Raw genomic sequence first — 69,104 nt, forward strand, 5'->3', positions numbered from 1 at the left:
GGCGGGAGGGACCCCTTGGCCAATCTAAGCTCCGATCCCCGCGCTGTGGCAGTTTTCTCTTCCGTGGAGATGACAGCCAGGTTCGCACACAGCGTGAGCACGGAGGTGCCTGCTGCCCGCACCCACCCCGCTCGCCTCCCCAGCGCGGGCTCTCTGGCCCCGCGGGGGCAGTGAGACACGCTCCTGCGCCCCGCCTCCCCTCCCCGGGCACGCTGCCGGGAGGCCTCCCCCGCCCCACCTTCGGGCGGCTCTGCAGCCTGCAGGCCGCGAGGTGGGCGTCAGCACGGTCGACTGCCCTCTGCCCTCCTGCTGGGCAGCCGCGGCCCCCGCGCCCCCGGCCGCGCGGCCTCGGTCCCTGACCGCCGGGGTCGTCCCGCCACGCCCCCCGCTCAGGACCCTGAAGCTGAACTTTCCTCCAGGGTGGCGTCCGCAGCAGTCAATGCGCAGCAGGGGTGGGGAGGGGTGGGTCTTGCAGCGCGGCCGACAAAGGGCACTGTTTTGCTCCCTGGAGAGGGCACCCATGCCATCCAACAGCCGTGGCCAAGAGGACCTGCGGCGCCGCTTCCCGCCTTCGGCCTCGGTTTACCCTCCCGTGAGTGGAAGTTGTGCTCCTAGCCCAGGCACACGGAAGCCCGGCCCAGCCCCTGGAGACCCGGGTTCAGGACAGCCCAGACGCGGGGGCCACCCGGGGACACCCCGCCGCGGCCCCCGCGCGGAGCCATTTAAGGCTGGCGGCTGCATCGCCCTTAGAAGGCGCGTGGTGGGTCCGGGAGGGCGCGCGGCGCGGGGCAGAGCGCCCTCTGGAGGCCGCTTCCGGCCCCGCCCCCGTGCCTGCCCCGCCCCCGCCAGCCCCTCCCCGGCCTCGGGCCGCGCATGCGCGTCGCGCGCCGCTCCGCGGGCGGTGAGATCGAGGCTGGTCTGCAGCCGCGCGGCGCTCGGCGCCCCATTCATGCTGGGCAGCGGCGACGCGGCCACGCAACGGAGCCCGGGTGCGGCGGCGGCGGCCTCGGGCTGGGCGGCCTGCGCGGCTTGGGCGGCCCCGCGGCTGGGCAGGCGGCGGCGGCGCGGGCGGCGGGGCGCGGCGATGGCCGGCGGCGGGGCGTGCCCCGGGGCAGCCCGTGAGTAGGGGCGCAACTTTCCCCTTGGCGCGGAGCGGGGGCGGCTGGGGTCCCCGGCGAGGGCGCCCCGGGTGGGAGACGCCCTCGGGCCCTCTTCGGCGGCCTCCGCTGGGTAGCGGACGTGCGACCGGGCGGACAGGGGGTGTGCGTGGGGGACTGCGGCGCGCGTGTCCGCGTGTCCCTGCGGCTGCGGCCCGTCTCTCGCGTGTGTCCGGGCGCGGCCGCGGCGCCGGCGGTGAGCTGGTCGCGTCTCCGCTCGTCCGGAGTCGGACCCGGCCCAAGGCCCCGCGCGATTGGCCTCGCGCCGGCCGGTCCCGGCCTGCGGAGCTCCGCGGGCAGCGCTGTGTGCGGGGCGCCGAGGCTAGGGCCGGCGCTGCCCTCCCTTCATAGGCAGGAAAGAAAGTTTGCGGCGGCCCCGCGGGGAGGGCCGTTGTGGGTGCCCAGGCCGCGCCCGGGGCTGGACCGCGGGTCGGACCTCCGGCCGCCGGCAGGGCCGGGCCGGGCCGGGCCGGGCAGGGCAGGCCCCGGCAGGGCCGTGGAGCCGGAGGAGGGCGTGCGGGGCTGCGCCCCCGGTCGCCCCTCAGGGCCCCGGAGTGGAAGCTGGAACCGCTTCCTCTGGACCCACGCCCGCCCCTGCTCCCTCTGGCCTCGGGCCCCGGGAGATGGGTGCTATGTCCGCCCCAGGCCCGCAGGGCCGCGCACCCGGGCTGGAAGGGGCGGTCGCCCCGCTCGCCTGGGCCTCCTCGGACCTCCTCCGACTCCCCCTCGCAGGGCCTCTCCAGGGTCAGCCTGCTTCCCTTGGAGGCTTCCGATTGCTTCCTGAAAGGTCCGGGCCTGGTGTGCACTATAGCTGGGGGCAGCGTGGCTGATTGCGGGCTGCCTTTGGGAAGGGGGAGCGGGGCTCCAGGGAGTCCCTTTCCTGCTGTAAGATCCAAAGTGCAGTCCGGGAAAGGGGGGTGAGAGGGGTTCCAGTGACTGCTTAGAGCCTGAAGCTGCCATTCCTCTTCTGTGGGGTGCTGGGGCCACGCCCCTTGAAAGAAAGGGGTGTGTGTGTTGGGGGTGATGTGGACGATGCCTTTGCCCCCTGAACCTGAGCTCTGGCACCTTCTCCTATGCTGGCCCCGGTTCTCTGGGTCTTCGTAGGGAGTGGGGGCATGGGGGAGGGCTCAGCCTTTGCTCCTCTGGCCCCTATGGAGCACCCCCTAGTACCTTTGGCTCCCTGCTGGTTTGGGGGTATACAGGAGAGACCAGGTGTTGCACCAGGCAGCCAAGACTCTGCCCGGCCCTTGAAGGGCAGCACCCAGTCCTAATGCCAGAGGCAGACCGTTTTGCTTCAGGGGCAGGCTGCAAGCCTAGGAGGGTGGCACAGAGAGGCCCCGCAAGGGCATTTTAGGCTGAGGACAGCATGGACAGAGGTCTTGCAAGCCCGTGTGGTTGAGGTGTGTGTTTGGGAGTGGGTGACAAGTGAGATCCAATGGACAAAGTAGATAGCCCTTTTCTGGCCTCATGTGGCCCGAGGTTGTTGCCTTTGTGTTTTGGTCCCCCAGGAAGCCCCCCCTCCACCCTCCCATCCCCCTGTCTAAAGCAGCTGGCCAGGAGGAGAGGGCACCACATCCAGGGAAGGCCAAGTGGTTGACATTTTTTCTGAGAAACAGGACTCCAGTGCCCCAGGTCTTGGTACCTTAGGACTGATCTGGTGGGAGAGCAGGTCTTCTTGGGACCATCTCCCGAGGCCTCTGTTGGGGGAGGTGAGGTGACAGGCAGCTCTTTGTCTGGTTGATAATGGTATACCACTGGTAGTATTGTAGAATCTTCTCAGTACCCCCATGCTCCAAACTGTCTAAGCCCCAGAAGGATCCAAAGCCAGGGATTTGGGGCTTGGCCTCTCCTTCTGTGAAGAAGCTTCTGAGTGAGTGAGGGTCTTTGTTTCTCAGGGTGAGGAAGAGTGGTGGAGGGGCCACTGGGAGAAGGACAGGGGACATTGCTCTCTCCATACTCTGTTGCATAGCTGAGCCTATCCTGTCCAGGAGTGGAGCCTGCTGTTCCAGGCCTGCCTGCTTCTGTCCTGGCCTTTTTCTCCCTTGCTTACCCCCAGTTGGCACACCTAACACCAGTTCAGCTTCTTCCTCCCCAGTCTGGCTCTGACTGGGCCCCAACACAGCCTGCTTCCCATGCCAGGAAGCTGCAGTCATTCTCACTGCCCACTCCAGGAGGTTCCACTCTAGGCCTTTGCTCTTGCTTTCTGCCACCCAGGACGCCCCCTCCTCCACCAGCTCCCACTGTGCCTGGTCCTTCTAGAACAGGTGAATAAACTCCCTGGGGAGCTTCCCCAGACCACAGTGGCTGGTTCTGGTCCTTCCCAGCAGCAGAGCACAGCATGTGTGGTGCTCCGCTCCCCTAGCCCAGCATGGTCCTCCCCAGCACCCAAGGCAGCTTTGGAATGAATGCATTTTTCTCCTGGGCAGACCAGAGGTATGTGGGAGTCCCAGCAAGTCTGCTGGCCGTCCTGGTCTCTGTAGGAGCGTGGGAATCCTTCCCTATCCTGCCTGGACTAGCTGGGTGACCTTGGGCCTATCTAAGCCCTGGGTGCCCTATCTCTAAGATTAGAGAAGTGACCCAGACATCTTTGCTGGCTCTTGTGAGATGGTGAGCATGAGGGATCCAGCCCTGAGTACCAGATCCCCCTTTTCCTGGCTGGCAGCCCCATCCCCTTGGCCCATCCCTTGGCCCTTCCCTTCCCTTCTGGGCAGTCTCTGTTGTGGGAGGAGAGGGGGAGTGGGCCCAGGGTTTGGATGGTGGCTTCTTCAGCTGGGTCTCTCCTGTTTAATATAAAAAGTAGGGCCCGTAATTGCATTAAGATGTGTATAATTATCCCAGAGGAGGGGAGAGCCCAGCCCCTGGTAATTGCAGGTCTGCTTTGAACTGATAAACGGTGAGTGATTCATGTTTTCTTTGGAGTTCACATGCACTCAGCTTTCAGCCCAGGCCTTGCTGCCACTGTGAGGAGCCTTTTCTCTGGTCTGCCTTGCACTCCTGAGCTGGAGGCAGGGTTGTGGGGGGTTGGGGACTCCTCTCCTGGCTGCCAGCAGAGGTCCCTTGTGACTGTAGTTCTTGGGGCTATGTCTGGGCAGAGATCCTCAAGGGAAGGCAGCTGACAGCCTGCTGGGAGGGTCCTACAAGGCAGCACAACCCAGTTTTCTTGCTGGTGGGGTCCTGACTAATGCCTCTCGCTTCCTGAGCATCACCTTCCCTACGTGAGCAGTGGGTGTGGGCATTCACTGGGCAGAGGGTATGTGGAGAGTGAGGACAAGGTGAGGGAGCAGGTCCTGCTCTGTCCAGGACCCGTTCATTCATTCACAAGTACTGGCTCCTGGAGTCAGCTTTGAGGATACTGTGGCAAACCACAGAGCTAGGCCTTGTTCTTAGGAAACTGTCATACTAGTAGTGGGGAGAGTGTCTGGGAACAATAAGTAACAAAGCCATTAGCAAGCTTTGTGCCTCAAATTCAAACTGGGTGACTGGTTGTGAGAGAGCAGCTGCTACCTTCAGCTAGCAGGTCAGGGGAGGCAGCTGAGATTGGGTAGGGGTGTGGGGGCAGGGGAAGGAAGAGCGCTCAGGGGAGGGGACAGCAAGTCCGAGGGCCCAGGGGAAGACAGACATGGAGGCCCAGAGACCATTTGGCCTTATCTGGCAGCCAGCTGCCCTGTGCCTAGCTCCCAACCTGGACTTGGCTGAGGGCCCTTTGAGCCTCAGCTTCCTCGTCTGTAAAATGGAGCTGCAGAGCTATATTAGGGGCATTGTCTGGGAGCAAAGGATATGTGCAGCTCCTGCCAGCACCTGCCTGCAGTTGGTGCTCAGCATCTCTGTGGTCAGTCTCTAACCAGGAGTTGGGTGAGAGGCCCAACACCAGGGCGGGGCCCCTGCTGACTTGGAGAGAGTACTCCTGCTGATGACACCTTGCAGGAGTGCCCTGATCTTCCCCCTTTTACTCATGAGAAAGAAGCTATTGTTATCCCCATTTTACAAATGGAAAAGCTGCTTGGCTACAGGGACAGAGTCTGGATTTAACCCCGTACCTGAGTGCCACCTTCTGGGCTGGGGGAAGATGAGACTTTTCCAGAGGAAGGGACCATGGTAGGATTTAGGGGGGCTAGTGACCTTATGTGTAGTTCAGAAAAGTGCCCAGGCTACTGTGTGGAGACTGGGCTGTAGGTGGACATGAGTGGATGGGGACAAGTGCTGTGGTCATCCAGGTGGGAGAGGGTGTGCAGATTAGAGAAGATTTAGGGGGTGGTGTGACCTGGGGGTTGAGGGTAAGGTCATGAGCATGCCTGGGGCCTGGTATTAGAATGGATGGTGTTGGTAGTGTGATGAGGTAGGAGAGGAGTGTCAGGTGGAGGTGAGCCTAGGGGCTGGTCAGATTGGGGGCTGGTTGAGTGTAGAGGAGCTGGAGGTTGGGGAGTGAGGGCTACAGCTGAGGGGTGGGGTTCAGGGATTTCTCTTTCCTTAGAGCTGGGTTGAGGGTTTTGAAGGGGAACTCAGAGGCAGTTGACAAGGGAACCTGAGAGGGGTCAGGTCGGGGGGACCCATTGGCTGGGGATGGGGATGGTAGGTGGGAGGTACACACAGCTTGGCTTCTGGATCAGTCCTCAGAGTACAGTGGCTTAAAGTCCAGCAAGGGGCTGGCCCCAGGGCCAGGGTGACCCAGACTGCCCTCTACCCGCACAGAATTGCTGCCCATATGTCCTTGTCTGCTGTGGGGGTAGTGCCTGCAAGTAGGATTGTCCAGGGCATGCAAGGGAGCATGTGTCCCCAGATCCTTGAGCAGAGGCTGTCATTCACCCTGAGAGCTTGGAGCTTGGGGGGGCTTGCCCCTAGTACATAGAGAGGCTCTGAGGTAGGAGGGAATGGCTCCCAGTCTAGACCCCCAAGCCCTTCTCACTTGCCTCCTTGTTCCTGGGCCCATTACTTTCTTCCACCCAGCTGGTGATGGCAGGCCTAGGCATTCATAGTGTGTGTCTGGTGGCTAGACAGGTGTCCTGTGCTACGTGCTGGGGTCATAGGCTTGGTCTTGATGACTCCTGGTGTACCCCTTGCTGTTTGCAGGGCTTTAGCCAGGGAGGTGTTCTCTCTTCACCTCTGGTTTTTCCAGGGTTAAATCGTGCCCATGAGGGTGGAGCACACCAAAGACCTCAGCAGATGGTGTGTGGGCATGTCTGCTCTCTCAGGGGTAAGGCCTTGCCCACCCTCACACCTTCTTTTGCTGTTCTCCCCACAGGGCTGAGGCTCCTGGCTCCGTGATGTCCATCCCTGTAGGACCTGCACGCCGAGGCCTGAGGCCCAGGCCTGCCATGCCACTTCTACATGTGAGCCCGCGGGCACTCCTGATGCTGTTGCTGCTGCTGGGGATTGTTCGGGCACTGGTGGGTGCCTCTAAAGCAGGTGGAGGTCCTCAGCCTGTCTTCCGCACCTTCTCAGCCAGCGACTGGGGCCTCACCCACCTGGTGGTCCACGAGCAAACAGGCGAGGTGTACGTGGGCGCGGTGAACCGCATCTACAAGCTGTCGGGGAACCTGACACTGCTGCGGGCTCACGTGACAGGCCCTGTTGAGGACAACGAGAAGTGCTACCCACCACCCAGCGTGCAGTCGTGCCCACATGGCTTGGGCAGCACTGACAATGTCAACAAGCTGCTGCTTTTGGACTATGCTGCTAACCGCCTGCTAGCCTGTGGCAGTGCCTCCCAGGGTATCTGCCAATTTCTGCGGCTGGATGACCTCTTTAAGCTGGGCGAACCGCACCACCGCAAGGAGCACTACCTGTCGAGTGTGCGTGAGGCTGGCAGCATGGCAGGTGTGCTCATTGCCGGGCCGCCTGGCCAGGCCCAGGCCAAGCTCTTTGTGGGCACACCCATTGATGGCAAGTCCGAGTACTTCCCCACACTGTCCAGCCGCCGGCTCATGGCCAATGAGGAGGATGCAGACATGTTCAGCTTCGTATACCAGGATGAGTTTGTGTCGTCGCAGCTCAAGATCCCTTCGGACACGCTGTCCAAGTTCCCGGCCTTTGACATCTACTACGTGTACAGCTTCCGCAGTGAGCAGTTTGTGTACTACCTCACTCTGCAGCTAGACACACAGCTGACTTCACCCGATGCCGCCGGAGAGCACTTCTTCACCTCCAAGATTGTGCGACTGTGTGTGGATGACCCCAAATTCTACTCATATGTTGAGTTCCCCATCGGCTGCGAACAGGCGGGGGTGGAGTACCGCCTGGTGCAGGACGCGTACCTGAGCCGGCCTGGCAGCACCCTGGCCCGCCAGTTGGGCCTGGCTGACAACGAAGATGTGCTGTTCACCGTATTTGCTCAGGGCCAGAAGAACCGTGTGAAGCCACCCAAGGAATCGGTGCTTTGCCTGTTCACGCTCAGGGCCATCAAGGAGAAGATCAAGGAGCGCATCCAGTCCTGCTACCGTGGTGACGGCAAGCTCTCGCTGCCCTGGCTGCTCAACAAGGAGCTGCGTTGCATCAACTCGGTGAGTGGGTGCCTCACCTCCTTGGTGTGGCTGCTCCTGCCCTGCCAGCCTCACAAACTGGGCAGCCTTGGCTCCATGTGACCCGTTCTCTGAAACAATAATAGTGTTGACCACATGCCTGTGTGTCACTTGCCCTATGCCAGGTGCTGACGCTTGCCCATTGTCTCCCAGAAGGTAGGGCCTGTCCCCTTGGTGCCAGCCTCAGAGCCTGTTTGCAGGTCTATGCTGTCCTCTTTAGGAGATGGGGGTGGAGGGAATAGGACATGTCCTTCAGTACACAAGTCCTTGGGGGTGTTGGATGGAGCACTGACCATGTGCCTGTCACTGTTCTGGGTGCTTGCTGGGCCCATGTAGTCTCCATTTTACAGATGAGGCCTCTGAGGCTCAGAGAGATGAGGTGACTTGCCAAAGGTTACACAGCCAGCCAGTAAGAGGCAGAGCTGGGGCCAGACCAGTGTCAGGTGTGCACCAGACACCGTCTCCCTCCCAAAGTCCCCTGTCAAGAGCTCTACTCACCCTTGTTCTGGGCGCCTGGCCATGTGTCTGCCCTCTGGGCCTTTCTGCCCTCACCTAGCAGTGGGATCTGATGATACCAACACTGACATTGGGGCTGCCTGAGCCCTGTGGGTACTGCGAGCTCAGTAGCTGGTAGCCACAGCTCCTGTCCCTAGGCTCTGATTGGGCCGGCCTGAGGCCAGCTGCTTTTTGGGGGACAACTTGTGTGGCCAGGTGGTAGCAACCACTGTTTTCCAGAGGAAGACACCAGGCTTAGAGTTGAACTTGTTCAAGGTCGCAAGGGAAAGATCCGGGAATTCACTCAGGTTGGGGACTTCAGAGCCAGGCCTCAGTCCCACTACCCTTGCTGCCTGGGACTTGCTGGGTGGCCCAGCAAAAGCCCAACCCCACTCTGGCCTCAGTTTTCCCATGTCTCTCCCGGGAGTGACACTGGTTTGTCTCTAGGGCAAGTGGGACGGTGAGGGTCCCCTTATGTCCAGTGCAGTGGGGGCCTTGTGACAGGGCCACCCTTCGCATCAAGGCCCTGGGTGCATAGGCAGATGCATCATTCATCCTCCTCGTGGCCTTTCAAGGGCGGTGTTTTATCTCCATTGTACAGATGGAGTAAGGCTCTGAAGGGCAGTGCCTGCTGCAGTCACACTGTGTGATCTGCATTTCTTGTGCTCATGGCTAGGTCTGTCCCTTTCCTGGGCATTGTTCCCACTTCTTCCTCACATCCCTTCCATTCCCTCTTCCTTATGGCCCAGATGGCCATGTCCCCATCCTGGGGCTGCTCCAGGACCCCGGCCCAGCCCTAACATTGCCTCTTCGCCTTTGCATCCCCTTCTGGCTCCCAACCCTGGTGGCCCTACCTCATTGGTGACCTTTCCCCTGCAAACCTCAGACTCTGAGCCTGGTACCAGAGAGAACAGCTGTCCCCTTTGTCCACCTAGAACCTGCTTCTTTCACCCTGCCCTCTCTCCCTCTTGCGGTGGAACAGCTCCCACATTTCTTGTCCCCTGGCCTTCTCTGTAACTTCACACTCAGTCACCTCCTCAGCTGGGCCCCTCCCTTTGCCTTTTAGGTGTGACCCTTGTCTTCTGTTTTAAATAAACCCTTTAAGACAGGATGCAGTCCACAGCCCCCAAGGGCTGTCCCCTGCTTCTGTGTGGCTATCACTGGTGCAATGGGCCTGGCTCCCTGGTTGGCTGCTTTCTGGTCTTCCCCAGGCTGCCTCCTCCTTCACTCTTCTCGATCCAGGATCAGGCCCTATGGCCTTTGTGTAGTGTGCATGTGAGAAATGGATTCAGCTCTGGGTCCATCTGGGCCTCAGGCAGCCTTGAGGAGCCTTGATTTCTCCATCTGTCAAATTGTTTCAGGAGTCCCTGACCCCTCAGGTATGTGTGGCTGTGCTCTGGGCCACATCCCTCTTGGGTGGCCCTGCGCTTGCCTGTGAGGACCCTCGGTGAGCTCCTTTCAGCTGGTAGAGCTGACCCGTTCTGGCTGTGAGGCCCCACCCTCAGGGAGAAGGTGTTTGGGGCAGGCTGGGCAGCCTAGGGTCTCACCTCTCCCCTCCCACAGCCCCTACAGATCGACGATGATTTCTGCGGGCAGGACTTCAACCAGCCTCTGGGGGGCACGGTTACCATTGAGGGCACGCCCCTGTTTGTGGACAAGGAGGATGGCCTGACTGCCGTGGCTGCCTATGACTACCGAGGCCATACCGTGGTGTTCACTGGCACTCGAAGTGGCCGCATCCGAAAGGTCAGGCCTGGGGGTGTGGGTGGGGTTGGGGGTGGAGTAATGGGGTAGATGGAGCTGGGGGTAGGACACAGCATTGCTCTGTGACCTTGAGGCCAGATCCAGTGTATGAGGAGGTGGGGGTGCCTCCCCTGATGATCATGGGGGCTCGGGTAAAGGGTAAGGGTGGGCCAGGGTGCCTCAGTGGGCCCCTGCCTACCTTCCCCTGCTGCTCCTGTAGGTCAGTGTTGCATTAGACACTGTTAAATCTCTGGCTGGGTGGGTCAGGTTTTGTGAGAAACCCTGACCAGGGACCTGGAGATGCTGTCCCTGCTCTCTGAGGACACATAGTGACTTGGGAAGTCTGTGTGTGGGGGTGGTAGGGGCAGGCAGGTATGCCTGGGCCCCCTCCCCTCCTAGGAATCCAGTGTCTGCTGAGGTAGCCCTCTGCTATGTGGGAAGCCCCCCGCCCTTTGAGGAGGCAGCAAGGCCAAGGGCAGGGTAAGGGTAGTGCTCCTCACCCCCACCCACCATTGCCTCATGTGAGTGAAGTGTGATGACTTACTGCACAGTGATAGGCCCCAGCTTCAGGACGTCCCCTGGGCCTCTCAAGATGAGAACTGGCCCAGCCGGGCGTGGCTCAGTCCGGCCTGGCGTGGCTCAGTGGTTGAGCGTTGACCTAGGATCCAGGCGATCAGGGTTCGATTCCTGGTCAGAGCACATGCCCGGGTTGTGGGCTCGATCTCCAGCCAGAGGCATGCAGGAGGCAGCCGATCAATGACTCTCTCATCATTGATGTTTCTGTCTCTCTCTTTCCCTCTCCTTTCCTCTCTCTGAAATCAATAAAGATACATTTTTTAAAAAAAAAGATGAGAACTGGGGGTGCTGTGGGGCAGGTCCTGTCTGGTGTTTGCAAGTTTCCTTCTTTCCAGCAAGTGTTGGGCTGAGTGGAGCTGTTATGGAACTGGGCTGGGAGGGCTTCCTGGAAGGGCAGGTGGAGTGAGCCACCTTGTGGGTCAGGCTGACTTGGTGGGTGGGTACCAGACCAGAGTAGGATTGGCCTGCTGTGGAGACAGTTCCCAGGGTGAATGTAGGGTGGGGTTACCTACGGGCCGCAGAGGGTCAGTGCAGGAGCGGAGCCTGGTAGATGAAATAACAGTTGTCCTGAGGCCTAGTGCTGACACAGCTCCTTGTTGTGTGCCTGTGGGTGGGGGCTGGGGTTGTCTGTACTCTTCAGCCCCCATGTAGGGTATGCAGGAGAGATCTCCCCATGTCTACATGGTGGGAATCATGTTCCTTCCACCACTCACAGATTCTGATCTCTGAGAAGGGACACCCCTCCCCAGCTTTGGGCTGGGGTGGCCCTGGGGGCCCCACTGCTGACTGAAGAGCACCCTGGGGTGCTGTGGGTGACTGTGAGGCTGAATGCCTGCCTAATTCCAGTTAGTGGGGATAGGGGGAGGCCAGTGCAGATCCTGCCACCTTCTGTGCAAGCCTCTTTGTCCTCAGAACCAATCCTCTGGTGTGACCCACCCCCATACCCCCTAGCCCTGGTGATGAGGGTACTGCCTGTGGCCTGAGTATGGGGCCCTTTCCCTTCCCAGGGATGAGGCCCCCACTCAGAATTCACTCCTTCCTGTCCCAGGGAGGACACACGGGGCTGGGGGAGAAGGGGAGAGGACCAGCAGAGCCTCCATGGAGTGTGCTGTGCAGGTTGTGCCTGGTAGGGGCCAGAGAACCTCCTCTTGAGGTGGGTACATGGGAAGTGGTGGGGGAGCCTCTTGGAGACATTCCACAGGGTGTCCCAGAGCCTGTTACCCAGCAGGAGATCAGGCTCCCTGGGGCTGGGAATGCCTCTCCCAGTCTTTTGATGGCTGATGGCTGGCAGGCAGCTGGCTGAGGTGCTGTCTGTGCCCACAGACCACCCTGCAAGTCTGGGAGAACAGGTTAGTCCAACCCTACTCCCTGCCCCTCCCCCCACCCCCCTCCAGCCCCAGAGCCTCTCCTGGGTGAGGTCTGGGTGGGAGTTTTTGAGCCCAGTTAGTCCTGCTCTCCTGCCTGCCTGACTTCTCCCACAGAGGAGAAACAAACTCGGCATGTAGACTGTGGAGTTGGACTTGGACCCATTAATAAGAGGTTTAATTGGGCATGGGGAAGCCACAGACAGAAGTCCCCTTCTTCCCCGCCTCCTCCAATACCTGTTTTACAGAGCCCCATCCTGGGTACCAGCTCCTTCCACCCCTGGAATCATTAGCTGGGCACCACGCACTGCACATGAGTGGACAATGCACTTTCTGGGTGGTGAGGTCAGCTGTGCCCAGATGCTGCTGGCTCAGCAGTGGCAGTCTGGGAGTTTGGGGATTCTATTGCATTGTTTTGAGGCTCTTCCATAGAAGTGTACCCCTGCCTCATCCCTAGACCTGCCACCTACACCCCTTTCATCCGGATGTACCTGCCTGAGTAGAGGGCATCTCAGTAGGCTGCTGCATTGTTGTTCACACCCCAATTTCATACAAATGGCTGAGCATGGCGTGGTCTCTGCTTTCCTCCTTACCAGCCGTGTGATCTGGAACTGGCCAGTCCAGCTTCTCTGAGCCATGGTTTCCCCGAGTGCAGCTGAGGAAGGAGAGAGGATGTGCAGGCAGGTGCAGAGCCTGATGCTCTCCTGCTCCCACTGAGGACATGTAGTGGGTGCTTGTGTGGTGGCATCTCACAGAGTCCTCACAGTAACCTTGTTATTTGTTTGACAGATGGGGAAACTGAGGCACATGGGTGAAAGTGGCAGGCATCCAGGGTTACTGGCTCCAGGGTCCTTGCTTACGACTGCAGCCTCTCTCCCTTTTGTATGGGTGGGTCCCTGGAGGACAGGAAATGGGAGCCCCTACTTCAGTGACCCTCTCCCTCCCTGAGTAAGCCTAAGGTGGCCCCTCTCCCAGGAGACCCTACAGCCTGCTCCTGACCTGAGCTGCCAGCCTGCAGAGCTCTTTTTTTCCACAGCCCAGGATATCAGCCTGGGACCAGGTGGGGCTCTAGCTCCTATGGCCCAGCCTTCCTCTGTCTGCCTCCTCTTCCTAGAAACTGTGTGCCCTTGAGGCTCAAATTCCACCCCAGGGCACGTCTAGAGGTGGGAACTTAGAGCAGGGTAGGGCTAGGGGGAAAGGGCATCCCCTTTGTCTGCTCCTCAGCCCAGGTTCCAGTCCCATTCTGCCTACCACAGCTCTGTGACCTCCCCTAGGTCCCCATACTAGGCATCCAGCCTTGACCCACTGCAAAGGATGCCTGCTCCCTGGCACATGTCTCCTGGACTAAGGCCCAGTCTGCAGCAGCAGAAATTACTCTACTGCCCCATCCCAACCATGGGGGTGGCTGTAGTCCAAGGGCTAGGGCCCGGGCAGGGAAGGCCATGAGGTGCCCTCTGCTTAGCCCAGCTCAGGGCTATGCTGTTTTCCTACTTGGCTGTCTAGCTACCTCTCCTCTAGGCCTTAGGAAGGGCTGGGCCCTTCCTGCTCAGGAGATGGGTCCAGGCCTGCCTCCAGTGTGTGAGTGCAGCGGGCAGGCATTGCCTTCCTGCCTCCTGTCCTCTGTTCTTGTCCCATGCTGGGGTATGGGCCCCGGGCCCTGGGGAGCCCCACCCACTGCTGAGCCAGGGGCAGTACCTGCTGTGCTGGATGGGCTGCTGTCGCTAAGTGCGTAGCTTCACATCTGGAGCTTCCTGTTGTCACCTTGCCCTTGGGCATCACTGCTTTGCCTATGGTTGCTGCTCTGGGTCTAGACTGCCAGGGACAGGAACACTTCTTACTGGGCCTGGGCTGCTGAGGACAGGGACACCTCTTACCCTCCAAAGACCTTTACCTTTCTAGAAGCTTCCCTCTTAATGTGTCTTTCCACTCCCCTGGCACCACCTTTCCCCCGACAGGATTCTGAAATTCAGAGATCCTGAAAGTCCAGTGGTGCATCCACGACCTGTGTGGAGTGATTGGTAGCAAGTTCGTACTGCGGGGGGGGGCGCGCAGTGTGGGCTCTTCTCAGGATCTCTGTGCACACTGGGGAGTCTTGTGAGGCTGGGGCCAGGGGTGGGCAGGGTTGCTGGCCCCAACAGAGATTCTGGTCAGGACTGGGCCCTAGGCCCCCAAGCCCCTCAGCTTGCTGTGCCACCTTCCCCTGACCTGCTGCCTATGGCCCTGTGGGCCTGCATCTTATGGGCAGACGGGGTGTTGATTTCTAACAACTTGCCCCCCAGAGGCTACAGAAGCTCTGAGGAGCAGCCTGCACTGTCGACTTCTGTGGGCCCACATGTGTTCTCTTGCTGAAACATGAGCCCCGAGCATGTGCACATGGCTGCTTGTAGCGTGTGGCTACTTTGTGACTGACATCCACTCTGGAGGGTGATGTACCTGCAGGACAGTGCACAGCTGTGGACAGGCAGCCCAGAAAGTGTCAATGAGAGCACATTGAGCACCTTGTTTCCTTGGAGCCTCTGGTCATTCCCCTTCTCCAAGGGTTGCTACACTGGTTGACCTCCATTCTCCCAAGGGCTGTGTTGTTGCTTTGGGGACTTCTGTGGCATGGGCCATACAGCACAACTTCTTTTCTTTTCCTTTGCTCAGAGCTGTTTGTGAGACTTGGCCCTGCTGTGTGGGCAGCAGAGATGGTTCTGTGTGGTGGTGGCATGTACTCCACACACATGTGCATGGTGTTCTACTTTGGAGGATGCACATACGTGTTCCATGTGGGTCTGTCACAGCAGTGCTGCTTTGTGAGCTTCTGTGCATGGCTTCTGTGGCTTTGGTTGGTTTTCTACCTGGGAGAAGGGCTGCCAGATCGTCTATGGTTTTTATGTCCTGAATCCCCAGACTAGGTGGGGTTGTGTGGCAGTGCCTGGCAGGGTGGTTGGTCAGCATGCAGCCAGGCTCATGGCAGGTTACAGGTCCTAGTGGTGTTCCTTCCCCTGGGGATTGTTGGTGGAGTGGAGTGGTCCTGGCTGCCTGCTTGCTTGTCTTAGTTGTTGGGCCTGTTTGCACCATGGGTGTACTGCCCCTGCTCACCAAGGACAGTAGTCACTAGAACCTTTGGGTGGCATTGTATTGTGCCCTGCAGACATCAGTGTGACCTGCTTTTTGTGGTTCTTCAAGGTGCAGCTGGTCATGGTGTACTGAGCCAGAAGGGCACAGGGACCTTTCATTCACCCTGCAGGTCTGTCTAGTGCCATCCCAACCCCTTGTCCCAGAGCCCATGCCACATGAGCATTGCTCCTGCTTCCCACCAGATCGTGGTCAGTGGAGTCACTCACAGATGTACACAGAGGGTCCTGCACCAGGCCAAGCACTCCAGGCCCTCCTTTTTGTGGGGTCTGGCTAATCAGGCCTCAGCCCTGGCAGGGGCACCTGGGTACCTTTGATATGAATGACCCTTGTAGGTGCTGGCTAGCAGTGGCCTCCTTAGTGGTGCTGTGCTAAGTCCTTAGCATGTCCAGGCTCAGGACCAGCCTGCTCGGGACAGCTTCATGAGGGCCCAAGGTTACTGCCCACAATATGCAGCCCCCCTCCCTCCCATAGCAGACAGGGCCCTGCCCTCCAGGACCTGTCCTCTTGGGAGTCAGAGTGTGGGAATCCTGGCAGCACAGTGAGATGGGTACAGAGGCCGGAACAGTCCAGGGGTTTAGGAGTCTGCTGGGAAGGGTTTTTGGAGGGAGGGAACAGCATGGCCAAATCTCAGGGGTGCCCTAATGCATGCTGGGAACTGAGGGGAACCTGAGGAAGAAGAGGTATCAGGTGGTGCCTCAGGTGCCCCTTATTTGCCATGTGGTGGGTAATTCACTCGTGACCCTGTAGTGGTCAGCATCATGGGGGTAGGGAGATGTCACACAGGATTCTGGGAGAGGTTTTGGCGGGCTGGCCTGGATGGAGGCAGGGAGCCAGAGGATTATGGTGGCTTAGAGAAAGTAGAAGGGGCTTGCCTCTACTTGCTTGTGTTGGGGACCCAGCGGGTGAGGGTAGTGTGGGCAACATGGGTCTGTGAGGGCCCACCTCTGTGGGACTCTGGAGTCATAAATGGGAGGGTGGGCAGCAAATGGCTTTTGGGTTTGAGATAATATCAGGCCAGTCACTGCTGCCTGCCACAGCATTCTTGGTTGCACCAGGTACTAAATTTCAGGCTGCAGGTGAGCACCCTGGCCACATCCAAGCTGAGGACAATGACATGTGATGTAAGGCCATGTAATCTACTCTGCCTCGTGGCCTAGCTTTGTGCAGCCTCCACAACAGTCGCAGGTTCTCTGGAAGAGCTTTGCACCTCTGCCGTGTGGCAGGATTGAGCCTTGGGAGTTGTCTCCAGGCAGCTTCCAACAGGCTGGCCTCCCCAACTTTTGGAAACTTGAGCTTCTCAATTAGCCCTGTGAAAGGTGGTTGTCTGTTGGCAGATGAGACTGAGGGTTGTGGAGAACCACTGCTTGTGGCCCCTGTTCTTCTCTGTCTGCGAGTTGGAGGTGAGAAAGATAAGATTCCTGGGATCCTCCCCCCACACACCTTGCCAGGTGGCTTTGGCCCATTTATAGCCATTGGGTTTTTTGCAAATCATGTTTTAATTACCCAGTTACTGCCAAGAGGAAATTGCTTTTCCAATATCCAATTCTTCCTGACCTTTCTGAGAATGTTCCCAGGAAGGGGCCTGGAACCTTACCCCAGGCAGAGGAGGAGGGAATCCTGTGGCAACCCATGAGGGGGTAAAGAATGGTCTGGGAGCTTGTGTCTATCAGGGCCTCAGTCATTTGGCCTGATCAGGAAGGAGAGGGAAGATGAGCTCTGCGCCTTGGGGAGTCCTTCCAAGAGAGGGCGGCAGAGGCTCCTTCCCCTTGCACAGCCCCTTCTCGGACCACCTTGCCTCCCGGAGGGCTGGAAACAGGCTTGGCAACTGCATCTCAGGAGGAAGGAGAAGCCTGTGAGGTGCCAGCCCTGTGTGTGGCCAGCTTGCTGGCTGCTGCCCCTGTCCTCTGCCTGTCCTCCCACCCATGCTCCTGTTTTCCCACCCCCACCTCCCGTCTGGAGACCAGGAATTGGCTTGCTCAGTGCACCTTCACTTCACAGAGAATTTAGGGCTGCCATCTTGGGGTGGGCATAGCAGGGAACTCTCTCTTCTCCTTTCCGGCTAAGCTGGGCAGTCCCCTGCCTCCGGGCAGCTAGGGCGCGTGCCGGCCTTGGCAAGCAGCCTGAACAGCCCAGAAATCCACCCCAGTGCCCCCGCCTGCCCTCAGTCTGGAGAATGGGCCCTTTGTTGGTTCCAGGCTGGACAGACAGCTGACCTGGTCCGGCTGTCAGCTGCTTGCCCACAGCAGTTGGCCAGGGCTGTGCAGTGATAAGTGCAGGGGCAGCAACTGAGCCAGCCTGGGGCCGGGACCTCCAGGGCCAGGGGCCACCCACCTTTCCCTATGTGCCTCACTTTGGCCCTGGACAGGGCTCCCTTTGCAGGGACTTGGGGGCGAAAGGGTGAACCTGTTCCCTGGCCCATCTGTGGGAGAGCAGACGATGCCCCAATGGTGGTGGTGTTAGGTGTTCGGCCCATGATCAGTGCCTTGCCTGACCCAGCCCCTCCCTGGGGGTGCTGATAGCCCTTTGCCTCAGCTCAGAATCCAGGGGACTCCCCACTACAGGGGGACAGGGAATACGAAGGGAGAAGTAGACAGGGCTGGAAAGCACAGGCAGAGGCTGGGTGGTGGTGGCTACGCCCCCCTGGGCCAGAGGTGTGGGTGGGTAGGTGACCAGGCCTGGTGCAGCCTGGGAGATGTGACCAGGGAGGCTAGACAGCTTCACTAAGGCCATCTGGGTAGATGGAGGGCTCCTTTCTCAGCAAGGGTGGAGAAGGCCACTATGGCAGAGGGACCTCTGTGGGCAGGGCTGGGTGTGGGCCCTGAGTTTTTTGTGGTGGTGAGAGGAAGGTGGTCACAGCCAGTCCTGGAACGTTCTGGTGGTCTTTGGGGAAAGGTTTTCCAAGCACAGAGGTGACAGCTGGAGGTGGGGGGATCGGGAGGGGACTCCGGAAGTCTCCTGTGTACTCTTGTAGGCCCAGCTGCCCCAGGGTGGGCCACTCCCAGTAGGTGGCCTTAGAGTGGACAGCTGTGGGTGTGGGAGTGGTGTTGGCATGCTCACTGCTGGTGGCATGTTCCACGATGTCCTGCCAGAGGTCTGGCCCTGTGCCTGCCCTGCATGCTCTTTCTCCCTGGAATGCCCTCCTGGTGACATGCTGCATCCATCCTCCTACTTTTGGGGCAGACTCTGTGTTCTCTGGTTCAATTGGCAGTCCAGGGCCCTTGTGAGCCTCAGTTTACGTGTCTGCTACACAAACCCTGCAACCTGAAAAACAGCTGGGTGCAGTGGGCATGTCCCCAGGACTGGTCATTCCCAGCCAGATGCATGCAGGGGCCCTGTTGAGCCTGACCATGGCTATTCAGTGCATAGCATGAAGCTGTCACCCACCTCACATCTACCCTCTGGCCTGTGGGCTGGACCTCCTACACCCCCCCTCGCTTTGCGCCCTTTAGGAATGCTCCGTCTCCCTGAGGCCTGCCTGTGTGTGTTTTAGGGCTGGGGGCCATCCAATGTTGGGCAGGTGGATGGACAGATGATGTGCTTCCTCCCTGTCGCAGCTGTTGGGTGCCACCTGTCAGAGTCGGCATGCTGCTGGCCCAGGGGCGGGGGCATTCCAGAGCCCATGCCTGGCCTGTCTCCCCTCTCCCACCTTCTCCAGGACCCAGGGAGGAGGCCTGCTCTCTGCTCACCCCCTGCAATGACTCAGAGCTGGTGTGACCCTGGATGCGATATCCATGTATCAGCCCATGCCCTCATCCCTGAGAGGGAGAGGCATGCAGGCCTGACCAGGTGGGGGTCAGGATTGGCACCATGTGACCCCTGATGGTCAGAGTGGGAGAGGCTGGGGCCCCTCAAATGTCCCTGTTTAGGAGACACCTCAAGAATGTTCCCTGTCAAGGACCTGGGGGCAAGTGTTCCCCAGTAAGAAAGACTAGCCTGGGGTATTGAGGTAAAGGGCCATAGGCCTGGCACTCAAAGATGGGGTCAGGCTTGGGCTTCTGAGTGCTGCTGGAGGCATCTGCAGGGATGGGAACAGGGGAGAGCCAGGCCTTGGGGAGAAATCCAGAGTCCTGATTCTAATCATTTGGATTAAGACAGTCTTTTTGAGCTCAGGGTCTCCACTGGGGCCCTGCCTTGCCCTCCTGTCTCTTGCTCCCTGGCTGCTGTCCAGGCTGGCCTTGCCAGGCCTATGTGACTGGCTGCTGGGGTTTGGTGATTGCTGTGGGGCTGGGCTACTTCGTGTCCCCCTGTTTGGCACACTGGCTTGGTCCTTATTTAACCCTCAGAAAAGCTTTGGTGTGGAGAGGGCTGTCTGTCATTCCCTTTTGACAGGTAGGGAAGTTGAGGCTCAGAAAGGTTCAGCACCCTCCAGGGTCACACAGCTGGAGGTTATCTGAGCCAGGGCTTAGGCCCAGGCATTGTGGGTCCAGAGACTGGACTCCTGGCTTCTCTGGCTCTCCCTTGTGGCTGATGTCTCTCCTGGGCCCACCCAGCTCAAGGAGCTGACCTCCAGCTCCCTGTGAGCAGCTCTCTGTAATCAGTGCCTGCCTGCACGCTGCCCACCCAAGCAGGGCAGGAAGTTCGTGGGAGTAGGCTAGATGCAGGGTTGGGGTCCTGTCCAGTTTCCACCCATAGGGGCTCTGAGGCTGGGGGCCCCTCACCCGGTACCTTCTTCCCAGAAGCCAGCCTGGAGCCATTGCGGCAGCTACAGGCCCAACCCAGGTTCGCCGTCCCTTGCCCAGCACTGGGCTCTGCTCTTCCTGCTCTGCTTTGACTTAAGCCTGCCTGCCTGGCTGGGAGGCAGCTGAGAGGATGTGCAGCTGAGCAGATGTGGGGGGTGGCTCTGGGCTCTCAGGAATGCGGCCCTCCCAGTCTTCTGCAGCCAGCAGCCTCTGGCCCAGAAACACAGCGCCCCACCCTGGCTGGCCATCCTTGCCCAGCCCCTGTTGGAGCTGGTGCGAGCCAGGGGCTTTTACTTGCCCTGAAGCCCACCACAGCCAGTCAGGCCCCGCCCTCTTCCGTCAGTGTGGGGGTGCAAAGCAAGGGCTGAGCTCTAGCCCAGGCCCTCTCCCTGAGGTGGAGGTGGAGAGGTGGGCTCGCTGCCCTGGTTATAGCCAGAGCCAGCCTGAGTAGGGCTAGCAGCCCTGTGCCCTGGGAGCCTGCCCAGACCAGCTGAGCTGTGCCGATGCTGCCCCATGAGTCCCATCTCTGGAAAGCCCCCTGGGTCTCTCTGTTAATTAAATACATTTGTTTGGTAAAAGCAACTAAAAATACTTGTAGCATTGCAAGCTGCAGAGAAGAGCTCACTAATTAATGCCTGGTTTGTTTGGTATCTGAAATAAGCCTTCCTCTGGGGGGTACCCCAACTCCAGGATGCCCTGGGGCTCGGCCTCTCATACTCAAGCAGCCCCCTCACCCTGGAGGCAACAGGGGTCTCACTTTTTAGCCTTCTCAGCTGTACTGGACCTCCCATGCTCCCTGTAGGCCCTTCTTTTCCTCCCTCCCAATATCCCCTCCTCTGGGAGGCCCAGCCCGTCCCAGGGAAGGTGGTGCGCTTTCAGGGATACCTGGGCCTTTCCATTGGATTTGGCTGTGCAACTCGATGGGGGGTGAGGGATGGGGAGCTGTGGTTCTCTCCAACGCCCAAAGACCCTCACCCCTGGGCTGTGGCCTCTGGTGACTAATGAAGGGGCTAGGCCAGGACCAGCTTACTGGTACGCAGTTTGTCCTGCATATACTGCTTGGGTTGAGGTGGGGGGCCTCCGCCTTGTTCTTGTAGGGCTTTGGAGGATGGCTAGGGGAGGGGCTTGGGACCTACACCTTACGTGGGCATAGGGCTGGGACACAAAGACATCGGCACAGCTTCTCTCAGGCCCTCAATGCCACAGATCCTGGTGGACCTGGCCAATCCCGGCGGCCGGCCAGCCCTGACCTACGAGAGCGTGGTCGCCCAAGAAGGTAGCCCCATCCTTCGTGACCTGGTCCTCAGCCCCGACCGCCAGTACCTCTACGCCATGACAGAAAAGCAGGTGGGTGCTGCACTGCTGGATGCATGTGGCTGGGCCCACACTGTCCATGCTGCCTCTAGGTTCTCCTGGTCCAAGTTTAGAATCCCCACCCCTCCCTGAATGACTTCATATCCATTGGAGCAGATACTTGAATGAAAGCATTATCAGGGTATTAGGGTCATTGCAGGGTTTGGGGCATGCACCTGGGGCCCTGAGTTCTCAAACTGTGACCTGGCCCAGCACTGGCTCATCTGCCTGGTGGGGACTTTGGGCAGCAGCCTCTGTGGGGCCTGTGATTAGCCTGGCCCAGCTTGTCAAGGCTACATGCTTGTGTCCCTGGCTGGCTGCCAGCCTCTGCCTTTCTGCTCTACCTGGTGAACCATGGCAGTTGGGGTGAGGGGGTTGGGAGGCAGGTGGGAAAGACCAAGACCTCTTTCCCTTCCTGACCAGCTCTTGCTTCTCCTCTTCCCCTCTCTGGCTGTCCGGTTCTTCCGCCTTTCCGGGGACCTCAGGTCCAAGCAGGCGAGGTTGGAGTGAGCAGGGCCCAGCCTACCTCTGTGCTTAAGATTGGTGCCACGAAGCCATGGCTCCCCTGGAACCCCAGAGTCCAGACAGATGGGAGAGTGACTGTGGCTGGAGCAGTCAGTTCTCTGGGTGGCTCACCTGCACCAACTTCCTCACTACCTGGTTGTCACCACCCTGGGCTCCCAGGGGAGAGGCGTGATTCAGCCAAGGCCATGTCACCTACAACTGACTTTTGAATAGACCTAGCTAGAGGAAGTCCTGAGATGGGGGTGCCCCTGGAGTGTGGGATCAGGGGGACACATAGTTGTGGTGAAGTGAGACTGGTGGGGGTCCCTGGGATAGGCCTGGTGGAGGCCTGACACAGAGCCCCTACTGCCAGGTGACACGAGTGCCTGTGGAGAGCTGCGTGCAGTACACATCGTGTGAGCTGTGCCTGGGCTCCCGGGACCCCCACTGCGGCTGGTGTGTCCTGCATAGCATGTGAGTCTTGATGGGGGTGGGGATGTGCTGGAGGGCCCTGATGCCCTGGCCTGGTTGTCTCTGCTCTGAGAGGGCCCCAGGTGGCTGTTCTGTGTGCCTCAGGTGGTCACAGCTTACCTCCAAGCTCCTCTGGGTCTCCCTGGGTTTGGCTGTTTCCTGGGACCAGCTGAATAACGGCCAGCTCAGCCACATCCCAGTAAAGACGAGATGCAGTGAAGCTGGTGGGCTTCCCCGAGTGCAGGTGTTGGCTCCTCTGAGCAGGGGCTAGGTGCTGGGTTGCTCCTTGGGCCTCCCTGCCTGCAGCAAGGCCAACCTCCTCTGCCTGTAGCTGCTCCCGTCGGGATGCCTGTGATCGGGCGGATGAACCTCAGCGCTTTGCCTCAGACCTGCTGCAGTGCGTGCAGCTGACTGTGCAGCCTCGCAATGTCTCTGTCACCATGTCCCAGGTCCCGGTGAGTGTGGCTACCCTGCGAGGGCTGAGGGATGGGTGGGGTGACAGGACTCTGTTCACTCACGCCTCCTGCCATGGGTACTCTAGCTCGTGCTGCAGGCCTGGAATGTGCCTGACCTCTCAGCCGGCGTCAACTGCTCCTTTGAGGACTTCACTGAGTCTGAGAGCATTCTAGAGGATGGCCGCATCCACTGCCACTCACCATCCTCTGGGGATGTGGCACCCATCACTCGGGGCCAGGGTAAATGCACCACAGCTGGGTCTGGGCAGTGTCCGAAGGGGCTTCCTGCTAGGGGAGGTGGACTGTCATTTGGGGACAGAGAATGGGTGTCACATGGTGACTGGGGAGGATGGGTTGGCAAGGTAAAGAGTAGATGCCAACCAGGAGCAGTATAGACAGGAAGCAGTGACCATAGGTGCAAAGATGCAGGGGGTCCACCTGGTATGCTCAGGTGTCCACAAGCCGGAGGGGCTTAGGTGCACACTGGCCAGGGGCTGTGCACTTGGTGGTTGGGATGGTCCTTGGCAAGATCATTTCCTGTTTGGGGATTGCCCTACATGGGTGGCCCTTGTGACTTGAGCCTGTGTTGCCCTGCAGGAGACCAGCGGGTGGTGAAGCTCTACCTGAAGTCTAAGGAGACGGGCAAGAAGTTTGCATCTGTGGACTTTGTCTTCTACAACTGCAGTGTCCACCAGTCGTGAGTGTTTCATGCATGAGCAGGACATGGTGTAGCATGACCCAGTGGTCAGGATGGGAGGCGAGTTCTGTCCTGAGAGCAGCCCCCTGGGCAGAGAGGCCAGATGAGTATGAGGCTGGGGCAGCAGTCAGAGCAGGTGTGGCAGAGGTGGTGGGGAGTAATGCACACTGGTTCACACCTGGAGAGTCTTGCTCTTAGGCTCAGTGTGAGGAATGACCTATGGGCACCAGAGCGAGGCAGGGAGCTCTGGGGGTTGGGGAGGGAGGCCGCTGCCTCATCTAGATGGGAAAATGGTGTGCCATGGGACAGGCTATTCAGTACCTGCTTTCTGGGACAGATAGAAGTCCTGGTCCTCTCTAGCTCATGCTGCCCCAGGTGTGAGTTGAGGGGTGGGGAGTGGAGAGGCTGGGGCACAGAGAACCAGAATGGGAGCTTTCCCTGGTGCTGGCCTGGTGCTTGTCTGCTGCCTGTCTTGGCTGAGTAGCAGGTAGAATGGAAGAAGCTGAGGACCTACTGGTATTCCTGCCATGGGCCAGGACACTGAACCTAGAGGGCACTCTCAGCCTCATTCATGACCTGGAGGTGTCTGGCCTTGGAAGGACCAGTATGGGGCATGGGGACTCAGCTGTGCCTGCCTTTGTTGAAGTGGCCTGGGTGTTGTTATTACCTGTCTTTCCTGGGCAGGCTGGGATCTTTGGGGCAGAGGGCAGTACTCCAGAGCTGGAGGGGGTTGAGCATCTCAGGAGAAGCCCAGTGGCTGGCAGGTTGGGATGTCTTCTAGAGAGCCAGTGGCATTTGCCTGGGGGTGAAGCGAGCCATGGAGGCTGTAGAGATGAGGCCAGTCACATGAAGCTGTGGGGGCCAGAGCACTGAAAGGGTCCTGTCCAGGCTCTGGGGACATGTCAGAATGAATGGGACAAACTCCTGCCAGGTGGAGCCTTCAGAGTAGTGGATGTCTCCCATACTTTATCCACCAAAATTGAAAGACAAGACAGAATTTAAAATGCCTTAGTTTCACTAACACATTTCCAGTGGTAATTGTCATGTGTGTCTTGGTATGGCCAGTGGTCCCTACAGTGGACGGTGTAGACTTTAGACGTGTCCATCAGGAAGGCTCTGTGGGCTGGTTCTAGGGTGGACTGTCAGGTGATTGAGGGTCTGGGGGAGGAGCAGTGAAGGAGGGAGGGGAGCTCCGGGCAGTTCAATGGGTAAGACCAGTTGACAGGGAAGGTCTATCTGAGTAGGTGAAGGATCAGCCAGTGCAAAGGCCCTGGGATGGCCCTGTGATCAACCACTGGAGGGACAGCAGGAAGGTGGTGTGGTATGGCCCTGTATAGCAACTGGTGGAGGCAAGTGATGCTCAGCCTTACTGTCCTACTCCCTCCTTGCAGCTGCCTGTCATGTGTCAATGGCTCCTTCCCCTGCCACTGGTGCAAATACCGCCACGTGTGTACACACAATGCCGCTGACTGTGCCTTCCTGGAGGGCCGCGTCAATGTGTCTGAGGTAAGGCAATCTTGGAGAGGATGCTCAGTGTTTCAGAGGTGCAGCAGAACCAGATTTTGCCTGCAGGTGGGCCTGGGAGAGCTCCTATGGGTATCTGGGATGCCAACCACGAGGTCTCAGGCCAACCAGTGGCATCTGTTAGTGGTCACTGGGTCTCTTGTGACCGTTAGGGGAAGTGCAGAAGCCTCAGACCAGTGGGCCCTCCTGGGGGAGGATGTGGAAAGGGGACTGTCCATGCAGGACAGTGGGAGCCTGGTGCGTGAGGTATCTGGCTAGGTGGGCCCAGTGCCCTGAGTCCATGTGGACAAGGGAACATGTCAGAGTATCTGCAAGGAGCTGGTCAATTCCTTGGAGCCATCTGAGGTCTTTGCTTGGTAACTGATAGTAATTAGGTCGTAATTGTTTGGAGCCTGGGCAAGGTACTGACTTTTATTTATGAGCAGTAGGGCCACTACTCCTGGAACCCAGGCTCTCAGAACTAGGATGGGGGGGCACCCTGTAGACCCAGGGGAAGTGGTCAACCTGCCTGGCCATACCCTGCTGGCTCTGCTCCCCCAGTTTCCTTTAAGAGCCCCAAAAAGCTCTGCAGAGCCAGGCCTGGGCCTGTGCTGTGTTGGGACATATTGCAGGCCTTGGGGATTACGGCCTGTTTTCAGCATCTCTATTTAAAACACAGCTCAGTAGCATGCCCCTGGGTCTTTCTCCTCCTGTGGCTGCTGTCAGTGTACTGCAAGGGAGCTAGGCTGTTGCATCAGTTATTGTTGCTGAAATGCTGGCCCTGGGGGCCCCAACTGTTTTTCTGCCTGGCTATTTTTACATGCTTTCCGGGCCCCCAGTCGAGCTTACAGCCCCAGTGCCCCACTCTTGGCTGCTTCTGTCTCAAGGGCCTTTTCAGCTGTGGGCCAGATGGGACCTCTCGGTCACTGAATGGTGGGGTCCTAGAACACTAGGCCAGGCCCTCTGGGCCCAGAGGGGAGAAGGCCTGCCCCAGGGCACAAAATGTAGCCACAAAGTCTGGCAAGTATACAACCCAGGCCTCCTGCCTCTGGTCCAGCTGGCTGTTCCTGAGGTCCTCAATCTGCTGGTGTGTAAAGTGGGCCCAGTGGTGCTTGCCTTGGAGAAGCACAGACTGTACACATAGATTGCAGTCTGGGCTGCAGTGGGGTACCTTCCTCTGGGCTCAGCTGAAGCCTTGTCACCCCCAGGACTGCCCGCAGATCCTGCCCTCCACACAGATCTACGTGCCAGTGGGTGTGGTGAAGCCCATCACCCTCACCGCCCGGAACCTGCCGCAGCCACAGTCAGGCCAGCGTGGGTATGAGTGCCTCTTTCACATCCCAGGAAGCCCGGCACGTGTCACCGCTCTGCGCTTCAACAGCTCTAGTCTGCAGTGCCAGAACTCCTCGGTGAGGCTGGGTGGAGCTGGCAGGGGGCTTTTGGGGACCCCTTCTGCTAGACTGGGCTAGTCACACAGCCTTGGGATCTGGTTTCTGCTCATGAGCAAAAGGACAGGGCACAATCAGGTGTTCAGAGGGGCTTCAGCCTCCCAAGGCAAGTGCCACGCCCCTAAGGTATGCCTGGGTGTGCAGGTGGGGCACTGCCAAGAGCCACCCATATGTTTGGAGGGAGCACATCTCAGACATGGGAGTGGGCAACTTAGATGTGGCGAGATTTGCAGACGTGGAATTGCATGGGGTCTTCAGAACATGGGTGGGGAGGCTATGTTGAGGGTATGTGGAAACGCCCACAGGCTGTCATCACCCAGTGCTTCCTGGAGGGTCAAGGTCAGGGTGATTGTGCTCAAACACCCAGCTCTGTTTATATCTCCTGTGGCCAGACACAGAAATTGTTCATAGCAGACCATGCATTTGCACACTAGCAGGCAGGTGTTGCCCAAGTGCCAAGAGTCAGCTACATTTGGAGCCTTGAATCTAATAGGATGCCATTTCCAAAGCTTTTTATCAGGTTTAGTGAATTTAGTAATAGTGATATTTGCAGAACCAAACCCTTCCCTAATGGGTGGGGGTAGTGGTGATCCCGAGAAGCCCTCTTCCAGCTCTTTCTGTGACCTCTTATCCATTCAGGAAGAATGTAGTTAGGAGAGCAGTGGGTTTACTGCAGTGGCCAAGGCCCTGTTGGTGGTGGTGCTTCTGGGTTCTCTGCAAGGCTTGTGTTTGGCCCAGGAGAAGGGCTTTGAGGCAGAGGTCTGTCCCCCTACCAATGGTAACAGACCCTTGGCCGACCTCTCCTCTTTCCTAGCAGGGTGGTCTGGGGCCCATAGCAAATTCCTAGGGGCAGGTCAGGCAGCTGGCTGGTGCTAGAGTTCCTTGCGCCCTCCTACCTGTCCTGTCCTTTCAGTTCTCTCTTCCTTGCTGTATCACTGACTCCTGCCAGCCACGCCTTCCACCTGCATCTCTGTGTGGCTCCCTGGCCTAGCTTTGCCCACCCTCTCCTTCCTCTCCGTCTAAGGTTTTCGGTCTGTATGTCTCTATTTCCGTCTCTCCACCATTCCTGAGCCTCTGTCACCTTTTCCCCTGCATTCCTCATCCCCTGTAGCTCTCCCCTCTCACCAGGCGCACATTTATCTTTTCTGTAGCCATTTTCAAAGGGAAAGGGAGTATCGGGGAATGTGGAAGGTTCCAGTTAAATTCCTGCAGATAAAATGATGATGAATTGCTCTGGGACAGAGTGGAGGACCTCAACTGTAGAAAATGGGACACAGCTGGGAGTGCTGGGCCTGAGCTCCCAGGGAGGGGCAGTGTCTCCGAGCCTGGGGGTGGAGAGGCTGAGCCTCACCTGACAGTGATTTTTGCCAGTCTATGCCCAGGACATGGGAGCACACCACTTGCACCTCAGTTCACAGAGCACCCCTGACAGGCATCCAGGGGGTCTACGTAGGAAGTCCTGATTTTCTGGTGGGCCTGACTACAGAGGGGAGGTAGGGAGGTCAACCTGGAGGGTGTGCCTCGTGCTGCTGGGGATGGAGGCTTGGCTGGAGAGCAGGGGCCATGGCCACCAGGAAGGAAGACCTGGGGTTGGGGGCTTGAAGGGAGAGCTTGGTGTGGCAGGAGAGGATTAGTTCCCTAGGTTGTTTGGCAGCCAGGTGTTTCTGTTGGGTATCCGGCCCTAGATTGGAAATGCCAGTCTGGACAAGCAAAGCCCCGAGACCCTCCCCCACCAAGCTTGCTCCCAGCATCCAATCCCACAGGTGGCCAGGAGGGGTACACAAATCCTGACCTGCCCCTTGAGGTTTTGGCCTGACTGTACTGCATACTGCCTACAGTACTCCTACGAGGGCAATGACATCAGTGACCTGCCAGTGAACCTCTCGGTGGTGTGGAACGGCAACTTCATCATCGATAACCCTCAGAACATCCAGGGTAAGCCGGGTGGGGTGGCGCTAGGGGTGGGGCCCTGGCTTGCCCCAGCTGACTATGATTCCCCCCACAGCCCACCTCTACAAATGCCCAGCCCTGCGGGAGAGCTGTGGCCTCTGCCTCAAAGCTGACCCTCGCTTTGAGTGTGGCTGGTGCGTGGCTGAGCGCCGCTGCTCCCTGCGTCCCCACTGCCCTGCTGACTTGCCTGCTGCCTGGATGCATGCCCGCCATGGCAGCAGCCGTTGCACTGACCCCAAGATCCTCAAGGTAGGTGCACCTCTTGGGCCACCAAGGGCAGTGGGGTCTCTGACTGCCCAGCTGCCTCCCCTGTGCAGCCCCTTGTGACCCAGGATGGCCCTTACTGGCCTCCCACACTCTGTCTCCCCATAGCTGTCCCCAGAGACAGGCCCACGGCAGGGAGGCACAAGGCTCACAATCATGGGTGAGAACTTGGGCCTACGCTTCGAGGATGTGCGGCTGGGCGTGCGTGTGGGCAAGGTGCTATGCAGTCCTGTGGAGAGCGAGTACATCAGTGCTGAGCAGTGAGTGTCCCCCATGGGTGTGGGAGGATGGAGGGAAGCCCTGACACCTGGGTGGACCCTGCAGCCTGTTGAGGCCCCTGTTGTCCCACAGGATCGTCTGTGAGATCGGAGATGCCAGCACAGTGCGGGCCCATGACGCTCTGGTGGAGGTGTGCGTACGGGACTGTTCCCCCCAGTTCCGGGCCCTGTCTCCCAAACGCTTCACCTTTGTGGTAAGTCCCACCCCAGTCAGCCTGGATTCCTCCTCCCACGAGGTCTCAGGGGAGGTCTGTCTCTGCAGGGACTGACTTGGCCCAAAGTCTACCTTAAGTAAAGGGCTCCTTGTCCTCATGGGCCCCCTCGTGCAGCAGCACCTCTGCTGCTGATCTCTATCTCCCCTCCTCATCTCTGGGGTCTGACTCCAGGTTCCCCTGTACACTTTGGGCCCTGCCTGTGGGCTATGTCTGAGAGCCCATGAGCACAGGGCCTGGGCAAGGCTGGAGATGCAGGCAAGCCTCTGGGCCAAGGGGTAGGCCTTTCCTGGAGCTCTAGCAACTTTCTTCTTCCCATAGACTCCAACCTTCTACCGCGTGAGTCCTGCCCGTGGGCCTCTTTCGGGGGGCACGTGGATTGGCATTGAGGGTAGCCACCTCAACGCAGGCAGTGATGTGACCGTGTCTGTTGGTGGCCGGCCCTGCTCCTTCTCCTGGTAAGGGGTGTGGATGGGGTTGGGGGTGGGGCGGTGGGCATGGCCCACCTTCCCCTTGTGGTGGTTGGTTCAGATGGCTGCATGTCCCCTCCTGTTGCCTGGGAAACAAGGGGAGCATGGAGAGCCTGGCCAGGGTGATCACTATGGAAACCAGTGGTGAGAAGGTTACTATGGAAACAGGCTACCTCAGAGTAGGAAAGGCAGGTGGGGCGGGCTGGCGGGTGGGCAGGGCCTGGCCAGAGGGGCAGGCACAACCATCCTGTCTTAGGGATGGGGAATCCCTTGGGAACATACGTATTTTAAAAAAAATTTTGGGAGAAAAAAGTGCTAACAAAAGCCCTGAGGCTTGAAGTAGATAATTTTAGATTAGGGATGATAATGGAGCGGCCCTTTAAATATTTTCCTGTGGTAATTACCCATTATCAGACTAATTATTGGTATTTGCAGCCTTGCTGCGCTTACGGGCCTGGTGGCTGCGGGGCCTCCCAGCTGTGCCAAAAGAGCTGAGGAGATGGGGACCCAGGTGCAAGTAGTGACTGGCTGGCTGCTCAGTGGGGGTGACCCAGTTCCCCCACTCCGGCCAGTTCATTTTGCCTACTCATGGTCCAGGCCCAGGCTTAGCCCCAGTTTCACATCAGGGGAGGCGTGTACATCACTCAGCATAGCAAGAGTTGGCACTGAGCTTGGCACTCTGGCTCTCCTGGCAACAGAAGCCACAGGCTTAGTGGAGGCAGTGCCACAGCAAGTGGGAAGGTCAGAGTCCATAGGCTCTGTCCCCCTGGTCATCCCTGGGCTTCCTTGAGCTCCCTTACCACTCTACAGGTCTGCTTGTGGTGCCTGCCCAGACTGGGCTCTCACAAGTCCCGGCATGAGTGTGGCCGAGTCACCTGGAGAATGAATGGGGCAGTCATGGTTGCCCCTCAGCTGGTGGGTCAGTCAGACAGGGCCAGGAATACCAAGCAGGGCAGTTCAGAAGGAGAGGGCCAGATTGGGGCCCAAGGTGGTGAGACAAGCACCTGACTCCTCAAAGGGGCTGATGGGGAAGTGACTGAAATAGTCCTCAGGTCCTGGTGTGGCCCATTTTACAAGTGGGCAGGTGAGGCCTGGGGAGTAACTTGTCCATACATCTGTTTTCGATGGAACCTAGAAGCTCAGCCCACCGGGGAGGTGAGCTGCAGCACCCACATCCTCACTGTCCCACCTGGCCCCTCCAGGAGGAATTCCCGGGAGATCCGGTGTCTGACACCCCCCGGGCAGAGCCCTGGCAGTGCCCCCATCGTCATCAACATCAACCGTGCTCAGCTTACCAACCCTGAGGTGAAGTACAACTACACCGCGGACCCCACCATCCTGAAGATTGACCCTGAGTGGAGCATCAACAGGTAGGGCTGCCCTAGCCCACCTTGAGCCCCTGTGATCCACACCATCCAGTGTGATGCTGCTGAGGACAGAGTTATTGCACTAGGTTCTCTCTCTCCTCCATTGTGTGGTCCTGCCACCAAATGTTTTGGTTGTTTGGAGGAACCAGTTGAATTTCTGGTTACATTTTCTTACCGTGGTGGTTCCTGGCTCAGAGCTGGGCATGGGGTGAGTCAGACCCTTTCTGTGCTGCCTGGGTCTGTCTCTCTGGGTGGAGTAGAAACAGCAGAGTTTAAGACTTGGTTACTCCCGTGCTGTAGATGCAGCAACCTGGAAAATGATGGTAAGCAAAAATTTCTCTAAATTCAGATATCTGTGCTCTTAAAAAAGAAAGAACAGAGATAAGATGTTTGAGCCACAGCTCTCAGGATAATGGACCACTGTCCACTCTGAGATGTGGTTGCTATAATCTGAATTCTGGTGCTGAGAGACTGTAACCTGCTTACATCCTCTGGGAAACTGGGTGGTATGTCTGGCCCCACCTGTTTGTGCTGGGCTGGGGCAGAGAGCTTCTTCCCATGACCCTCATCTCCTCATCTTCTAGTGGAGGAACCCTCCTAACAGTCACAGGCACCAACCTGGCCACTGTCCGAGAACCCCGCATCCGAGCCAAGTACGGAGGTGTCGAGAGGGAAAATGTGAGTCCTTGCCCCTTCCCTTCCCTCTCCCCTTCCCCTGCCTGGTAGTTCAGGCTACCTTGGCTGTTGCTGTGCCTGGAGGCCCCAGGGAAAGAAGCCGACCCTGGCCTCTGGTGTGCATATGTGGCTGCAGCCCCTTGGTCCTACCAGGGTCTGGCTCCATGTTCAGAGCAGCCAGCCCAGCATCCTCATGCCTATGTCCCCAGAGTTGCCTGGTGTACAACGACACCACCATGGTGTGCCGGGCCCCATCGGTGGACAACCCTTCCCGCAGCCCGCCCGAGCTAGGGGAGCGGCCTGAAGAGCTGGGCTTTGTCATGGATGATGTACGTGCCCTGCTGGTGCTCAACACCTCCTCATTCCTCTATTTTCCCGACCCTGTGCTGGAGCCACTTAGCCCCACCGGCCTCCTGGAGCTGAAGCCCAGCTCCCCGCTCATCCTCAAGGTGGGCCTCAGTCATTGGTCAAGAGTGTAGGCAACAGGTGGCGGGGGGGGGGGGGGGAGGGGGTGCAGGTGAGGCAGCAGGGCCAATGGGGCTCTCTGACTCACCCCTGCCCTCCAGGGCCGTAATCTACTGCCACCGGCACCCGGCAACTTGAGGCTCAACTACACTGTGCTCATCGGCTCCACACCCTGCACCCTCACTGTGTCGGAGACGCAGCTGCTCTGCGAGTCACCCAACCTCACAGGGCAGCACAAGGTCACGGTATGTCCATAACCAGGTGATCTGTGCCTCAGCCCTGGCTCTGGTCTACTGGGTCCCTCCTGCCTTTGACCTGCTGACTTGGCAACCCCAACTCTGTAACTGAGCCCCAGACTGACCTCTTGCTCAGAGGGAGCCCAGCTCTAGTGCAAGCCCCAGCTCGGCTCTCACCCAGTCTGTGTGCCCCCCTGGTAGGCCTGGTGCCTACCTGCAGTCCCCAGTGTCCCCATCCCTGCTGAGCAGTCCAGGCCAGCGGCAGATGCCGTGGGGATCTTGAGGGGGTGGGGCCAGGAAGCTCTGAGTGTGCATGTCACCTGAGCAGCCTGCACCCCCACCCCTAGGTTCGGGCTGGTGGCTTCGAGTTCTCGCCGGGCATGCTGCAGGTGTACTCAGACAGCCTGCTGACCCTGCCCGCCATCGTGGGTATCGGTGGGGGCGGAGGTCTCCTGTTGCTTGTCATCGTGGTTGTGCTCATTGCATATAAGCGCAAGTCTCGAGATGCCGACCGCACCCTCAAGCGGCTGCAGCTCCAGATGGACAACCTGGAGTCCCGTGTGGCCCTCGAATGCAAGGAAGGTCTGTTGGGGCTGTGGGCAGGGGGAACATGGGGGGTCCCAGGGGTGCAGGGCTCGCTGGGGGTGCTGCTACCTGAGTCAGGGCCTATCTGCCTGCTGATTCCACTCAGTTTACAACATTCCTGATGGCCTCACTGTGCCGGGCTTGATCTCAGTGAGGTAGGCTAGGGCCTGCCTGGGGCCCTGGGGTCATGGGGCAGGTATGGCTTCTTGGGGTGCTGCGTACAATACAGACTCTTTAGCCAGCGAACCCGCATCTGAGCCCCATCTTGGCTGTAGGACCTTGGACAGACATAGTCATTTGTGTCTCGGTTCCTTATCCGTAGGATGGGCATAGTGCTGGTGCCCACTTCACTGGGTGCTGTGAGTGTCCAGGTGGCCCGGGCAGTGCAGCTCATGCTAGCGTGGTGCCTCTATGCCTGTGGCCCGCGTGGTGCTGAGGAGTGGGGCTCTTTCCTTATCCCTCAGCACATGCAGACCTGGCCTGGGCTTGCCTTTGATTTTTGAGGAGCCCTTTCTCAGGGAGTCAGGCTGTAGCCCACCCTCTTAGGGTGGGGCATGTGTATGTCATGACCGTGGGGGTGAGTGGCAGAAATCTGCCCTGACTGGCTTCTGCAGAGAAAGTGCAGAGGAGCTGGCTACCCAGAATATAAGCCTGTCAGGAATCCCTTCCTCTTGGGGCCCCTTTCTCCCTGTGCTGACAAGATGGCCACAGTGGGTGAGCTCTGCCCAACTTGGGCCAATTCCTAATGGCACACCTGGTCACATGCCCCCCAAGCCTATGACCCTGAATCCCCTGATGGAAAGTGGGTGGACCTCAAGGGCAGGTGAAGGTGGTCCAGAGACTGGGGTGGGTTCTGGCAGGCAGAGGCTACAGACGTTGGAAATGGGCGAGCAGTGGGCTCAGGTCAGCAAGCTAGAACAGAGGGTGTCCCCTTGGCTGCCTGTCTCTGCCTGATGTTTCACAGGAAGGCCAGTGTGCCCAAGGCCCTGGCTCATTCCTGGCAGAGATGAGGGCACCACTGCTGGCTAGGTGGGTGGAACTGGGTATTGGCAGCATGAAAGTAGGGGCTGGGTGGTGGGCTGCACAGTGGTCACTTGAGGGTTTGGTTCAGTTCCCATGTATGTGCCTTGGCCCACAATGGCCAGCTTCCCTGGCTAAGTGTGAGATGGTGCCTCAGGGCAGGGTCCTCAGCAAAAGGACAGCCTGGGGCAGCCCCCACCCACTCATGGTCTTGAGCTCTGTGTATGTCTCTGAGCATCATCTAAGGAGTCTGGGGCTGTTACGAGGGGTGAACAGAGCAGCACTGGTGATCAACAGTTACTGGATGTTTGTGAGGTGCTAGGCATTTTGCTGATGTTGGCTAGTGAACACTCACTGTTCTAGAAGGCAGACACTAGCAGTATTCCTGTTTTTAAATGAGGAAAGGGAGCTAAGTGGTAGGGTAGGTTTTGAACAGCTGCATAAGGGCCTCAAGGCCAAAATGAGCCTGTCATCACATTGTTAACTCCATTGGGACCAAGGTAGCCATTTGCCGAGTACCCTACCAGTCCTGGGAGCCCCCTCACTCCTGGACAAACCTACTGGCCCACTGGGCAGTCCTGGTGGGACATAAGCAGATGTGCAGGGACTGGTGGGGTGTTCTGCAGGCGGGAACCTCCACTGGGGCAAGGACGGCTGCCCACTGAGGTGAGTGCATGAAGCCTCAATCTGCCAGCATGTGTAAGTACAAGAGCTGGCAGGCACTCCAGGGCAGCCAGGTAGAGATAACCAGATGCCCGGCAGCCATGCCGAAGAGATGAAGTCCTGGCTCTCAATTAAACCTGTCAGCCATTGCCCAGAGCCCACCAGTCACTCCTTTGGCTCCTGATGAGATAGCTCATCCCTTGGGCTGCTGAAGGGTCAATACCTCACACTTCTGGAATGTTTCTGTCAGGGCCTGCACCTACCTGCCTTTGTTTCTGAAAGAGGCAGAGCCGCCTGGAGTGGGCAGGCAATGTAGAGGGCCTGACGGCCTGAGCTGTGCATTTGGTGGTTGTCAGTGTGGAGGGCTGGGGAGGCTTGCACAGCCCCTGGATCTGGCACCTCTGCCACCCACCATCGCCCTCACCTGGACATGCCCCTTCTCTTACCAGGTGACTGAGTCCAGGGAAACTAGTGTAGGCAACGGGTGCCCCCTCAGGTGGCAAAGAGCTGACACCTATAGTTACTCTACCCTCAAATGCCATTGTGAGGTATGGGGACCCCTCAGAGCCTGGACCTCATCCCAGTGCCTTCTCTGCTCTTGTCTTGGCTAATCCTGTGACAACTCAGAGAAACAAAGGGGTTTTATCCCTGTGTTAGGACTAGGGAGACTAATGCATAGGCAGGTGCAGTAGTTTCCTAAGGTCACCCAACCAGCGAGCAGCAGAGCCAGGGTTTGAGCCTGGACCTGAGTGGGGGTGGGGGAGCCTGGAGGCAGCAGGGCACCTGCCTTGATACCTGGTCTGGCCACAGCCTTTGCAGAGCTGCAGACGGACATCCATGAGCTGACCAACGACCTGGACGGTGCTGGCATCCCCTTCCTCGACTACAGGACATATGCCATGCGGGTGCTCTTCCCTGGGATTGAGGACCACCCAGTGCTCAAGGAGATGGAGGTGGGCTGCTGGCTGGGGCTTATCCCACATCTGCCTAAGGGGGCTCCTTGGGTGGTGGTGGGCAGCTGGAGGGTCCTTATGGATGGCTTGAGCCTGGAGGGAGGGGAGCTGGGAAGCAAGGAGGAAGGTCTGGCAGGCGCCTGGAGTCGGGGGGTCACAGCCCAGCAAACCACCCCAGTAGCTGGGCTCCTTGGGGCCTCCTTTGTTTTATGGGGGCTCTTTTGTGAGGCCCTCTAGTCTGTTTCATACACCCCACAGCTCACCTGGGTGGTTCTGAATGCCAAGCTTCACTGGGCAGAACCTTGGCCCATGTGTGCTGGGAGGCGTGAGTGCCCAGCTGGAATTATTGTAGCTGTTTGGGGCAGGAGCACGTGACTGAGGCAGCATGGAGACTGTCAGGGAGCTGGGGTTTTCTCTGAAGATGTTGGCAGACCCCAGGCTGCTGGTACAACATATCTTCTAAGGGCCTCCCATGGCAGGCCAGGAGCCCAGTTTCTAGCTAGGAATAGCCAGGGCTTTGCAAATAAGGTCTGTCATGTTCTCTAGTCCAGGGCATCCCATCTCTGCGCACCTTGCACGTTGGAGGCCTACTCCCCTGTGCAGTTCCATTGGTGGGATGTCTTCTCTTAAACTAAACCTGAAAGGGCTTTCCTGTCACTCTGGCTTGGGTGCAGGACATTTCCTGGGATTGCTGCCATGTTGGGAGTTCCACTTCCTCCTTCTGTCAGGTCTCTCTCCTGATGTTGCTCTCTGCTCTGTTGGTTCTGCTTGGGACCTGTCATCTGTCTGCCTGGGTTGGGAGCCAGGTGTTACTGGTAGCCTCTGGCACAGCCTAGTAGGGGGGGACCTCCTGCCTAACAAGCCTTGGTACAGATAAGAGAGAGAGCAGGGGCCCTGGAGCCAGCCATGCCTACATTCCACCTCTTTTTCCTACTTCCATGCTTTGTGGCCCTAAGTAAGCCTCGACCCCACTGGACTTTAGGCATCTTCTGTGAAGTGGGGAGGGTGGTTTCTGTGTTGATAGTTGTAACAAGAGCAGAGTGAAACCGTGGATGTGCACTCCTGGTGCCCAGCAGATGGGGTGTTGGGTTGGGCTCCCTCCAAGCTGCTAGGTGGTGGCAGGAGCAGGCCCTCATTTTACACTCATCACTTGCCTGGGTCTCTGCCTGGAGTGGGCTGAGGACAACTGAGGCCTGGACACCTGTCGGTATCACCAGCCTCCGAGGCCTGCTCTCCAACCCTGCCTTGTCCTGTACACCTGGCCTGGACAGTCCCTCGCCCAGAGTACCACCCCCCATGATGCTACTGGGTACCCTGAGCAGGCTCCTGTCCTCCCCAGGTACAGGCCAATGTGGAGAAATCACTAACACTGTTTGGGCAGCTGCTGACCAAGAAGCACTTTCTGCTGACCTTTATCCGCACGCTGGAGGCCCAGCGCAGCTTCTCTATGCGCGACCGTGGGAACGTGGCCTCACTCATCATGACGGCTCTGCAGGGTGAGATGGAATATGCCACAGGCGTGCTTAAGCAGCTGCTGTCGGACCTCATTGAGAAGAACCTCGAGAGCAAGAACCACCCCAAACTGCTCCTGCGGCGGTGAGCCCACACCTTCTACCTGAAGCCACCAGAAGCCCCGCTGGGCGCTCAGCCCCAGGGCGTTACTTTGCGGTTCTGGGGGAAGCCTCTGCTTCCTCTGACCAGATATTGGTACTGGGGACCAGGTGTGCTGGGCATGGGCTCCACTCTGAGGCCATCGGTGCCGGGCCTGAGTCATGCTCAGAGACCTGCTCTGGGGCTGAGGACCGGGGTCTCTACTGCAGTCTTCCTGTCCATGGTTGCCTTTCAAAGCCTGGCCTTTAGAAAGTTCTGTAGAAAGGACCATGTGGATGGTGGGGTGGGCATGTGGTGTGGGCCTGGCAGTGGGAGTTACGTCACCCCTGCCTGTGTCTGTCTCCAGGACCGAGTCAGTGGCAGAGAAGATGTTGACCAACTGGTTCACCTTCCTCTTGTACAAATTCCTCAAGGTAGGTAGGCTGGGGAGGAGAGAACGTCAAGAGGGTGTTGGGGACAGATGGATGGGTGTGAGGAACAAAGGAGACCAGAGATGAACAGTCTCAGCCCAGAGTGGCTCAAAGGGGGCTGGGGCCTCCGTGTGGACTCCCCTAGGACATGCACCCATTGGACCCTATCCTGGCTCTCCATGATGCTGTCCAGGCCTCATCCAGCCACCGAGGCAGGAATAGACACCCCAGCTCTGAGTAAGGCAAGCTGTCTTGGGCCTCATGCCCAGTGTGTGACTGAGCTGGAGTTTGAATACAGGCCCAGGTCTCTGCCCTGTGCCCGTGGCCTGCAGCCAAGGATGAAGGGGGACAACCTGGCAGGATCCTCTGTGTGTCCAGCACCCAGCGCTGGGCCAGCCTGGGGAGATATCTGGGAGTTCCTGTTGGCTCTTGTGGGGGGGGAGTGCACAGACAAGCCCCTGTTCAGGCTTGGGAGGATCCCCCATCCCTCGAAGACAAGCTCTGGCCTGTGGCCATCCTCAGAATGGAGTGGAGGCCAGAGGGTACAAACTGCAGCTCCAAGCTAGATATGGGTCTAGATGGATCCTGTTTGGACTGCACTTAGAAAGTAGGAGATCGCCCAGACCCAGATATCTGGTTTCCCTTGAAATCTGCAGGCTTGGCAGACATTTTCACGAGGTGGGGACAGTGGGGCCCCCAGGCCAAGCCCAGGATGGATGTTCATGCATGCTTCTGCTCATTTCTCTGACCTCTGTAGACACTCTGTAGATGGACAGCATGATGGGCAGTGGAGCCTAATGGCCTGAATATCCCTGTGGTTGCTTCTTAGCCATGGACCTCCCTTTCCTGTGTCCTTACTGAATCGGGGACACCCGAGGGGCCCGTCAGCCCTTCATGCAGAATTCTGCTGGGCCAGGCCATGGTCACTCAGAGGTACCCAGAGCAGAGTCTTGGCTGGAGAGAGAGGGTAAATGGGAATCAGGACATGTGAAAAGGGGGCAGACATCAAGAAGGTGGGTGAGGTTTGAGCAAAGAAGTAAGGGAAGCAGGTAGCAAGGCAGAGGGAGCGACAGCTTTGAGGTGGGCGTGAGGCAGTGTAGGGCAGGGCTTACCTGGGAACATCTGGGCCTGTGGAGAGTCCAGTAAATTCTAGAGTGGTTATGCTGAACCTGGGAGCCAGTAACACAAAGTTGTGCATTTCCTGTAAAATTCTGTGAGACTGTGTGATGTATTTACATGCTCATTAAATTACACTCTGGAAGCCAGGAGAAGCAAGGTTTAGGGACATGGGCCTCTGGGCCCGAGCTATCTTAGCTTTATCGACCCATCTGCTCCTGAGTCTTTGCAGGCAGAGAAAGGGGACTCAGTTTGACAAACCCAGTCTGAGGACCTAAATTGGGTGTGTGTTGTGTGTAATGCCAGGTGGAGGGTCAGGCTGCAGGAAGTAGGGCAAGTGGGGCCGGCGCAGGGTGTTGAAGGCAGAGCGGCTGAGTGGGTGCTGCTTTCAGGGAGCTGTGCTTTGGGATCAAGGGTGGGGGCTACGTCATGGAGGGTCTGATAGGGTATTGGATAGAGGGAGAGGGAGGCCAGGCCTGGCCAAGGGAGCAGGGAGGAGGGCTATAGGGAGGTGGGGGCAGAGTGTTGGGAGCCACGGGCCAAGCTGACTGGTCTACCCTCATGGGGTTACATTAAAAGAGCTGAACAGGGCCAAGGTGTGCTTTGATCTGTTCAGAGCACTCCCCTACTTCCAAATTATGTTTGCCCCTTCACAATATGGTTGAGGAAAGGTGCTGGGCAGGAGGAACCGGCCCAGGACCATTGGTAGAGATGGTCCACACTTACATTGTGTGCTCACACCAACTGCAGGAGGGGTACCCGGCACTGGTCCAGGCTGCTCCTGTCTGCATTAGCTGGCCACTGACTTCTTTGTGCCACAGACTGTTTTGGTTTTTTTCAAGGTGTGCAGTCAGTCCTCTGTCTCTGCGGGTTCTATATCCATGGATTCAACCAACCGCAGATAAAAAATATTCAGGAAAAACATTACATTGTTACTGACAAGTTACCATGTAGTTAGGCCTCTGATCGTTGGGTCTGTACTGAACAGGTACAGACATTATCCCCTAAGCAATATAGTATAACAACTATTTACATAGTATTTACATTGTATTAGGTAATATAAGTAATTTAGAGGTGATTTAAAGTAAATGGGAGGATGTCCGTAGGTTATATGCAGATACTATCCATTTTATATAAGGGACTTTGAGCATCCTCAGAGTTGCTTATGAGGGAGGTCCTGGAACCAGTCACCATGGGTACCGAGAGGCAACTGCACTGTAGTACTTTTTCCAGTTTTAGTAAGAAATAATTGACATAGATCGCTGTATAAGTTTAAGGTATACAGCATAATGGTTTGATTTACAGATATTGTGAAATGATTACCACCGAAGGTTTAGTTAATATCACCATCTCATATGGATACAAAAAAAAATTCCCGTGATAACTTTTTTTTTCCATCGATCCATGTCTTGACTGGAAAGACCTTTTAGAGCTGTTTCAGTTTCACAACAAAATGGAGCAGAAGGCGCGGAGATTCCCGTGCACCGTGTGCTCTCAGAGCCGCCCGTCATTGCACCCTCCACCACAGTGGTACCAATGTTGGCTGCAGTCAGTGCTGCTGTGTTGAGAAACGTCCCCTAAAGGCCATAGCTCACGTGGGGTTCACTCTTGGTGCTGTACATTTTGTGGGTTTGGACAAATGATAGTGACCTGTGTCCACCATCATAGTATTAAAGAGTAATTTCACTGCCCTAAAAGTCCCTGTGCTCCACCTGCTCACCTGGCAACCACTGATATTTTACTGTCTCATAGTTTTACCTTTTCCAGGATGTCCTGTAGTTGGAACCATACAGTAGGTAGCCTTTTCAGACTGTCGTTTTCCACGTAGAAATGTGCACTTAAGGTTCCTCCATGTCTTCCCATGGCTTGATAGCTCATTTCTTTTTAGTGCTACAAATTTTTTAAACACCCCAAGTCCCCTTCATTCTTTGCTATTTTTAAAAACAATAAACATGAACTAGAAAAGTAACCCGTGCTCATTTTAGCATACCTAAACACAGAAGTAAGTGTAAGTGGGGAAGATCCCCTTGTGTGGCATCTGCAATCAGAGCCAGCTCTGGGGTAGACAGGACTGGCGAGCTCTGACGTTGGCTTTCTTCACTTTGCTGTGAAGACATGAGCCTCTTCCTTTGACAACTTTTTCACTCATGGCATTTGTTGTCCAGCAGTGTCTGGAGCCCCGCGCGTGTGCAGGCTCCATGCTGGGCATTGGGATATAATGTGAGTCAGCTGTGCCCTGGCCCTCAGGCAGCTTCCACTCCAGCTGGGAGAAGGCATCAAAGACAACAACAGAAACTGGGGTGTAGCTTTGGCCTGGTGGTCAGGGGGAGCTGTTCTGAACAGGCAAATTGGGCGGAGTCCAGAGGGCCAGTAAAGACCCGAGGGAGAGATTTCTGGCTGTAGGGATAGCCGGTATCGAGGCCCTGAGGTGGGACACTGGGTGGTTGGGAGAGCAGGAGACGGCTTTTGTGGCTGCTGTGTGGGGAGCTGGAGGACAATGGTCAGGGGTAGGAGCAGAGCAGACCTGTGAGGCTTCCCCACAGGGCCTTTGCCCTGGACCCCGGTGCCCCTCAGTGCTGGTGAGCTTCCCTGGGTTAGTGCATCTGTGCCTCTTAGTAACGGGGGCAGCCTCCACCTGCAGTGGTGCGGGCCCCAGCCAGGCGGGCCCCTGACAACCAACAAATCAAGGTCATGCCTAGTGTTCCATGGCACAGGGTCTGCCTGTGCCGTGGTCCAGGGGGGTCCAGAGTGCAGTGTTGGCACCGCATTCAGGCTCCAGCGCGTGGGGTGCTAGGGCAGTGGCTGGGGACTGGGGCAATGGGCCCGCTGAGACCTGCGCTGGGGAGACTTGAGAGCTTCAGTCTTCTTTGGCGTGAAGCCCGCTTGGCCATATTGTGTTCACCTCTGATAGACTCCTGGCATTCCTTCCTGGCTACGGCACACAGGTTTGACAGGGCCAGGGGTCTGCTGTTTAACTCATTCTCTCACACAGTCTCTGTCGGGCTCTAGAACCAGGATTCTACTTGCCTCCTTAAAAGAATTTGGAAATGTTGCTAATCTCTTCTTGTGGAAACGGTACAGAGGCACTGGAGGGATGGGCAGTGGGCAGGGGCGGAAGCGCGTGGGTCCTGGCTGCAGCCTGACTGCCCGCTCGCCTGCGGCAGGAGTGCGCCGGGGAGCCGCTGTTTATGTTGTACTGCGCAATCAAGCAGCAGATGGAGAAGGGCCCCATCGACGCCATCACCGGGGAGGCTCGCTACTCCCTGAGTGAGGACAAGCTTATCCGGCAGCAGATTGACTACAAGATGCTGGTGAGCACAAGCCCGGCGTCCTGCCCTGCCCCACCCATCCTCTCCACAGGCCGGCTCCCTGGGAGGTGGGTGCTGATGCTGTGCCCCTCTTTGCCCCCAGACCCTGAACTGCGTGAACCCTGAGAATGAGAATGCGCCTGAGGTGCCAGTGAAGGGACTAAACTGCGACACAGTGACACAGGTCAAGGAGAAGCTGCTGGACGCTGTGTACAAGGGTGTGCCCTACTCCCAGCGGCCCAAGGCTGGGGACATGGACCTGGGTGAGTGAGGGAGGGGCGCTCACACTAATTGGTAGCGTGGCCATGCTAAGGTTCTGGGCAGTGGGCCTGCCAAGGTGCACAGCGCAAGGAGAGGGGCAGGGCCAGGGGCCACAGGTAATGGGCTTAGAGGGAGAAGCTCAAGCAGGGCCTCTTGTTCCAGGCCGGGCCCTGGCTGCTGGAGGAGGGTGCTGGCGGTCATGGGGAGAAGGGGGTGTTGAGGGCTGGAGGAAAGGGATGTGATCCCAGCTGGGCTCAGTGTGGGCAGGCCAGGGTGGAGGCAGGTGGATAGAGAGTGGAATTAGGGGGCACACTCTAGGTAAGAGTCAAGGGTTGGGGTTCCCAGTTACTGAGGAGGGTGGGCCATCGGAGCTTCGGGGGTGGCACTGTGGCTCGTGAGCTGGGCATGTAGAGGAACCTGCAGAGCTGGGGGAGGGCTAGAGGATGAGGGGCAGGCCTGGGGCTGGGGAGTCCCATGGTAGGCGTGGCTGGAGAGGTGGGGTACCACCACGGAGGCCTAAATGCCAGACTGAGGAGTTGGAAGAGCTTCCTAGAGCTCAAAGGCAGGGTGTTACGTGGGGGTGGGACTGCCGTTGCGGGGCACAGGCTTCCTGCTCTGAGCCGGGATGGGAGCTGCTCTAGGGAGGAAGGGAGGAGCCTTGTTGTTACTCTGATGCTCAAGACCCTGCACTAAGTGCCCCTAGGACACCTGTGCTCCTCAGGCTGAGAGGTGAGACCCAGGAGAGGCGGGGAACGAGGCCCCGCCCTTCACTGTTTCCCTCTCCTTCAGAGTGGCGCCAGGGCCGCATGGCGCGCATCATCCTGCAAGATGAAGACGTCACCACCAAGATCGACAATGACTGGAAGAGGCTGAATACTCTGGCTCACTACCAGGTGGTCCCGCACCCCCTACCCTCTGGCCATGGGAGTGTGGAAGCCGGTGTCCAGACCCCTGGTTGTGGGTGGGAGACATGTTGGTAAAAAGGGGCACAGAGACCACATGTATTACCTTCTCAGACCCAGCACGGGGCCTATCTGGTGGTTCTAACAGCTCTGGAGGTGCACCAGTGGGGAAACAGGCTTAGAGGGGTGAGGTGACTGGCCCCCAGGCATAGCACCAGATGGGCTGGAGGTGTCACCAAGGCTCCCAATGGTGGGTCATGAATCTCCTGGCCCTCTGCCCACAGGTGACGGACGGGTCCTCGGTGGCTCTGGTGCCCAAGCAGACGTCTGCCTACAACATCTCCAACTCATCCACCTTCACTAAGTCCCTCAGCAGATATGGTGAGGGGTTGGGTGGGGAGAGCGGGCATGGCTCACTGGTTTGAATAGGATACCTCCCTTGGCCTCTCTATAGCAGGGCCATGCAAAACTTGAAAGGGGCTACATCATGGCCCATCACTTGGACACTTAGCCTTTCCCTCCATTTGGAGGCTTCACCTTTCCCCCTACAGCATACAGCCATACACAGTAGACCATCTTCTGTCCCTATAACCCAGGGAGGTGGGACTGAGGACCCCAGTTTTCAGATGTGGAAACTGAGGCTCAGACAGAGGAGCTTCTAGCCTGAGGCTCCCCAGCCAGGGCCAGGGTAGGGTGTGGGTGCTGGCGGCAGTGGGCCTGTCAGCTGATTGTGTGGTGCCTGCAGAGAGCATGCTACGCACAGCCAGCAGCCCTGACAGCCTGCGCTCACGCACGCCCATGATCACACCTGACCTGGAGAGTGGCACCAAGCTGTGGCACCTGGTGAAGAATCACGACCACCTAGACCAGCGGGAGGGTGATCGTGGCAGCAAGATGGTCTCAGAGATCTACCTGACACGGCTGCTTGCCACCAAGGTAGGCCTGGATGGGCAGGTGGTAGGGACATGGGTGCAGCACAGCCAGCTGCCCAGGTCACCAAGGAGATGAGAGGTTGCTGGTGGTACCCTGGAGCTCTGCGCCTTCGCCTACCTATAGGGCACACTGCAGAAGTTCGTGGATGACCTGTTTGAGACCATCTTTAGCACGGCACACCGGGGCTCGGCTCTGCCACTGGCCATCAAGTATATGTTCGACTTCTTGGATGAGCAGGCTGACCAGCACCAGATACACGACTCAGATGTGCGCCACACCTGGAAGAGCAACTGGTACCTTTGGAGTGGGATTTGGCAGTCGGGCCAGGTGGGGCACAGACAGGCTAGGCGGGCTGAGCAGCTGCAGGAGGCCTGTTATGATGGGTGAGGGGAAAGCCTTGCCTGGATTTGTTCTCTCCCTGCTACGGTCAGCTCCTCTTTGTGTGGGCCTTCCCTACTCGCCCACCTGAGGAGGGGCATCCACTGCCTCCCATGCTCCGGAACTGGGCATGGCCTCTGCTTCAACTCGGAGGACCCCCTTTGCTGTGGGAGCTTGGTGTATGTATGTGGGTTCATATGCATGTGGGTTCATCTGCATGTTTGCATACACAGCAGGTACAAGGGTGTAAGTGTGGGCTTTGAGGAATGAGCCTGGTGGACCAGGCTGGTGCCAGCCACTGGCAGTGATGAGGATGACAGTGGTAGTGACAGCAAACACTTTGGGACTCTCACACCCTCAGGTAGCCAGCACCCCACCCACAATGCCCACAACAAAAGCCACAAAGGCTTTTGTCTCCCTGAGCCTGACCACATGCCCCTGCAGCATTTGGCCCATCTTCAGAGAAGTTCCTGTGCCTCTGGCCTCTTCCTGCCTGATCCCCTGGTCATCTCCCCCCTCCTAGTACTCTGGCCTCTACATGCTGCCACTTCCCAAACCTAGATGCACCCGTGGGCCTCCCACTCTGCCTGTGCCGCCCGTGGGCCTTGAAGGGGTTCCATGGGGCACCGGGCGAGGCAGCATCATCTAGGTCAGCACCATCCAGGAGAATTTCTGCGGTGACAGAATGTTCTAGATTTGTGCTGCCTAGAGTGGTGGCTGTTGGCCCCAAATGACTACTTCAGCATTTGACACATTACTATTGCAACTGAGAATCTGAATTTTTAACTTTGTGTATTTCCATTTAAACAGCCACAGGCTTGTGGCTATTGGGTAGCCCCATTGATGGCTGTCTTAGGGGTGGCATTTTGGGCACAGGGGTCAAATGTCTGTGGGGATGTGTCCCTGGAGCCCTTCCTGGACAGAAGTAGGGTTGTGACCATGTGTGAGTGCATGTGTAAACATGCGACCATGTGGAGGGACTATCGTCCCGGAGTGTGAGTGGCAGGAGACAGCCCTCACTTCTTGAGTCCTTGGCCCTATCTGCATGGAAATCCATTGTCACTGAGAGTCAGAGCTAGGCTGGCTGGGAGGCCTCCGGCTGGCCCCTTCCCGTTGTCATCTGGAAGGGGTGCTAAGGCCCGGTCTGACCATGCATGTGACCTGCCACACAGCCTGCCCCTGCGCTTCTGGGTGAACGTGATCAAGAACCCCCAGTTTGTGTTCGACATCCACAAGAGCAGCATCACAGATGCCTGCCTTTCGGTGGTGGCCCAGACCTTCATGGACTCCTGCTCCACGTCTGAGCACAAGCTGGGCAAGGACTCGCCTTCCAACAAACTGCTCTACGCCAAGGACATTCCCAACTATAAGAGCTGGGTGGAGAGGTGCGTTGAGTGTGCAGGGCGTGTGTGGGGGGCGCGAGGGCTGGGACCCAGCTCATGCGCCAACTGGCCGTCTGCCTACAGGTACTATGCTGATATTGCCAAGATGCCTGCCATCAGCGACCAGGACATGAGTGCATACTTGGCCGAGCAGTCGAGGCTGCACCTGAGCCAATTCAACAGCATGAGCGCCTTACATGAGATCTATTCCTACATCACCAAGTACAAGGACGAGGTGAGTGTGAACACCAGCCTTGCCCAAGTCTGTCTGCTGCACACCACCCGGCTCAGCCCTAAACCAGGCCTTATCAAACAGGGCTCCCTCCCGGGACCCTTTTGCAACCCACATTCAGCCCCACCTTCTCCCTGGGCCTCTGGGCTAGCCAGGTGCCTGCCTTCTCCCATCTGCTCTCCCACTGGCCATCTCACTTGCTGAGGCAGGGATACAGTGCTGTTGTGATTGCCCACCAGGCCTAACAGGCTCGGCTAGATTGCCAAGCAGCCCTAGCATGCTTCTGGACAATTTAGGGGCATGGGGGAGCAGGGAGCAGATGGCAGTGGCTCCCTGAGAAGGAGAACATGGTGAGGGACTGTTCTTTAGGGGCCCGTTACAAGGCTGACGGGCCTGGGAGGATGTCTGCAGAGCCACCTTCCTCCTTTAGTATCATGTCTGCTGACCTGGAGTGAGGCTGCAGCAGGTCTCCTTGCTGTCTGCTACCCAGAGCCGGGGCTTTCTGAGATGTCTGAGAAAGGAGGACTGATGCATGGGCTGAGTTGGATGGAGCACACAGGGCGGGAGAGGCAGGATGGACGTGGCCATTGCCAGAGTGGGCGTGGTGACAGGACTGTGGAGGCCGGGAGACTGAATCAGCTGTGCTGGGACAGGGAGGCCAGGCTGAGACAAGGGGCCTGTCACTGGGTGTGCAGGCCTTGGGGAATTTGAGCTTTCCCCTCAGTGAGATGGGCCATTGGGGTTTAGAGACAGAGCCATGATCTGACTGTTGAGTGCCCAGGGTGAAGGGGGGAGGCAGGGACTACGTAAGGGCTTGCCCATGGGTGGGAGAGACTAGGACTTGCTTATCAGACTGGCTGTGGGTGTGACTCCAGACTTAAGGTGGAGTGAGCTGTGGAAAGTGGGAAAGTCCAAGGAGTCCCTTGGACTTTTATTTGTTTGAGGGGAGTGGAGCTGGGACTCGGGAGAGACTCGGGCTCCAGGATCAGGGTGTGCACATTGGCAGCTGAGGCTGGAGAAGGTGGCCCTGGATGTGAGTCCAGAGCAGGAAGGGGATGGGCCGAGACTCAGGTGGGGCTGGGTGTCAGAAAGTGAGGTTGGGTAGATGTCCTGGGGCTGAGAAGGATAAGCAGCAGATCCTGGGTGACCTGGTGATACCGCCTGGGGGTGGGACTAAAGCCTGCCACCTGAGGTTCTCTGAGGAGCTCCACTGTAAAGGCGCACAGAGGAACAATTGGGGAAGTGGAGGCAGATGGTGGCATGCTGGTGGGCTGATGCACCAGCAGGAACCAGGAGTGTGAACTCAGGGTGCTCCTGCTTCCTGGGGGGCTGGAAGCAGGCTGAGTTGCAGTGCAGGGAGGGCTTCCAGTGGGTGGCGGCACATCCGTGTCCAGGGTGTCCAGGCCCAGTTCCCATCTACAGATGGGGAGCTGTACCGAGGGGACATGAAGGGCTAACTGTGACCAGAGCCCTGTTTGGGGCTGGTGTTTTGTGGGTCGAGAGTAGGAATAGTGACCAGGTGCAAGGAGGACTCATTCTTCACACCCGTGTCCTGTTCAGAACCAGGCCCCTCAGCTCAGAATGGATGGGATGGAATTAGGTATCTGCTCCAGAGCCCCCTAGCTACTGCCATGTCACTTGCTGATTGTGTATAATCTTCCCAGCTTTCTGGTAGTGGTCCCACGTGAGCGGGAGCCCCTCCAGGCTCCCTTAACACTGCACTTGCCTCCGCAGATCCTGATGGCTCTGGAGAAGGACGAGCAGGCTCGCCGGCAGCGGCTCCGGAGCAAGCTGGAGCAGGTGGTGGACACGATGGCCCTGAGCAGCTGAGCCACCCTGCCACCACTGCCCAACAGGAGATTAGTGAGAGGGCCTGCAAGGGTCGCCTCCAACCAACAGCCAAAGCTGGGAGGTCCCTGGAGGCAGCCTTCCCTTGTGTGTGCCGAGTGCCTGTGTGCTCGGGGTAGGCGTGCAGGCCAGCGTCCTCCCGGCCCTCTCTTCCCCCTGGCAGGGGGTCCTGGTTCCTACTGGTGTGGGTGAGACGGTGCCTGCAGCACCCTCTGTGCCCAGAGCTGCTGGCCACAGGGCAGGGGGAGCCCAGGTGCAGCTGGAGGCCTTCTCCGGAGACTCAGATGACTGCTGAAGACCTGGGGAGTAAGGCCGAGCCCTCTGGGAGGAGAGATGCCAGTCTGGCGAGGCCAGAAGGGTCAGGTCCAGGGGCTGGGAGGGGGTCAGCCTTCTCGGCTTCCCTGGCAGAGTCTAAGGGCTGAGGCCTGTCTGGCAGCCTGGGGAGGCTGAATGCCAGGCCTGGCCAAGGTGAGCTGAAGTCAGTCTGGGCTGTTGCCCCCCGCCTGCCACCCTCACGCTCGCTGCTGCACCACACCACTGTCCTCTGATTCACCGCGTGCTCTCTGCGGTGGAGGCAGGAGCACCTCGCCCAGAGAGAGGCCCAGCTCCCTCCTATGGAGGGGCTGCAGGAAGGCAGTGCTCGCAGCTCCCAGGTGACTTCCAGAAGGACTCGGTGACTCCCTCTGTGTCCTCAGGGCTGTGCCTCTGGGAGCCACTGGGGTCTGGGGCTCCAGTCATGAGCACACATTCCCATTATTTATTCCTCCACTGCATCTGCTCTGGGCATGCTCTCCAGTGTGGAGCTCCTGGGAGCCCCCCGGACCATCCTCTTCAGTCCCTCCATCTGTCTCCCCTGCTCTCACCACCTTCCAGCGGCTTCCAGTCTGGCATCTCAGCAGCATGCTGGCCCCTCAAGCGCAATGGGACATCTGGGGGCTATTTTTTATTTTTTAGGGGGAACAGAAATCCTGCTGCACTCTGCTTGGGCAGCCAGGATCATGGCAGGGCTCCTTGGATCATACTCTATGGCCTGGCTGGGAGCAGGACAGTGACCAGAGGGCCCTGTGGTTGGCTCTGTCCACCCAGCCCTCGGTGAGCAAGAGAGAACAAATTTTTAACTAAACAAAACCTGTACATTAGTATATATATGTGTGTGTGTATATATATATATATATATGTATATATATGTGGCTCTAGCCTCAGTCTCCAGCCCCAGTGGGGTCCTGTATAGTTGACTAGAGGAGGAGAAATTTTACAAACAGTTTAGAATAAGAAAATTAAGGCAGTGGGAAAGCAATACCAAATGGTCGTGAAGCAAGTGGCCGGTTTCCCTGAGCGGAACACCCCAGGCCTCCGCCCCTCGACCTGCGGTTTGTCCTGTTTTGTTCTTTTTTGTTTTTTTTTTGTTTTGATGTAAAAAGGAGAGAACTTCTCTTGGCGCCCCCGTCCCCCCCAGCTTCCAGGGCAAGGGGCTGTGAGTTCCTGCATGACTGTTCTAGCGTTAAGTCTGACTTGATCTTTTTAAAACTGCAAGTGTTGAATACTAGAGATTGTTAGACACTTTTTAAAATGTTTTTTAATTAATCAGTCACTTGTGAAAGCAGACAAGTGGCCCCCCTCTTTCAAGTTCACTTTTTGACGGTACTAAAGATTCCCATGGACTTTAAGGGACAGCTAACTGTGGCCAGCTCCATCTTGAGGTCCCTCCCGCTAAGCTGCGTGAGCCAGTCTGCACACCTTGGAGATTAAAGGGCTGTCCCCTTGCGCGGGGAAGCAGTGAGGAATCTGAGAAATCCTGACTTGGGAAGCTCCTGGAACAGGGGAAACCAATTCCCCCACACCGTTCCCATTCCCGCTCCCGCTCCCGGTCCCGGTCCCGAGGGCAGTGAGCAGGGCTCAGGCCTCCTGCTGTGGATGACTAGCTGGAGCTCAGGCAGCCCCTCCTGACGCTAGTGCAGCCTGTGAGGGCTCCTCCCTGGGCCACCGTGGGATCCAGAACTGAGGCCTGCCACTAAAGATCAAGCTGTCTTTGGTGGCCACTGCTTTGGCCTGAATTCCAGTCCTTGGTGCACCGTTGCCTCCCCTCTGATGCTGCCTGGCTGTGCCTGGGTATGGGCCTCAAGTTTCCTCCAAAGTCTTCCCTGGATGCTGGCTTCTAATTGAAGCCCTGTTCTTCCAGTTCCCTGCTCTGCCCTCGTCTGAATCCAGTTCCAACCCTGCTTCCTGAGGCCTCCCAGCCTGCAGAGAGCTGCACATGCTCACCTCAGGCTGCTCTGGTGAGGAAGGAGGAGGGGTGGCCCACCTAATAGCGCACACCTGTCAGGCGCAAGCACTTTAGCAATATCTGTTTACATGTGAGCTGATCAAGCTGATTCTAAGCCTGCTGTCTGCTCAGTGCAGCAGGTCCCGCACCTCCCTCCCTGCCAGGTCTTGGAGTTAGGCTCTGAGTTCTTGTCAGTGGTTCTCACAGTCCTCTGAGCTCTGTAGCACCCCAGGTGCTGGACTTAGCACCATCACCTCCCTTGTGTTATCCTGCCAGAGGCTCTGACCCCAAGCTCTGGCACTGGCCTGGGGGTGTGTGGGGCCTTGGCAGGAGCCTGGGGATGGAGTCCCACTCTGCAATGAAGGCCCTGCTGCAGTCCCAAGCCCAGGGAGTCTGGGCCACAGCACAGGGTGCTGTGCAGGGACACCTGTCCTGTCCCAGGCACCGCTGCTATGGCCTGTCCTGCCTCGGGCTGTCCTAACCTTCCCCACTCTTGTCTCAGGAGTGCCCGGGGACGGCTCATGCCTTGGTCTTGGAGCCGGGCCACAATATACCTCGAGCTTGCCCTGTGCTCCCTGACCCAGGGCGGAGCAACTAGGGTCACCCCAAGATGGAGGGCCCCAAATGTTCCCACCCTCCCTAGTCTGACCTTGCTGAGAGCCTCCGCCCTGGTTTTTCTCCCAGTTCTGGATGTGATGGCTCATGTTGGTGCTACACAAGCTAGAATAGATATATTTACAGAGAGATATTTTTAAGATGAAGCCCACAATTAGCTGTCCTTTAACGCCGCAGGGCCCCCACCCAAAAGAAGAGCAATCACTAGGCTGGCCTGAGCCGCCCCTTGCCGTTGCCTCTCCCAGGAGCAGTGTGGCTGATGGGATGCTCAGCCTGCAGATTGTGTAAATACACGGTCATTTCCTATTTTCCTGTTCTTCAGATTTAGTACTTGTAAATATACACATTAAGGAGAGATTAAACATTTTTGCTAAAGCTCATGGCTCTAGGCTTTTCTTGCTAAGGGGCGTCTTGGGGTGGGGGTGGCATGTGGCCGAAGACTGCAAGCACATCCCTTGCTCAGAACAGCATTGGGGGCGTGTTGGGACTGTTGACCACAGGTGCTGGTTCTTGGCCTCCAGTGTTTCAGCAGCCCCAGAGGTGTGTTGTCTGGGCCAGGACTTGCATTGCTCCTATGTGCTAAGAACCTGCAGGTGTCCTGGGCCTTGGAGGCACCTTGAAACCCTCTGAGCCTGAAAACACCAGCGCCTGAACACCTTGGCAGCCGGTTGTCCCTGGGGCCCTGTTAGTTGCTTTCCAGAGGCTCCCCAGGGGCTTCTTACATGCAGCAGGGTTGTGGACCCCTGGCTCAAGAGTAGTGGCTCCCAGAGGGCCTTGTTTAAAATGCAGGTGCTGATACAGGGGGTCTGGGTGGCCCCAGGCCTATGGCCAACAAGCTCTGGTGTGACCTGAGGCCATAGTCCTGGGACCCCACCTTGCTCAACAAGGGGCTGGAACTGCATGTCCCTGCTGTTCTCAGCCAGGAGCGCACTGTTGGGAGCCTTGCGGCTGAGAAACCCAGTTTGTTGACCTTTCCAGCACAGACCCCACTGTTCTGTCCCATGAAAATTGTGGGATACTTTGCTGACGGAGAAGGTATTGGTGCAGCCTTTGCTGGCTCTGGGCCTGTTTCCTCCATGGCCCAGTAGGGATGACCATTCCTGCCCCAGAGGATGGGTGAGGGGTCAGATGTGATAAGTTTTGGGTGAAGCAGGCCTGTGTCTGGATGACACAAGTGTGATGTGTCCCCAAACAGCAGATCTGGATCTGCTCTGTACCTGATCTTCAGGCTACCCCCAGGCAATGACAATGACAGAGGCTGATTGCTCACATGTAGTTCAGTCACTGTCCAAGCACAGGTGGGAAATGAACTGGCTTGGACCCACAGCGACTGTGAGGTAGGGGTTATTCTCCTCAACTTACAGACAGGATGCTGAGGGGCACACAGGTGTTGCCCAAGGCTGCACAATGGTAAGGGACAGCCAGGCTGAAAGCAGGTCACAGCAAATCAGGGGGGAGGCTCCCGGAGCACCCTGGGAGCACTCTGGCCTGCCTTCCCACAGTATCTCTCCGTTCCATTCTGAGAGCTCTGACAGCAGGCCATAAATCATAATACCTCCTGCTCCAAAATGGGCCAGTCCTGACAGCCGGGGCTGCAGGCATCATGCTCAGCGCCAGGCTCAATTACGAAAAAGAAATCAGCATAATCACCATGAAATTGCATCGGAAACAAATTTAGCAAATGTGGTCCAGTCTGGGGTGTGACGTGGCCTGTTCTCATGGCTCGGTCCCCCTCCAGCTCTCTGTACAATCAGCCCTGCGTCAGTCACCCTCGTTAGGGCGCCCAGGGCTCCAGCCCCACCAGCCTGAACGCGCGCGATCATCTCTGGGCCGCAATCAGCACACACCGTGCAGTGATCAAGTGCAATTATACAGCTGGCAGTGCGGGAAGGAGGCAGGCGCCTTCTGATTGCCGACCCAGTGGCTCATTGAGGGTATTAAAACTATCAGCTATTAATACCAGGGATGCCTGGCTGCTCCAAGCAGGGCATGTGGATGGGGGTGGATGGGTAGCAGAAGGGCGAGGCTAGCCTGCCATCCAGCACTTTCCGCTGAGTCCCTTCTTTGCGTACAGCACTGTGTTCAGCCCTGGTGAGGGGATGGCAGACAGCACACGGACACTGTGAGCAGGGATAAAGTAGTAGAGCAGACTAAATAAACACCAAGGTAGCTGCATCTGGGTCACATGCGTGAAGAAAACATAATTGCATATGACGGCAGCCCGGGGGCCAGGGAGGGCCGTCCGGGGAGTGGTGTGGAGACATGAGGAACAAGCGGGACCAGCCATGGTGGTATCAGGAGAGTGTTCCCTGAGTCAGGAATGAACAGGGCCTGCTGGAGTAACGGGGGGGGGAGGCAGGGTGGGCAATGTGTGAGGAGGAGAAGGGCAGCAGGCTGGACCCAGGGCGGTCCGTGTCCTGGGGGCCTCAAGCCTGAAGAGGAGTAGGCAGGCTGTTCTGAGCTCCATGGGAAGCAAGGAGGGTGGGCTCTGATTTGCATGGGACTAGAGGGCCAGAGCCCGGAGGAGGCCAGAGACCATTTGGGAGGCTTCTGCAGATGTCCCCCAGTGACCTTGGCCCCAGTGCACCCCTTTGGTGCCTTCCTGGAGACCTGACAGCTCATCAGATGGTGCTACTTTGTGGGAACATGTGGACTTTCTGTTTTGATTGATCATTGGATTGTGAGTGGTAGTGGCTTGGGTCACTTCTGGGCTGGACATCTAGTCCTTCTGGAGTGAGGGTCTGGAGAGCAGAGCCTCCAGCCGGCCAATATTGGGTGCGTGGCATGAGCACAGGACAAAGCTCGGTTGTGCCAGACATGGACATTTGGGGGATTGTTTCTGTGGCACAACTCAGACAATATTGACCGATACAGGTTGGCAGCATTGTCAGCACAGAAGAGGACCTGAGGACAAAGAGAGGGAAGACCCATCACTCATCCATGGACACAGAGCCAGGATTCAAACACAGACTGTCGACCAGCCCACTTGGGATCTTATTACTTAGTTTGAGAAATCAACTTGCCAACATCATTGCTGCATCCAGTTGAAAACCACCAAGAAATACCCGAGCCTATGTTCCTTGCTGGGTGCCCATCTTAACCTAAACTGGCTTGAGCAATGACAGGACTGGTTGGCTCATGTAATAGAAAAGTCCAAGGGTGCATCTAGCGTCAGGCATGGCTGCATCCAGGGGCTCCATGGAGTCACAAGGAATCTGTTTTTCTCCTTCTCTGTCCTCTGTATGGCTTCATTTTCAGGCAGGCTCTTGTCAAGTGGGGCCTAATAATGGCTACCAGCAGCTCTAGACTTAGCAGCTGGGTAACTGTGGAGGAAAGAGACTGCCTTTGGTCAGCACATGTCTGGGTAGGGATTTCAGGGGCCAACTTTAGGATCTATGTCTCTATTTGAACAAATTATCCTGGCCCATAGGATGAAATGCTCTGATTGGCCAGACCCAGGTCACATGCCCAGAGGGAGGACCGGTCAACCCATTTGATCTTCAGTGTTTTACAAATTGTATAGAACTAGGGAGTCTCCTGCAATTTGTAAACTCTGCCTGTGTCTGCACCCAGGATACCTGAGGGGATGGATCAATTGTCAGAGGTGCCCTGGGGTATTTCTGTGATTACCTAGTCTCTTTCTGAGGGCTGTAATTAATTGCTGACTGCCCACTTTAAGCTCTGAAAATTCCAGAGCCCTGTTTACCACCCAGCTTTTGCTGTTTGTGTGACCTCTGCTGAGGGGGCGATCTGGCCTGAGGCTATTCACAATACCACTGAGATTGCCAGGCGACAGGACGGGTGGGCAGTGCCACATCTTTGGGCATGAGGGGTGATCAACCTTGTGAACATTCTGATCCCTAACCTAGAAGTATTTTTCACCAGAGGACTAGAGTGGGGAACTCCAGGGTTGGGGATGGGTGTGGGTTGGTCTACTCCAGTCTGAGTATAATTTCTCCTCCTTCACCCACCACCCTTCACCCACCAGTCCTCCACCCAACTCACCCACCCACCCAACCACTGATCTACCGCTGTTCCTTCATCCTACCCACCCACCAGTCCTCCCCACTGACACCCTACATTGCCATCTACCCACTTCTACCAGCGATTCACTCCTCTCCTTTCTCTCCAGTCTCCTAATTATCCATCCACAGATCCATCAGGTTGGGTTGAGGCAGCGTCCTGAAGGATCCTGAATGCCACATAAAGAGTTTAAGCCTCTCTCCTCTCTTTTCATGAGACTGTTTTTACTTTTTTAATGGATAAAGACATTTTTTCTTTATATAACCACCTTGTCATTATTGCACTAATAAGATTAATATTTGCATATCAAATGTCTTCAATTGCCTCAAAACTGCATTTTCACAGGTGGTTTGTTTGATAGGACTGAAGAGCTGCCTGTCACGCTTGGTTTTCTATCCCCTTTGTCTGGGTCTACACGCCCCTTTTTGTTTTAAAAAACATTTCTCGTCAAAGAAGCAGGGCCTTTGTCCTCAGGACTGATGCAGCGTGTGGCAGCAGTGACTTGCTCCTTTGCCCCTGGTGGCTGGAGCCCTGGATCTAGAAGCTTGGCAGGATTCAGGTTTCATTTTTCCAGGGAGCAGGCCCTGTGCTCAGGGAGCATCTGGCCAGGACCCCAGCCTTGGCCATGCCCTCTCCTGTCACAGCCCCCAAGTGTCCCACTACTTATATGGGCCCCTTGTCTCACCTTTTTCGCTTCTTATGCCACTGGGAGTCCTTCCAGCTACCTGGAATTCTCTAAACACCCCCTCTCCTTTTTAACTTAAAGAAATTATTTAAAAGGGAGACTTTATGGCACTATCATAAGTGGATGACCAGTATTGCTTGCCATAAATAGGTGACTGAAAAAATAGTACAATAAAAGTAAAAATAATATTAAATTTTAGCAACAAGTAGTTGCTCACATAAAGTCCTGTCTGTTAGTTACCAAGTGCCGGCCTGCCAGGGACAGACACCCAGAACCCCGACGTGGCTTTCCCCTCTGTTCTCGGCTGAGCCTCCACATTCTGCCTCCGGGTTCCCCTGCTGGTGGCCCTGGCAGGAGGCCGGGGTGTGAGGAGGGGAGGGCCCTGAAATCCCCCAGGGTGCCCCCCACATCCCCGGCCTGGCACTGTCTGGCAGCCCATCTCAGCCAGTAATGCCACCTCTGCCTGTGGCTCCTTCAGCTGGGTCATCTCGGCTCCTGCCCCCTCTGGCCCCCCCGCCCCCAGTGGGAAGTCCCCTCTGGAGCATTGCTTCTTTTGTGACTGAATGCTGCCCGGGAGAGTCCTCAGCTCCGGTTAAGGTCGGGACTGTCCTGCCTAAAATACTCACGCACCACCCGGTGGGCCCGCCCCACACAGTCCAAGCACCTGGCGTCAGTGAACCTGCGGGGGTGGTGCGGCCCCAGTGCGCGTCCCTGCTCCCGTCCGAGTGGCTCAGTTGCACCTTTCCTCCCTTTTTCCATTGGCTTCCTGCTACCTCATGGGGAAGCCCCAGGGGCCTCCCCCAGACACCAGCGGTGCCCCCACCCCACGTGTGTCTGAGCAGTGCTGCGTCCATCTCCCTGTGGGCGCCGTCTCTCTGGCAACAGCACCACAGGTGTGTGACATTCTTGCCATTCTTTGAATGTTTGCAGGGCCCGAGAGGACAGAGGGGAGGGTGCAGCAACGGTTTTTAGTACAGGAAAGAGAACCGGAAAGGCCTCCTTTCTCTTGCTGAACAGATTACTTAAAATTAGCTTTCAAGACACAAATGTATCTTTAAGTCAGACGTCTGCAAGAGGGGGATGGGGCATTCCTGGCTTGGAAGCCTGCGTCTCATACTTAGCACTGTGTAATGGGGCAAGCCTCTGTCTCTTCCTCAGCCTCAGTTTCTTCATCTGTAAAATGGAAGAACAACTCTAACATCCCGTCTGGGTTGACGGTAGAATTGTATGATAACATCTGTGTAAAAAAGAGTAGCAGGGATTATGTCTGAGATTCGCCCAGGTGTGTTTTCATGCCCTGTAAATCCTATTATCCCGGAGGGGGAATAACTATCCAGAGCAAAAGAATTCTCCCCTCACTTCTGGCTGAAGGGCTCACTTCCTCTGTGAGCCAACAGACAAGAGCAAAGGAGCAAAGGGGGGTTTCTAAACCCCTTAAGCTGCCTCAAGGGCCAGAAGCAGTTTCAAGCTGCAGAGATCACTCAGCAGCCCCTGCCACAGTGGGCAAGGTTGGGGTCCAGAAAGTCAAGAGCGAGGAAGAGGAAGGTACTGGGGTGAGGGGGGGAGCAGAGCAGCCTCCAGAGCCTCCAGAGGAGCAGCGCAGGCCCGAAAGCCAAGGTGCTCAGTAAAGAGCTGAGGCTGAGGAGCATGGGACCAGGGCTGCTGCCGAGCAATTGCAGGGAGGGCCGTTTATGCACCAGCCGGTGACGGTCCCCTGTGGAGTCCTGCAGAGCTTGGCCTGGCCTGCCGGCTGCACGGGGCGCCCCCAAATGGTGAGCTCTTCCCCTGGAGGCTGACAGGGGGACAGACCTCCCCTTCCCTAGTGTCGGGCAGCCTGGTAGGTTTTTCCCCAGACCCCAGTGTCGTACTGGGAGGAAGGAAGAAAAGGGAGGAAGAGCCCTTTTAGGATGTTGAATTGTGACTTAGACATAACTTTTTTTTTTTTTAACAACAGAAACTGTGTTAAAACAAAATAAATATTAAAAAGCACTGGATTGAGATTTTTTTTAAAGTTTAAGGTTTTGTTCCTATTTTCCAGTGGGGCTGAAGCTTGGGAGCAAGACTAGATAACTTACAGACAATTAAGAAGCTACATCAACAAGAATACCTGAGCAGAGCCGAGTGCGTTCCCAGCCCTGGAGCCCGTGCTGGGCTCTGGGGCAGGGAGGGGAGCGTGGGCTCTGCTGCTGCTCTCCCAACTCTGATGGGCACATGACCCCAGCCAGAGCAGCCCTTCTTCCTCTCCGGCTGAGAGCGTCGCCCGAAACTGTTGAAAAGAGAGGATGCTCCCTTACTTGGGATGAGTTTGTAAACCAAAGGCCACCAGGAGCCACTTTAGAAGCCTGCCCAAAAGTGCAGCCAGATCAGACAAATGTGGAGCCAAGAGATGATAAATAGAAGAAAAAGAGGTAGAGGAAGGAGTGGGAGAGAGAAATAGGGAAGAGAAGGGGGGGAGAGCGAGAGGGAGAAGTCAGAGGGGAGAGGAAGACGGGGCTCCTGGATCCAGCTGTACCTAAAGACAAGCTCCATTCTGGCCTTTAACTACATCAGACAACCACTTCTTTTCTCTCCTGGCTTTGCGTAAATCGATCTGTCTTGTGCAACTTCAGGAGTGCAGACCTGCCCTGTCTAAAGCGATAGCCACTGTCTATTGAGAACTTTAAACGTGGCTGTTTGGAACTCACATGTGCTGCGAGTATAAAATGCACCTCTGAATGTAAAATATCTCATTAAAATTGTTTATACTGATTACATGTTGAAATGATAATACAGTATATTGGATAAATAAGGTTAAATACGTTATTAAATTTAATTATACTTGTTCCTTTTTAACTTTTAAAAATATGGCTGCTAGAAAGTTTAAAATTGCATTTCTGGCTCACGTTTTGTTTCTATTTGACAGAGCAGGACTAGATCAATTTTCTAGGAATAAAAGAATATGCGTTTTTATTGCATGTGAGTGTGTGTGTAAGTGTCTGACTTTACACTAGCTGCTTCTGAGGAGAATGATTTCTGCTAACCAGGGGGGTCTTGGCTTTCTGAGTATGTGGTGGATCTCAGCGTGCAAGTTTGGGTGGGAACTGGGGAAGAGAGGAAATGCTCTGCTTTTTGTTTTCTAACAGCTTTATGGAGCTGGAATTCACATATAACACAATTCACCTGTTTAGAGTGTACGAGTCAGTGCTTTGTAGTATATTCACATGGTTGTACAACCATCACTGCAATCAATTTTAGAACATTTTCATCACCCCAGAGGAAACCGCCTCCCCCTTTCCTCCATGGTCCCCACCCTCCTACCCACAGTCCTTGGCACCACTAATCTCTCTGTCTCCATAGAGTTGCCTATTCTGGACATTTCACATAAATGGAATCACACAATATGTGGCCTTTTGTGCCTGGCTACTTGCCCTTGGCAATACGTTTTCAAGGTTCTTCTACATTGTGGCATGAATCAGCACTTAATTCTTTTTTATGACAGAATAATATTCTATTATATTGTTAACCTAAAAATAAAAGGCCAAAGTGAGAGGCAACAAGCATTTATTTGAGATCAAAAGAGTAGCAATTTGGAAAGCAGCAATTTGGGCAAAAATCCAAATAGTTTTACCACGTGCACAAACCTGTTGACTACTTTTCTCTCGGCACTTTGAGAACATTAATCCATTGTTTTCTGGCTGCCATTCTTCTTCTTCAGATGTTGGTCATTAGTCTAATGGTCTTCCCTTGAAGGTGATTTTTTTTTTTACTGGCTATTTTTAGGATCTTCGTTTTATCTCTTGTGTTCTGCAGTTTCGATCCAATGTCTTCCTAATCTTTGTATGATAGTTACAGCAGAATGTGCTAGATATCAACTCTCCCAATGGAGGTCACCCAGAGGTCATTTCTCAGCCTTTCCAGTGATGGTGCAAGGACATTGTTCCCACTGTTCAACATCTTTTTCTCAAAATCACTTCTTTTGATCAACAAGCCCTCAAGGGTACAGGGGCCCTCACCCCGATCACACTACTGTGAGCTGCACTTCTACTCTTTGTCTGTGTCCCACAAGCTCTGCCCCCAGTGCTGCTGATGAAGGTCTTGGGGGTAGGGCTCATGCTCTCCATGGTGTTGGGGGCTGGGGAGAAGCCTATATCCTACCAGGTGCTTCCAGTTCTCTCCTTCTCTTGTTACTACTAACCTTCCACCCCCTCATGGAGCATTGAACGGGAGGCGAGGGAGCTTCCTGTTTCCCTCCTTGGAACCTGCAATCAATGGATCATGGTTAGTTCTTTTTATTTTTTTTAAATATGTCTTTATTGATTTCAGAGAGAGGAAGGGAGAGGGAGAGGGAGAGAGAGAGAAAGAAACATCAATGATGAGAGAGTCATTGATCGGCTGCCTCCTGCATGCCCCCGACTGGGGATGGAGCCTGCAACCTGGGCATGTGCCCTGACCAGGAATCAAACCGCGATCTCCTGGATCTTAGGTCAATGCTCAACCACTGAGCCACGCCAGGCTGGGCCATGGTTATTTCTGAGGGTGATCTGAACCAGGGCACAGAATGTTGTCAAGAAGTTTGACAGCCCTAACCCCAGCCTCTGATAGGAAGAACTTACAAAGGAACTCCTTGCTGGACTTTCTCAAAATCTGAGGGTCTTTTCCAGCAGTTTCCTGGCTCTGGTTTACCTATAGAAGCCCCCTCCCTCCTCTCTCTGCAACCCAGGACCCCATAGTTGGTATCAGGGGTGTCTGCTCAGAGCTGCTGTGGCCACCAGCTGGTGAGAGGTCAGAATGCTCCTCAGCTTAACTTCCCACTGGCTGAGACAGTATCCTTCTGCCTCCACCCACAGAGGTTCCCGGACACCGGGGGATCCTGCTTGGACAGCAATGGAAAGGACATGAAGCCCTGGCCCCTGGCTCATGGCGGGTAATCCTGGATTAGGAAGCAACTGCAAAGCTGTGGAGCCACTTCATCCACGGTGAGTTCCCAGCACTCCTGATAAAGGCCCATTAAAGTTCTCAGGCGGGGGCCCTTGAAAGCTGACAGGCAGTCATTTTTGACTTCTGAATTCCTGCCAATTGAAATACTTCCCCTAGCAAATGACTCTCAACATGTCTCCGACCATGAGGCTGAATCGAGGTCAGGAAAAGATATGTCCCCACAGCTCTGTACAGGTGGGGCTGGCAGATCTGTTGGGAGGGGCCGCCATGAGGAGCAGATGGTGTGTCACCCCGGTGTAGGGTCCCCAGGTTATGACCACTGGACCCTAGAAACTCAATATGCATCAAGGTCTAGTATTCTAGGTATGCTGGTCTGAATGCTCCATCTGTTTCTCAGGTGCTGCCTTTTCAGTGAGACTTCCACCCACCCGTTTGTCGTGGCCATTACCCTACACTCTCTCCAGCTCTCTGTCCTGCTGTAGTTTTCTCCCAGGCACGGATCATCATTTTCCTTGTCTTGTTTCTTGCCCTGTGAGGGCAGGGATTTTTCCTGTCTTGGTCCCTCCTGTATCTTCTGCACCCAGACCAGCGCGGGGCACACAGCAGGCCGTCAGGAAACATCTGCTGCGTGGATGAATGAGTCTTTGCACATGCGTGGCCCATGCTTTTATGTGGCCATCCTCACCGGTCTTCGGCCAGGAGCATCAGCATTATTTCTCCTGCAGGTGTATCACCCATTCCAACGCAGGATTAGCTGTTTCCACAGCCTTTTCCCAGGAATCTGCAGGAACTTCTCCCCTCTCCCCCAGAGCAGAGCCTCTGTGCCCCCTACCCGGAGGACCATTTCTTCTTTTCAGTGGCTCCCAACTCTGACTTGCCCACAGAGCTCTGGGTCCAAACTGCACTCCCCTCCCATGAAGAAGTCACCATAAGCTCAGCATTAGGGGGCTCCAAGGCTGCCAGGGTAGATCGATTTCGAGAGTCCCTGCTCCTTACTTCTCCTGGTGACGCCCTGTGCTGCTCTTCCCAAGAGGATGCACGATCCATCTCCCTGCCCCTGGAGTCTGGGCTTGCCCTGTGGCTTAAGCTGATCCACAAAGTGTGGTTGAAGTGCTGGTGTGCCAGTTCTGAAATGGGCCTCAAGAGGCCTTGCTACACTCCCTTTCTCTTGGGTTATAGGAACACACCTTGACCAAACAGCTGGAGGATGAGAGGCCATGTGGAGCAGAGGCCAGCTGTCCTGGCCATCCAAGACCAGCTGACCCCAAACAGATGGCCTGTGCGCCTGTCAATAATTAATGTTTGTAATTTTAAGCTGCAGAGCTTGGAGTTGCTTTTAAAATGAAGGACACCCAGTTGAATTTGAATGTTAGGTAAACAATAGAAAATTATTTATTGTGTAAACGTAAGAACTGCCCAAAGCTGTAAGAATTCTTTATGAGTTTATGTGAGCCAAAGTGATGACAGTTGATGGGAAGCAAAATCTCAATGGATTGAGAAAATGCTATGAAAAATGGCAGTTTTACCGCTTATTTTATACATCAGAATCAAAGGGGAGCCCAGACAGTGTGGCTCAGTGTTTGAGCATTGACCTGTGGACCAGGAGATCACGGTTCAATTACAGGTCAGGGCATATGCCCGGGTTGCAGGCTAGATCCCCAATGGGGGACGTGCAGGAGGCAGCCAATCAATGACTCTCTCATCATTGATGTTTCTATCTCTCTTTCCCTCTCCTTTCCTCTCTCTGAGATCAATAAAGATATATTAAAAAAAAAAAAAAAATGAAAGGGGAAGTTGCAAGGGGGTTGCATAAAATCCACTGGTGATAGATTATGGAAGCGGGAGAGAGCAAAGAGGGGAAACCTCTGGGACTGGATCAAAACTAAAATGATCGACACACATACCTTTCACATAGGTGGATACAGGATAGTTAACAGTTGACAATTAACTTGATAATGATAACAATGAGGGGACTTGTGGTCTCTGCTCTGGTACAGTTGTGCTTTGAGGTGTCTGGAAAAAAGGATATTGTCCGGCCGGGCGTGCCTCAGCAGTTGAGCATCGACCTAGGATCCAGGAGATCAGGATTCGATTCCTGGTCAGGGCACATGCCCGGGTTGCGGGCTAGGCAGCCGATCAATGACTCTGATCACTGATGTTTCTCTCTCTCTCTCCCCCTCCTTTCCTCTCTCTGAAATCAATAAAGATATGTTTTAAAAAAGTAAAAGAAAAAAGGATATTATTTTGATATTCCAAAGGTATGTTATCAGGTATGTTACTGTAGATGAAAGAAAAAGACGACAGGCTCAGTTAAGGTAAAGATTGACCTTTGCTGGGGAAAAATACCAGCCTAGGACATGACTACCAGCCATGAACTACTTTTAGTTAATAAATTTTAATTTCAGACCATCTTATGTGGTTACAGTAGGTCTCTGAATTTGTAAGGCTGCTACGCAGGCCTTCCCTGAGCTTGTCAGGGTTAGCATGAGGCCCCTTTTGTCCACAATTTCTTATCTGAAATTCAGATTTTACTCGGTGTGCTGTATTTTTATTTGCTAAATTTTGCAACCCTACTTAAGCAACCGTGTTATGGGCTGAATTGTGGGCCCCCCAAATTCACATGTTGAAGTCCTAATTTCTGTACCTCAGATTGTGACTGTATTTGGACCTTGAAAGAGGTAATTAAGGTAAAATGAGGTCATATGGGAGGGCCCTAATCCAATAGGACTGGGGTCCTTACAAGAAGAGGAGATTAGGACACAGAGACACACAGAGGGAAGACCACATGAGGACAAAGCGAGAAGATGGCCATCTGCAAATCACGAGAAAAGCCTGGAAGGAACCAGGTCTGCCCACATCCTGAGCTTGGACTCCAGGCCTCCACAACTGCTGGAACATTAATGCCTGTCGTTTAAGCTGCCCAGTCCGTGGCCTTCGTTAGCAGCCCGAGCGATGACACAGCTGTCCTGGGCTGCCATCTCTGCGGGCAGGTGACGTTCATCGTGCTTTCCCACCTCGGGAAAGCAGCCCCTGCTGTACCCGCAAGCACGTTACCCACGGTGTATGATCTGGTGTGGAGCCGGGGTGTCTGCACTTAGTTCTCAGCCTTTACCAGCAAACAGAGCCCTATAGCCAGTTCCATGCCCATAAAATGAGGATGCCCCTTTTCTGCTTGTTAAAAAACACATGCATTGAAATTGATATCAGAATCATAGGAATATTTAATTCAGTTTTTTCCATTGGTTCTTATTTATTAATCTAAATATTTAAGGCTATGAATTTTCCTCTGAAGACCATTAGCTCTAATGTAGTATTTTTATTATTTCTGGATATTCCAAATTTGGGTTTGATTTCTTCTTGGATCCAAATGTTGCTTACAAAAGGGCTTTAAAATTTTCAGGCAAAGGACCTATATATTAGTTATATCTAGTTTTATTGAATTGTGGATAGAGGCTTTTTTTGTACTTATTTTTTAGCACAATAAAATGTGTATAGCTTAAAAATTCAGATATATTTTTAACCCTTTTAGATACTTTGTTATGTATCATCATCCATATCAGTAATAAAACCATACTACTAATTGTAGACATTTAGATATTAAACACCTGCTGAATTACATCTTCATACAATCAGGATGCAGTTTTTGTATATCCCACTCCTCCTCATCTCCACGTTGTACCTTGGTAGTTGTATTAGTTTTTGGTTAAATCAATGTCCAGTGTTTATATGGCTCGGGTGGGGTGCTGTTCATAGCTGAGTTGCATGTACCAGGGTCACATTTTTTTCTATGTCGCTTTGTCCCTGGAACTGCCCTGTTTTCTACATGAAGATGATGATGGCAATGATTCAAACACTTCAGTAATCCATGAATTTTAATTTTTCTTGATGCTATCCCCTTGGAGCCTGGATGTTTAAATGGACTCTGGCTGCGGTCTCGGGGCTCTTGTTTCTCATCCCTTTTGCTTCAGTCCTGGGCTCCGTCCTGAGGCTGGGAAGGGTCCCCCTTTCTCCCCGGCTGGTGCCCTGTATAGACTGAGTGCACTCTTCGGCAGGTTCCTTCATAGATGCGTAGGCAGAAGGCAAGATTTTTGAGACCCTATGTGTCCAAAAATATTGTATTTTACATTTACACTGTAAATTATGTATTTCACACTTATACTTGATACCAGTTTGGCTGGGTGTTGAATTCTAGGTGGGAACATGGCTCTCTCCAGCATTCGGAGCCATTGCATGTTGCCTGCCAGCTCCCGGGGTTGCTGTGGAGAGGGTGGGCACCCCTGGGACCCTGGTCCTGGAAGGTGAGCTGCGCTGGCCCCCCGAGGCGTGCCTGGTGCCTGGCCTTCAGCGCCCCATCCTTATGGGGTGCGCCTCAGTGCCTTTTTTATTCATCGGGCCTTAGTGAGGCTTGTCGCTGTGGACACGAATGTGACTCGGTTCTGTAATGTTCTCTTTTACTGTTTATTGGATAACTTACTCTCCTTAGTTTTCTGTGTTCTCCCTGAACTCCTGTTATTCAGACATGGGACATCCCGGATTGACTCTGATTTTCTTATGTCTTCTTTCCTTCTGCCCTTTTATCTGACTCCCTGGAATTTCCTCACTGAGCCACCCTATTGAATTTGTAAATTTGTGCTCCCACACATTTAGTCCCTAAGCCTTCCGTAGGAATCGTGGGGTTTCCTCCGCGAGCTCCCGCGCTTCCTCGCCAGCCCCTCCCTGGCTCCCTGAGGGCGCTCGCCGCGCCTCTGCTCTGCTGCCTGCGTGAGCGCCCCCGAGATCCTGCGCCCCCGAGATCCTGCTTTACTCTCCACTTGGTGCGTCCCAGGCTTTCTCCAGGTGATCTTTGCCTGTCTATTTACACTGAAAGGGAAACAATAAAAGCTGATTAAACACATGATGCGTATTTGTAAGAGCCCAAACTGGAAATTACCCAGATCCCGTGGACGGCAGGATGGGTAAAACAGCGTGTCTCCACAACCGAGCGCTGTGGAGCGGTGGGAATGAGCCGTCTACACACGGCTGTGCAGGCGACTCACAAACGCGGTGCTCAGTAAGGGCAGTCAGGCACGAAGCGGTGCACACGCGTGATTCCATTTACACAGTGCATAAAACGGGCAGAATAAATCTGCTGCCAGGAGGCAGGACAGTGGTTCTGTTTGAAATGGGGTGAGGGCCATGAGGGGCTGAGGGACTTCTGTCATGCTGGTATATTCTGCTTCTTGATCTAGGTACTGCTGAAGGGGCACAGGGAAGTGATAAGTGCTTTTTAGTCAGGGAATGTCGTGGGTAGACAGGACACCCATCTTACAGAGGTCCCTTCGGCTGTTTTATGGTATCTAGTTTAGAGAGGGCCTGTGTGACAGCAGGGACCAGTCAGGGTGCTGCCTCACAAGCAGAGGCGGATGCACCCTGGGCCAGTCTGCTGACTTCTCCTCACGTGGTTTATCTCTCCCTGAGGGGTTTCCTGTGGCTCTTTCCGCAGAAGCTCTTTTTACACTGTGTTGTGGGCATGTCTGCTTCCCTGGCTGGCTCCTTCAGGCAAAGCGCATCTTGTGCCTCAGGGCCCTTGTACTTGCTGTTCCTTCTCCTGCAAGTATTTCCTCAGATGCCTGCACTGTATGTTTTGCTCTGTGACCCCCTTCTGGATTTTACTCAAAGCTCTTTCTTCCTGTGAGACCTTCCTTGACCACTCTGTTTAAAAGTATAGCCCCCTGTCTCCCTGATAATTCCCTCTCCCCCTTTTCAGCTTCAATGATCTTCATTGAACTTTTACCATCTCACATACGGTACAATTATTTGTTAATATTGCTCTACGTTTCCCCCATCCTAGAATGTGACAGTGCCCCAGCGCCTGACACACACACAGTGGGTGCTCAATAGTGATTCATAGAACGAGTGAATAAATGGGAGAGTGAAGGATCTCTATGGCCTGAGGGCCCAGCAGAAGGACTAACATAAAGTAGGTGCTGACTAAGTGTTGAATGAATGAACATGCCTCAGAGGACCAAACTGTTCTCTTGATACAATTGGGGAAAACCCTCTCAGAGCTCGTCCTTTGTGCCACCATAGCATTTGAGGGCTCTAGAAGTATGCATGCCCTTGATCCAAGCATCTTGGGTTCCCTGCATCTTTTCGAGAAAGACAGCTCGGACGTGATCCCAGTTTGTCAGACAAGAACCTGGCATCCAGAGGGCTAATGTGACTTTGTCACAGCTGGTCAGTGAACGAGCCAGACTCTCCCTGTCACCATTGCCTGGACAGAGGATTGTCCACATGTAGTTCTGGGCCCAGAACCCACCGACTCACATTTCCTTATCCCTACCATGAAGTGAACACAAAAAATTTTGAGTCTCTCTTTCTGAAGAGTTGTTGCTTGGCAATCGTTGCTAGGCAAAATTCATAATTAATGAAGAGTTCAGGGCTCTTGATTGGAAGCCCTCAGGAATGCCGAGGCATCTGCAGACTATGGTACAGGGAAGAATTCTGAGATGGCCCCAAGATTCCTGTCCCCAGGGGCGTACTGCCTGGATAATCTCCCTCCCTGGAGAATGGGCAGGGCGTGTGAATATGACGGGATAGCAGCTCCCTGGATTAATCCAGACTGGGTAGGATTTTCAGTCATTTCCACTTAAAAATTCTGATCAATTCAAGAAATGGTGGGTCCCCTCCTTCCCTTTGGGGCTCCTGCTCTAGGTGAGCTGGGGCTGCCCAGGAAGGGCCTTGACAATTTCTGAACTTCCAGACAGGGTCTCCTTGAAAACTATTTAGATGACTTTGATTCTAGCCATTTTCTTTGATACGCTACTTCAAAAAACCTTTAATTACTAAATAATAAATGGTCATGTAGACTATTCAAACAATAAATAAATATATAGACTCAAACGTGGAACTTCACCCCACTCTACCTTCCTGTAGATACCCAGTGTTCATGGTGTGGTGTAGCTCTCCTGTCTTTTTCCTATGTACCCCCTCCCCCCCGTTTTTTTCCGTAATGGGTCATACCAAACAAATACCATAGTGCAGCTTGCTTTAACAATATATCTCGGGCTTTTTCCTGCATTAGGACAGATGCCTCATTTAAGTGACTGTATCTGCCTCCTTTGGAAGTACGAACATCTAGTGATGGAATCTAGGTCCCCTCTTTTCCATCTTATTGTCCCAAATACCTTGAAAATGAAGGCTGGGATGCTTCACTTTGAGAAAATCATGCTCTGACCCTTTGAAAGAAGATCCACCTGGAGGTCAGGACAGGGGCAGGGGCTGGGCCAGGGTCCCCCTGTAGGTCAGGGCCATTTCCACAAGGGTATTGGGAGCTAGGTGCCACCTGCTTCCCTGCTCTTTGGCCATGGCTGAATGATGGGCTGGCGAGCTTGGGCTTGAGGACAGCTGCTCCCATGCGCACTTGGAGGCCTCTCAACCATGGGGACCTCTTCCTAGAGATGGGGTCATGGGCCTAGGGAGGGGACCTGAGATCTCAGAGAGGATCCAGCAGGTGATGCAAGTTGAGGTGAAAGGGGCCCCTCCCCCACATGTGTGGACTCCTCCCGTTACCATCAACTCCACAGTCTGCACTTTCTGCCTGCTATTGTGAAAAGGCAGTGTGATGCAAAATAGCATGTAAGAAAAAGGGGAGATGCAAATTAGGGTGCAGTCATAAAGGGAGGCTAGTGAAGATTAAAATAAAGAATTAAGCATAACAGTAAAAAGAATGGATATTTTTATAATGTATGACATAAGATTTTGAAACAAGAGGTTAAAAAAAGAACCTAACAAAGATGAGAACTTCAGAATGTAGAAAAATAATAATAAAATAAAAGATATGAAAATGAGATTTAGGATAAAGAGATAAAAGGCAAGAAACCAATGACACGCCAAGCAGAAAGCTAGGACACAAAGGAGCAAAGGTTATGAACAAAGAAAGTTAACATCCGCAAAATAATTTTTAAGTAGATAAAAATGTTGATTGAAATTGAGACTTAAAGGCTAAGCAGTTATGAGTGAAATAAATATAAAAACTAAAAAAAATATACAATGAAGAAATGAAACTAACTGCTTCCTTTTCTCCAAATAAGATGAAAACAACTCAGTCATTTTCAAAGTAAATAAAATCAGGAAGGAAAGGTAGTAAATTAAGTAAGAATGCAAAAGATCCATTCAAACATTATCCGTCAATAAAGTGACATAAAGATAACAAACCTAAAAGTTGTGAGTAAATGCCAGTTTTTTCCTTCAAAAATCCACACCCCCGAAGGGAGAAACCTCCAGAGACAATCAGAGCCCTCCATTTGTTACCCACCTGCTGGATGGGCCCTGGGACCAGTGTCCCCAGGAGCTTGGCCGTGCTGGCCTCTCTCGCCATCCCGTCTTTGCAGCCTGCATCTGCCTCCCTTCCAGTGTGGACCCTGGAGTTCCCCCCACCACAGCCACCCAGCTGTCCTGGTTATTGAATACCCAGATGATGGATAGACAGATGGATAGGGAGTCGGTGCCGCAGAGTCACCGGGAGGTGTGCTGAACCTAGATCCCAGGCAGGCCGGATGGTGCAGCTCTAACACGCTCAGGTGACACTGACATTGCCGGCTGGGACCGCACTTCCTGTGTACTAGGGGGCTGCTGCTACTCAGAAAAGGAACTAAAATTGGCTTCCAGCTGACGTTCCCAATTCCTTCCCTGACTGTGTCGTGCTGTGGGCCCCTCATCCCTACCGCAGAGTCCCCTCAGCCAAGTCAAGGACTGCCACTTGCCCTCCCCTGCCTCAGTATCCGAAAGGAGCTAGTGACAGCAGACAACAGAGACCCCTCATTGAAGCCAGCCCTCTATCCTCCAGAAGGGGCCACAGATGGACGTCTGTTGAATCAAAGGACCCAAAAAATTACTTCCTCAAATAAAAGAACATTGTGTCTCAGAGATTCCTTCTACTTCCCTTCCTTAAAGAAAGGGCCTGCTTTCCGGGGGCTCAGTCCAGCTGGGAAGACTGGGCCAGTCTGGGTTCCACTGTT

At 55.7% G+C, this 69,104-nt stretch overlaps 1 protein-coding gene across 4 annotated transcripts; it reads left to right on the plus strand.

The window, feature by feature from the left end:
- Positions 1–873: 873 nt before the first annotated feature.
- On the plus strand, positions 874–50,855 carry PLXNA1 (plexin A1). Of its 4 annotated transcripts, none has more exons than XM_087818680.1 (32): positions 874–1,118; positions 6,397–7,654; positions 9,731–9,913; positions 20,859–20,999; positions 21,883–21,983; positions 22,312–22,435; positions 22,522–22,675; positions 23,033–23,132; positions 24,524–24,638; positions 25,844–26,044; positions 27,922–28,018; positions 28,089–28,282; positions 28,406–28,557; positions 28,649–28,769; positions 29,109–29,245; positions 30,460–30,627; positions 31,209–31,302; positions 31,509–31,748; positions 31,866–32,009; positions 32,348–32,582; positions 35,079–35,221; positions 36,561–36,817; positions 37,179–37,245; positions 41,523–41,669; positions 41,770–41,929; positions 42,717–42,820; positions 43,114–43,210; positions 43,575–43,765; positions 43,886–44,055; positions 45,313–45,525; positions 45,607–45,757; positions 47,489–50,855. In XM_087818680.1, exons 1-32 carry the CDS (start codon positions 874–876, stop codon positions 47,582–47,584), a joined length of 6,000 nt encoding a protein of 1,999 aa, XP_087674806.1. In that variant the 3' UTR covers positions 47,585–50,855. The 4 variants fall into 4 exon arrangements, with proteins under 4 accessions (XP_087674806.1, XP_087674807.1, XP_016052809.1 ...); XM_087818681.1 differs by having other exon boundaries at positions 938–989; XM_016197323.2 differs by lacking the exon at positions 874–1,118 and adding an exon at positions 1,928–1,944.
- Positions 50,856–69,104: the final 18,249 nt, after the last annotated feature.

Source organism: Miniopterus natalensis, chromosome 7, assembly GCF_054644295.1.
Source record: "Miniopterus natalensis isolate mMinNat1 chromosome 7, mMinNat1.hap1, whole genome shotgun sequence".
In the NCBI taxonomy this organism is placed as follows: domain Eukaryota; kingdom Metazoa; phylum Chordata; class Mammalia; order Chiroptera; family Miniopteridae; genus Miniopterus; species Miniopterus natalensis.

Excerpts from the sequence above, each read along its gene's own strand:
- PLXNA1 (XM_087818680.1), top strand. The coding sequence starts at position 874 with ATGCGCGTCGCGCGCCGCTCCGCGGGCGGTGAGATCGAGGCTGGTCTG. Across the intron at positions 22,676-23,032 it reads ACCCATCACTCGGGGCCAGG|GAGACCAGCGGGTGGTGAAG; the intron begins GTAAATGCACCA and ends GTTGCCCTGCAG. Across the intron at positions 31,303-31,508 it reads GAGGTGTCGAGAGGGAAAAT|AGTTGCCTGGTGTACAACGA; the intron begins GTGAGTCCTTGC and ends CTATGTCCCCAG.